This window comes from Adiantum capillus-veneris, chromosome 3 (genome assembly GCF_014529385.1).
Source record: "Adiantum capillus-veneris isolate H3 chromosome 3, ASM1452938v2, whole genome shotgun sequence".
NCBI classification, from domain to species: Eukaryota; Viridiplantae; Streptophyta; class Polypodiopsida; order Polypodiales; family Pteridaceae; genus Adiantum; species Adiantum capillus-veneris.
Window position 1 is genome coordinate 134,799,017 of NC_140933.1, and position 72,089 is coordinate 134,871,105.

At 41.4% G+C, this 72,089-nt stretch overlaps 1 protein-coding gene and 1 pseudogene across 6 annotated transcripts; one reads left to right on the top strand and one right to left on the bottom strand.

Annotated features, from left to right (window-relative positions):
• Positions 1 to 6,220: 6,220 nt before the first annotated feature.
• Positions 6,221 to 38,058, top strand: LOC147461756 (phosphatidate cytidylyltransferase family protein). Of its 6 annotated transcripts, none has more exons than XR_015187635.1 (16): positions 6,221 to 6,637; positions 31,177 to 31,286; positions 31,356 to 31,514; positions 31,603 to 31,707; positions 31,800 to 31,870; positions 31,998 to 32,054; positions 32,162 to 32,379; positions 32,467 to 32,650; positions 32,722 to 32,787; positions 32,865 to 32,953; positions 33,039 to 33,156; positions 33,232 to 33,283; positions 33,372 to 33,472; positions 33,544 to 33,715; positions 36,967 to 37,014; positions 37,090 to 38,058. XR_015187635.1 is itself a non-coding variant. In XM_086509210.1 (15 exons), the coding sequence occupies exons 1-14, from the start codon at positions 6,462 to 6,464 to the stop codon at positions 33,652 to 33,654; spliced, it is 1,617 nt and encodes a 538-aa protein (XP_086365336.1). In that variant the 5' UTR covers positions 6,221 to 6,461; the 3' UTR covers positions 33,655 to 33,665; positions 36,967 to 38,058. The 6 variants fall into 6 exon arrangements, 3 of the variants coding, with proteins under 3 accessions (XP_086365336.1, XP_086365338.1, XP_086365337.1); XR_015187636.1 differs by having other exon boundaries at positions 33,544 to 33,665; XR_015187634.1 differs by having other exon boundaries at positions 36,967 to 38,058.
• Positions 38,059 to 48,309: 10,251 nt separating this feature from the next.
• LOC147461757 (uncharacterized) lies at positions 48,310 to 48,941 on the bottom strand (annotated as a pseudogene).
• Positions 48,942 to 72,089: the final 23,148 nt, after the last annotated feature.

The window sequence follows — 72,089 nt, forward strand, 5'->3', positions numbered from 1 at the left end:
GCCCAAATGCACTCGAAATCAAGCCGTAAACACACATTCAAAACATCGCAAGATATCAAATTTTTTATGGAATTAAGCAAAAATTAGCAAAAATTTACCAAAAATTATCCAAAAAATATCTTTTTTTTAAAAAAAAAATCTCCACACATAGGGGATTAGTGCAGCCAAATAAAATAAAAAATAACATCAATTCAATTGCCAAACAATTTTATCAATAAAATCCAAACTAGGCAATTAAATCGGTAAATTAGTGACAAAATTTGACGCATTCGAGTGGGTAAATCCCTTTTTTCAGCTCAAAAACACAACAATTAACCATTATACACATGAAATATGCAATCAAAACATTGACTTAATCATGCACATTAAGCACTTTTTAGGCGCGCGCGCACACACACACACACTAATAATTGGTTGTTTTTACCAATGTTTAGGTGCGCACACAAAATGGTTAATCTTGTCGAAATTGCAATGTGATTTCACAAATCTCTATTTGGGCATGAGTACAACACAAATCAATCATCACAATTGAAAAATCATTAAGCACACATTGATTTTGAGGTGCACAATCTAGGGCATAATAGTGTACACACACCTTAAAATTAGGCATACACACACTCAATTAGAATGCACACACACTTTATTTTAATGCACACACACTTGCAATTGACCATTCAAACATGCAATTAGATCAATTAGGCACACAATTAGCAATGTACAATCACCAATTAGCGATTGAACTTGTCAAATTCATACCCCACCATATCTGGAAAATTTCGGCATTACGACGGCATGAAAATGAACAATCCAAAGATTTCATAGCATCATAGCATCAACATTGCATTGCATAACATAGCATCAACATTACATTGCATCATGGTGGAGTCTCTACACAATTCTACACATCTTTAAATTCTAGGGAGGTTGAGAATACCACCTTGATTACCTTTCTAATGAAGATCGATTGAACGGTTGAAAGCTTCAATCTTTCGTAGCAAATTAGTGTGTAAGTTAGCAAAATTAGTCAAATTAGCAAGGGGTTAGTGTGAAGTTAGAGTGTGTAAACACACAATTGACAAGACACGGTGACAAATTAGGGGAAAATGGACCATGCACACACATCCAAAATCCACAAAAACATAAACACACAAGTGAAATTAGTGAGGAAACACATCCGATATGCCACAATTACAGTAGCGTAAGCCATCCTCCCCGGCAACGATGCCAAATGTTGGGGGTTCCATCGTTGCATAGCTCCAATGACCAACAAAATTATCAATCTGGAGGGATGAGCTACCCGACTAGGGCATGGGAAACACTCACACGATTAGTGAACTAATCATGGCAACACTAATGGTGACTCTACGAGGTGAGCTTCTCGATGTATGGAGGAGCTAAGCCACAATGATGGGCAGTCTCTACATCCACTTCTCTTCACCTCTAATCAACCCAATCACACACACTAACGATTGCAAGACGCACACAACACTAATCGTATCATGCAACACACTAATCGCAAGCACACACACATAGATCTATCGAGCACCACGCTCCAATCAAATCTACATGCACACACAAGCAAAAGAGGGCAATCACACAAGATTAGAGCAGGATTAACCACTAATTAGTTAAGATCTAGCTAATCAAAGCATCATAGACAATCACAAAAAGTATGAGAGAGGCATAGTGAAAGAGAATTAAGCATTGATTAGTGCTAACCAAGTCACATGAGCAAGGAGAAGCTCAAGGACTCCATAGCCACACACCTCAAGAGCTCTCACCAAAGAGTGCTCTCAACTAGTGAGTTTGAGAACCCTAATTTCTTTTACACACTGCCTTATATACCTAGGGTAAAAATATGCAATGTTCGTGCGCCCAAGGCCTTTTAAGGCTCCAGTACTTACGAATCTACAACCTAGGCACACTAACTGATCTGTTCTTTACATCTTGGAACTCCCATTGAGCCCGTAACACATTAAAATATTACAATGGCTTGAAATAAATCAGGAATTTACAATACATAACCATTTTGGAAAAATATGGAAAATGTGTAACTGCAATCTTCATCGCTTCTTTGTATTCATCCTCGATGTGCATCCGTACGTCTTCGGTCTTTAGCAGCTTCTGTTGAATGATGTTGACTCGGTTAACAATCAACAAAAAGGTGGTAGAAAAGGGTCATTGTACACACTTCATGAAGAATAAAATCTACATCTATCTCATTTTTCTTTAATCATGAATGCCTCATTGGCATTTCCACCTAATCCTACAAAGACCCTCAACAATATAGACCATGCACGTTGGATAGAGGAGGCATAAGGAGAGGATTAATTGGGCATTGCAAAAAAAATTCGATTAGTAATTTCCATGAATAGGCTCAGGCCACTAAGAAGCACACCCTTGCCTAGCTTCTTCCCTATGTGCAGTCTAAACGGTGCCTTCAGATGTTTCCACATTTCCTAAACACAAAAGCTGGGTGCCCAAAACACCGCCAAGATAGGGCATTGTAGCCATGGATGTATTAGTTGCTCTTTAGCAAGACCACCAAATCAAAATTCCCCTTCTATGTGGAAACTCCTTAAAAGAGTAACAAACTTTTAGGAGGGAAGCATGCAACCATTGACATTATTTTTTAAGGAAATAATGGGACATAAAATTAACATGGGGACACATTAATCCATACAACTTATTAAAAATAGAAGAGCTAGATCCATGTGGCTACAAATGCTCGTAGCAGCCACAGTGAATGATGCTCTTGTGCTCCTCTCGCCACCCTCTCTTTAGGGCTTTCTTCCAATGTGGAGGTCCACATGGCCTAACTTCTATAGCCAATCCAACAATCTCTCTCTCTCTCTCTCTCTCCCCCTTGACCTGCTAGAAAACCCGTCGCCACCTTCTCAAGCTACGAGAAACCTCGTGAACACCTTCTTGAATTGTGGGGTGCTACATGACCTCTTCTCTAAACCTTGAGAGCATAGCTAGATTACGAGGCACTACCCTCCTCTCTTGCCACCCACTGCCTGTGTCAAACCATTGGAGTTTTGATCCATTAAAGATATCAATTGAAGGTCTGCCGCGGCCTTCTCTCCTTTGAGCCATTGTGACCCGCAGCAGGTTTGGTCATACATTATGTCCACGAGAGAGAGAGAGAGAGAGAGAGAGAGAGAGAGAGAGAGAGAGAGAGAGAGAGAGAGAGAGAGAGAGAGAGAGAGAGAGAGAGAGAGAGAGAGAGAGAGAGAGAGAGAGAGGTTATTGTGATGCACAATTCCAACATTGGTAGGTGATTATCAAGGGAGCATTGAGCATTGGAACTCCATTTGGCAAGCCAAGGCCACTTAGGGACATAGCATGAGTGCACAAGATTATCAAAAAAAGGGAAGAAATTGTTGAGGGACCACTATACTTGATGTTGGGCTTACCAAAAGGGGGCAACACTACACTCTTTATATTCCTCAAGGCTCCTTATTGGCAAAGAGTAGTGCTTGTGTATTGAATGTTTGGGTGTGAAACTAACAGAGGGAGAGTGAAAGAGAGAGAGGTTGCATGTTTGTAGGTCTAGCATGTGAAGACCTCGGTAATGCACCTACCAAAGCCTCAAGGTTAGTGACAAAGGTTGTGTCTTAGGCGGTTGACCTGGTGTCTGAGACACTCATCCTGAGAAGGTTGCGATGTAGGCCTTGAGCTGATCCTCAGAAGTTGCAGCAATGGGCCTTGCATGCATCACCATCAACTTTCTCTCTCTCTCTCTCTCTCTCTCTCACACACACACACACACACACACACACACACACACACACACACACACACACACACACACACACACACACAACCATGGAGCAGTTGGGAATGGAGTTGGTAGTAATGAAGGAAGCATGCATAAAAGGGTAGCTTCCCAATAATGAATCTTACAACAATGCAACAACACAAGAAGAACTACAGAATAACTATGTGCTCCATAATAATGTGGGGCATGATCTACACATTGATCACATGCAGAATCATGTGGTGGATCCCAACAATTAACATATTGTACATTGTGTATGGGAAGCTATCTACCATTCCACACCATACAAACACTAGTTATGGAGAGGAGGATAATGTCAATGATATCGATGAGACTGCGGGGTAGTGTGGAGAGGACAATACGATGCCTAGAGCGAAGAAAGAGGAAAATGCCAGTAGGTCAGTCCCACCTCCCTTATGGACATTGTAAAGCTATTCATAATTCCATGCAAAGTCTCTTTTAATGGTCCGTGGCTACCGACTTGAGTGGGCAGACAACATTCCTGGACTGTACAAGATTAGAAGGAGATAATCTTCAAGGGTAAAAAAGATTGATAAGTGATCCAAGTAGATTATGCCCCGAATTTTTGGGGTAAATATTTGATCACGGGTAAAAAAACCATTAGTTTGATTGCTCTTCACTACCTACGAATGGTGTACATTTTTTATGTGTGTGTGTGTGTGTGTGTGTGTGAGAGAGAGAGAGAGAGAGAGAGAGAGAGAGAGAGAGAGAGAGAGAGAGAGAGAGAGAGAGAGAGAGAGAGAGAGAGAGAGAGAGAGAGAGAGAGAGAGAGAGAGAGAGAGAGAGAGAGAGAGAGAGAGAGAGAGAGAGAGAGATTGAATTATCATCCACACTGGTCATATATGACCCATGGGACCAAAACAAATCATTACATCAGATCCTTCTAAGTGGAGGTGATCGGTACACAACAATTAAGGACCGAGGGTCCATCCAGAGAGTACAAGAAAGGAAAGAACAAAACCTAAGGGGTGGTCAGCTGAGGGGAAAGCCGGTTTGGGGGTTTGTAACACTAATTGGGTAATGACTTTGCCACCTTGGTAGACTGCCCATTTACCTTTCTTGCCTGCTTCATGAGAGAGAGAGAGAGAGAGAGAGAGAGAGAGAGAGAGAGAGAGAGAGAGAGAGAGAGAGAGAGAGAGAGAGAGAGAGAGAGAGAGGTGAAAAAACCCCATGCTCTTTGCTACCTCTACACGTGGATTGGTAGGCCAAATAGGGGTTGTTGTAGCTACAACAGGTGCACCATCAGTGTGGATAGGTGAAGGTTTTAGCAGGCTACCAGGTGGTGGCATATGTGGCTTTTAATATCATCCTCTTGCTCGAGGCCAACATGTATACCATATGTTATGTACTTTCCAAAGCATGAAAATTTGTTAAGCTAGCTTTCTATCTAGACTGCATCTCCTACATTGTATGCTTTGCGAAGCACGCTCAATAGGGAAATGGCCAAAGCTAGGCTTTTAAGCAATGAAGGGGGACAACATTTTTGTGGATGCAAGTGTCTTCATTGTCATTGAGAAATATCCAAGTGCATGTTTGCAAAGGTGGTAAGATGCTCAAGCAACACACGTACTTGGACAACACGCTAGGGAATATGAATGCCAAGTGCGTTGCACTTGCAAGAGCACGCCAATTATGATGGTGCCCTACTTGAGGAACACACATACTTGGACAACATGCTGGTGAATATGCCATGCCAAGTGCATAGCACTTCCCAGAGCACAACAAGTTGTTGAATTAAGAGATTGTTAGAGATTTTCTCTCTTGCAAACAACTTATTGTTGGGTATGTCCTCAACATGCATAAGGCATCAAATGCGAAGTCAGGAACTCTCTTCAAATACAATCACCTATTCTTGCATCTTGAAGCTATATAGTGGCTCATGTAAACAAATGCCTTATGAGCAGGAAGAGAGGGCATTGGGCCATGTTCATTCAATGTAGAGTGACGGTATCTCTGCAAAACAATCAAGCTAGAATAATGTAAGATGATATTTATGAGTGGGTCACTTGAAAAAAGACACAAAATATTCAAGGCCTTCTATGCAGATGTAATTGTACACATATGGTTCGAAATGACAAAGACATTTTGATCAGTCTCCTAGAGATGTGGAATAGGAAAAGTGTGAGGAATCTTTTAACTGTTTTTCTCAAATACAAAGGGAGAGCTTTTCCCTGGGGGCGACCATTTACAAGTCTTTTCCTTGTTTTTGTAGGAGGCGACGAGAGTCCCACTCATTCCACTAAAATGTAGGGGGACTAGGCTCTATGATATAGGGGCAGTAATGCAATGTGTACAGTGTAACCAGCCTTAGAGAACATATAGTTTGATTTTGGACTTTGACTTTTCAAAGTGAAGACATTGCCTTTTCCACGACCTAGGTATGAAATTGACACAAGAAGCAGCGCCCAACAAAAAAAAGAACACGGAAGACGCCTGCGCAAAAGCTCCCGCCCTCTCTCTCTCTCTCTCTCTCATATTCTCTCATGCTAAGCTAAGCGTGATAGGAAAAATCAAATGAAGGTCGCACTGGTGGAAAAGTGAACTTCGGAAATCTTGACCGCTAGCAGCTTTACAAGCTCGATATCTCTGCAGCACGACACGGACCTGCCTCAATTTGGCCACTAGTGCTAATCCTGAGCGAGACTTGGCTCTAGGTATGGACAGCTCGGGTGAAAGTATTGTCACATGCATTGCGCTGACCCCAATCTTCCTGTCGCTCATTTTACATCGCCTTATCTATGAGTTCGTGGGCCTCTCCTTCCTGAGCGTGGCGGCTCTCCTGGTCGAATTCACTGTCTCTAATGGCGACAATCTTAAGATTTTCAATCCCAGGTAAGCTTCAACATACCTGACACTATATAAGCTTTGTAAAGCGTTTAGTCAGTGGATGCAATCTCCCCTTTCTTGTCTATGTACGTAAGTAATTTCCAGATATTTGCTGGATGCAATGACTCGACTTTTGTAAGAGTTTGAAGGTGCAAGTATGTAACATTTATACTTACCCTTTTGAATGCATATGATATCATGTATGTGGATTTAGTCATTGCATGAAGTGTAAGTCAGTGCTAGTCCTCTTGTAAGATTAGGGGTTGATAGCTAGGTAGTTCAATTTTGGAAAGGGGAATAGTACAACTTCAATCTAGAAAGTTTTAGCATGGGGTTGATGCAATTTGAGATCATTTGTCACAATCGGGAGCGCATACGAATAATCAACAAGCTGAAAAATAAATATTCTTTCAACTCAAAAGAGATGCAAGATAAAATTGACACAATATTTGGGACCAGAAGATGGACTGGTCCGTTCCCTTCGCACCCCCCCTTCCTTAAAGAGAATCTTTATTAGGGAGAAAATTTTTACAAGCCCAAGTCCGTTCTATTTTCAGACTTGATTGTTGTTTCTTCCCGTGAGAGAAATCCGAGAGACGAGCTCTCAATCCTTTTTCTGTCTGTACTCGGAGTCGAGGCTCCGCAGACAATTTCCGAATCCCGTTCTTGGAATTCCCAAGCGTAGACCGAGGCCTTCCGCAGGTCCTTCGCGATGAAGTACCTGCAAACACACAAACACAGGACAACAATTTGTATGGCGAATCCACAATTGATACCTGTCGCTCCTTGCACAGAAAAGCGACCTCCGTGCTCCATAGTTTTGTGATCACTTGCGTCTCCTTCCCGGCAGAGTCTCTTCCCAAGCTAGTGTTGGCAAAAATCCCTCGTAGAGAGGGGGGCAAGTGTTGCTTTTATAGGTTTTGAGGACTGACAGGAATAGCTAGGTCCGAACCCGGCCAGAGATGAGAGAGAGAGAGAGAGAGAGAGAGAGAGAGAGAGAGAGAGAGAGAGAGAGAGAGAGAGAGAGAGAGAGAGAGAGAGAGAGTTGGTGTTAGATTTTAGAGAGGAGAGAGTGAGGTTGGCGTTGGCAGCTAGAGAGAGGAGAGAGAAACAACACTGGCTGTTTTTGCTGTGTAGAGGGATCGTTGATGCTTTTTAAAAAAATAAGCCCTTGCTTTATTTTTTTAATGGGCTTGCCCACTTATTAAGTGGGCGGTCGGTCACTTTTAAAAAAAATGTGAACTTGGACAAAACTCCATAAACCTCAGTGAGCTGAAATTTAATGCTACGTAATCACATTCCAGGCGTCCCTGGGTGTAGTTCTCACATACAGATGCAATGCAAACACAGATACCTCGTGGGAAAGGGTCTGCTTTTCCCGGAAAACACGTTAAAATATTTCGCTTTTTAGGAAAAGCTTCTCAAAACCCATCTTTATTCTTGTGCTTGCGTCTTTACGTGTATTCCTCTTTCCAGTTCGAGTTTCCTGCCAGATCAACGAAATATTCCCTTTCCGACGTTCCCGTCACTCCATCACGTGGCGCATCAGAATATTCATTTCCCGTTTCTCCTACCGAACTAACAGTACAACCCCTTCCCGATGTTTAATGTCACCCATCATATGACACATCAGAGTTGTCTATTCCTGATGGCTTTTAATAATTCGAGTAGACCTTACGGTTCAAGTGCACACATTTAAAAATTCTAATTTCAATAAAAAGAAATTACTCAAAAAAATAAGAAATATTCCATTTAGCAACATCCCTTTGGCTTCTAAAATGTTGTCCTCAATTGTAGTGCTTGTACATATCCTTTAGAATCTCGGGATAGGATGCTATTCCTGCTCGGTCATCCACTGAGCGTCTAGAGTAGAATAATTCTTAAACTTTACCAAATACTTCCTTGTAATCTTCTTGAACTTGAGTGGCTGCTCCTGATGATGAATGATCTGCTCCGGTTGGAGTATTTCTTCCATTTCCTCAACCTCAGGAGGTTCCTCGGGCTGACTTGGAGGCAGTCCCACATATGGCCGGAGTAAACTAACATGGAAAGCATTGTGGATCTTATAATTAGATGGTAAGTCTAATCGGAACGTCACATCATTCACTTGGTCAATTATCTTAAACGGCCCATAATAACGATTGGAAAGTTTTACCACTTTCCCTTTATGAGTCGCTTGTTTCTTTAGTCTTGCCTTCTCAAACTTGAGTAAGAGTAATTGACCTATTATTAAATCCAGATTACAAGCACAAGAACCGGAGAAAACTCCTCCGTTCTATTCTCAGACTCGATGGTTGGTCCTTCCCGTGAGGGAAAATCGAGAGACGAGCTCTCAATCCTTTTTCCATCTGTACTCGGAGTCGAGGCTCCACGGACAATTTCCGAATCCTGTTCTTGGAATTCCCAAGCGTAGGCCGAGGCCTTCTCGCTTCTCCTTTTTGATGAAGTTCCTGTAAACACACAAACACGGGACTACAATTGGTATGGCGAATCCACAATTGATACCTGCCGCTCCGTGCACGGACAAGCGACCTTCGTAGTTTCGCGATCACTTGCGTCTCCTTCCCGGCAGTCTCTGTTCCCAAGCTAGCGCTGGCAAAAATCTGTCCCAGAGGGGGAGGCAAGTGTTGCTTTTATAGGTTCCGAGGACCGGCAGGGATAGCCGATCCGAACCCGACCAAAGATAACAGAGAGAGAGAGAAAGAGTGAGGGCTGGCGGCAGATTTTAGAGAGAGGAGAGAGTGAGGTTGGCGTTGGCAGCTAGAGAGAGGAGAGAGAGGAGAGAGAAACAATGCTGGCTGCTTTTGTTGCGTACAGGGATCGCTGATGCTTTTTTTTAATAAGCCCTTACTTTATTTTTTTAATGGGCCGTCCACTTAATAATGCCCACTAATTAAGTGGGCAGCCGGTCACTTTTTTTTTAAAAAGTGAACCTGGACAAAACTCCATAAAACTCAGTGCGCTGAAAAGTAATGCTACACAATCACATTCCAAGCGTCTCTGGGTGCAGTTCTCAGGCACAGATCCAATGCAAACACAGATTCCTTGCGCGAAAGCCTCTGCTTGTCGCGGAAAACACGTTAAAATATTCCGCTTTTTAGGAAAAGCTTCTCAGAACCCATCTTTATTCTTTTGCTTGCGTCTTTACGTGTATTCCTCTTTCTAATTCGGTTTCTTGCCAGACCAACGAAATATTCCCTTTTCGATGTTCCCGTCACCCCATCACGTGACGCATCAGGAATATTTGTTTCCTGGTCTCTCCTACCGAACTAACGGTACAACCCCTTCCCGATGTTTATTGTCACCCATCGTATGACACATCAAAGTTGTTCGTTGCTGATGGCTTTGAATAATCCAGTAGATCTACATTTTTTAACTTTACGGTTCAAGTGGTCGTTGGGTTTATAGGCAGGGGGCTGGGGGCACTCCTCTATAGAACGCAGATATGTTGTGTCTTGTTTTGGTCATGATGGCGATGGGGGCTGTTCAGCCCCCTTTTCTTCCATAGCGTTTGCTCTCTCTCTCTCTCTCTCTCTCTCTCTCTAATGTAGCAGAATTGGGAGAATAGGTAGAATCGAGAATTCACACTTCAGCAATCCCTTGTCTTTCTTTCTGTGGTAGTTTTGCAAAGGGCTCTGGACAATGTTGCTAGGCATATGAAACTTACGTACAAAATGAGGTTTCATAGGCATGAAATTGGTTTCAAATGCCTTTGGAACGTAAGAAATGTGGTATATGAAAAGCTAAAAAATATGACCATATTTAATTAATCCAGTGGAATTTCCTATAACCAAGGTTCAAAACATTGAACCTCATAGATACAATTAAGCAGAAAAAGACGCCACGTGATGCATTTCGTTGGATACTATTACCAATCTAGTAAAATTTCAAGGTTCACAGCTACAGCATGCCACCAATTGCAATTTCCACCATTTTGAAATAATAGTATGATACAACATAGAAAAAAAAAATCTAAGATATCAGCCAATGAGCATTCAAATGCTCAAAATAAGAACAGTACATATGGGGGATTGTGCACAAGCTGTGTACCCTCTACATGATGTGACTCTCCACAACTTATGAAACGATTGGTCACAGATTTCCACGATAGAAACCCTTTTCAAGTAAAGTAGGGTTAAGGTATAAAAAACGCGTTTCATACGAAAGAAACGTTTCATAGGTTTCATATGTGTATGAAACGCGTTTCTATGCGTGTTTAGACTGCCTTGTATGTATAAGCAGCCTAAGAGCCAACCAGTATCCTCTAGCCTACTAGACACTTAACATCCTGGACGAGTCGACTATACTAGACGATTGTTGGCTAGGATTGACCTGCTCGACTCTGTTGACTTTGCTCGACCTGCTAGACTGTTGATTTGGCTCGACCCACTTGACCAAGGTCGACTCTACTAGACTTGCTGACTTGGCTCAACCTCCTAAACCAAGGTTGACTCTGCTAGACCTACTAGACTGTTGACTTGGCTCGACTTGCTAGACCAAGGTCGACCTACCTGACCAGCCTAGCCTAAACTACTCGACTCGGGACTAGCGAGCTAGCCTGCCCAAATCTTCAGCTTGGCTAGCTATTCCATTGGCTTGAATAGGCAATAGAGAGTGAGACTTCAGTTAAGGTCGCACTGGTCGTGCCAAAAATGAGAGCACTTGTATTCGGAAAACCTCGTCGTGCTCTCTACTATGGGAGCTCCTCAATGCAATATGCAAGAAATCTCACTCCATGGCACAAGTTTGCAACAGAAAGATATCTTGACATACGGAATGAAACACAACGAGAAAATGTATTCAAAGTAGACATAGCAAGATAGACTCGAAGCCCAACGTAAGTTTAACTACTCTCAATGTATCAGCTACAAGGCACACAGCTTCATACCAAGTGCTCACAAGGTACAATGGGAGTATCGAGGCTCAAACTGTAGGGTGTAAAGACTCATACCCGGCTCGTATAAAGCCAACCATATATTCATCATAACTGCTAACAAATATTTCTGAAAGCCAGCTGCACATATCAAGACTGTGGTGGTAGGTGGTAGGCTGGCCACGGTCTTGACTATCACTCCTTTGCGGCCGCCAAGCATCCCCGGTCCACTAGACCACCGTCGGCTCTAGTCCATCAGTCGAGTGTCCTCCCAAATATGAACCCAATTGCCTATCTAGTGTAAGTGACAAAGTAACCCTACCACAATCAAACATATCTCCGAGCTTTGACCACATTTCACTATACTACACCACAGGAGAGATCTTTGTGAGTGCCAAAACAATGACAGACATGGCCATCGCATTACTCGCATCCCAATCAACACATGATTGAAGAAACTAGTCATCGTGAAGTCGAGTCCATCTATTGTTTTGGGATTGCACAGGTCTTGTCTCTAAGCCGTCGATAATGCCTCACAGACTTTGCGAAGGAACCATAATTGTATGTGTCAAAGGTGGCAACAAAAGATGCAATGAAGACAATAACTGGCTCGTGATGTGGTGGACACCTCGACTCTGATCTAGAACACCTGCAATGCCATGTACATGAACAAGGCACACCTGTGGAGAAGAGAGATCATTGAGGTAGAAAGAGATAACCTTAGCCATCACGGCCTTTCCTCAACAGATTTGGACATTCATTTTTGCTGATTTTCAAATAGGTAGGCAATGGAGTACTCAATGAATTCCCTTTCTATATTTGAAATGCTCAAGCACTTTTTGCACATACTCTTTCTGAGACACGTATAACAATTTGTTACAATCTTGAGTAATGCACATCCAAACTATGATTGGTATCACCCAAATATTTCATGTCAAACTCATTATGTAGCTTTTGCTTTAGGTCAACAATGTCCTTTCTAGAATAACTAGCAATGAACATGTCATTTGTATAAAGAATAAACACAGTAAATCACCCATTTTGCGGTCTTTTCGCATAAAGACATGGGTCCTCGTTACTAGTATCAAACTTATGATACCATTGCTTGGATGCTTGCTTTAGATCATAAAGACTCTTCTTTAGTAATCACCCATTTTGCGGTCTTTTCGCATAAAGACATGGGTACTCGTTACTAGTATCAAACATATGATACCATTGCTTGGATGCTTGCTTTAGATCATAAAGACTCTTCTTTAGTGTGCACACCAAATGTTCCTTGCCTTTCTGCACAAAATCTTCAAGCTGCTACATATAAATCTCCTCATCGAGATCATCGTGTAAGAAAGCTATTATTACATCCATTTGAACTAGCTCTAGGTCCTTTGTAGCAACTAATCCAAGCAACAATCTCAATGTCGCCATCTTGACCACTAAAGAAAAGATTCTCTCAAAATCTATGGCATACTCTTGCTTGAATCCCTCAGCTATTAATGGAGCTTTGTATTTCCCAACATTGGATGCAAACTTCCGTTTGTAGACCCATTTACAAGGCAATGCTTTCTTACTAGTCCATCGCGCATCGGACGGGCTCCCGTCTTTATCGCTATGTCTTTGAACGAAGATCGACATCGGATCCTCGAAAATCCAGATCTTGAATAGCAAGATTTTCTTGCCTTGTATGCGGATATGGAAGGAGTTGGAGAAAGGATCCCTAACCCTCTTCTGCATTTGCATTCACATGTAGCGTGCATCCACTTCCGTCGACAAACAACCCTTGGAAATACCTCCGAGTACCCTTATCTTTCATCTTCATCCGCAATGTTTTCATGACAGGACTATTCAAGTGGTCTTATTTGCTCGCAAGGCAGAGTCAGCATCAAGGTTGGTATTCTGTGAAAGTAGTAAGGCTATGTCACGTGACACATCTAACCCTATGTGTCCGTGGACAAGCTACAACATGACCAGGGTTCAGTTCTGTCAAGTCAGTCTAGAATAGGATGTGATTTGGCACTTTTGTGAGTCTGTTCGCAGACCGCGCATGTCCAGACACTTAGATTAGATGCATATCCTCTGGTTGCACACAGCATGACCATCAGATTCCAGTCAGATCCCATCAGTAGCATTTTTACAGTGCGTAGACCTATTTTTTCTATTTTTGACATTTTTCACTTATTATTTTTAAGTGACTTTTGTTGGAAAGTAGGTAGGGCAATTTTGCTAAGTTTGTATATAAGCAAACCTAGCGCTAGTACTTTCTGGCAGAAGAGGCAGCAGGAGCACCTTGCTCAACTGGCAACTTCTCAGTAGAACCCCATTAGAAGGCATAGCGTTTTGCAAATTGCAAGACCTAGCGTTTTTGGATGTAGCAGAACAACAGCACAAAGCCTTGGCGTTTTTGCATTGCAGAGCAGCTTCGGCATTAGCAGACACAGCAGAACCCCTTCACGACAGCAGATTTTCAGCCCTAGCGTTTTTGCATCAGCATCACACTTCAATGTTTTGCAGATTCACTGCGACGGAACATCAAGAAGCATCAGCGTTTTCAGTTTTCAGCACTTAGACAACATCGAAGAACAACCCCCGAACCTCGCAGATCTCACCTTCCCGCAGCAGACCCTCGCCGCACGGTCAGATCCCGTGATGTTTGCAGATTCAGCCCAGCATCTGTGTTTTCAGCGTGTCGTCGTCACATCGTCGCCATCGACATCGTCACCGACATAGAGTCAGAATTCAGCAGATAGAAGATTTGCAGATTTCAGCCCTTAGCGTTTTCAGTTTTCAGCCGTCTCGTCGTTGTCCTCATCGTCGTCGACATCATCGGCAAGTCCAAGCATTGTAGAGATTTTTGCAATCATAAGTAGACCGCTCTCGCCATAGAGAGTGAGGCCTTCGGAGCTGGGTTTGACAACATTCTGGTGTCGTATTCTTCTCTCTCTATCTCTCAGTCTCAGTAACTTCATTCACAGTGTTCATCCACTTTGTTTGTGTCCATTGCACTCTCTCATTAAGAACAGAAGGCTCTCCCTTCCATAAGTAAAAGGAACCTTGAGCACAGTTTGGAACACTCATCTTGAGCAAAGTTCAAACATTCATTCCGCTGCACCTTACATTGGTATCAGAGCTTTGGCAGTGTTTTGTATCACTCAAGGAAAGAACCACAAGAACCACATAATTTTTTTTGCTTGTTGAGGTCGCACGAACCCAAGTTCCCTTGGGCGTGTCGATTCCTAATTGTGTTTTTAAAGAGTGATAGGAATCCCAAGAAAGAAGGGCTTGTCTAGCCTCCGTTTGTGCCTCTTTTCACTCATTGAGAGCGGACCGTGCACTTAGCGGCCGGCCAATCGACGTGAGGTGGGAAAAAGCAACCTTGGTGTGAGCGCAAGGCTACCAAGGGGTGCGTCCGTGGAAAAGAGCAGAACTCGGGTGAAGAGAAGATCCTTCTCTAACACAGATTGCAAGTGAAAGAAGAACCGCAAGAACCTCAAGAACCGCAAGAACTCAAGACCCTCAAGAACTCCAGAACCCCAAGAACCCAAGTTCCTCGTGAACTTAAGAACCCAAGACCACAAGAACCCACGACTTCAGTGGATGGTCATCACTCGAAGCGGAATGGATACTTCGCTTGGAGGTGATGAGCATGAGAGAAGCGAAGAAGAATTTTCCCCACCAGGAGGTTTTTCCGACCCTTCCCCATCTACGCCAAAGATTGCACCAGATCCTATGGAGCTTTTCGACAAGATGGTGATGGACATGAGTTAGAACGTGAAGCACGAAAAGCAGAACACAAAGAAAGAATGGCAGCCATAGAGTGTGAGCACGAGCAAGCGCGCTTGGAAGCCGAAGAAAGAAAAGCAGAATTTGATCGAGAGACCAAAGCATGAAAAGCAATGAACGACTGACACATAAAAGAGATGTTGCGGCTTTTTTCTATTATGCAGGCGCAGTTTGCATAGAATCAAGAAAAGGAGACTCTCTCGATCTCTTCGTCTCCAAAGCATGACACACAGGATTTGCATGATGATTTGAATGACTATGACAAGCATGATGATTTGCATGCTAACCTGTCACGTGACACATCTAACCCTATGTGTCCGTGGACAAGCTACAACATGATCAGGGTTCAGTCAGTCCAGTCAAGTCTAGATTAGAAGTGATCCGGCACTTTTGTGAGTCTATTTGTAGACCGTGCATGCCCAGTCACTTAGCAATAGATGCATATCCTCCGGTTGCACACAGCATGATCATCAGTATTCCCTTCAGAATCCATCAGATTCAGTCAGGGGAATTTTCCAGTGATTTTAGCCTATTTTCTCTATTTTTGACATTTTTCACTTATTAATTTAAGTGACTTCCCAACAAAAGTAGGTAGGGCAATTTTGCTAAGTTAATATATAAGCAAACCCAAGTTAGCACTTTTTGGGAGAAGAGGCAGCAGGAGCTTCCTGCTCAACAGGCAACTTCTCAGCAGTACACCCCCCTCAGCACCCCCAACGTTTTTGGACCTCCATCATCGCGGCAAGTTCCCATCCTTGGCGTTTCCATAGCAGGCCATCGCCATCACCTCTCAGCCTCCTAGCGACAACAAGTTCTCATGATCGCCATCAGAGGTCCGGCTTTGCTAGTGTTTTTCCCCAGATCAGCATTGGCATTTTTGCAAGCCTCATCAAGCAGTAGCGTTTTTGCTTCTATCCCAGAACAGCCCTAGCGTTTTTGGCTAGCAGCAAAAGCACATCAGCGTTTTTGTTCTCAGCCCAAATCCGCAGCAGATACTCGCAGTTTTCAGCCTATGACACCGCAGTAGATCTCCCCCAAGTTGGTTGCAGATGATCCCCCATTTTCAGCCATAAAAACGCAGCCAAAACAGTCATTTTCAGCCACCAAAACAGTCCCAGAATTCAGCGATTAGAAGATCACAGATTTCAGCCATCAAGTCGTCGTTGTCACCACCGTCGTCGTCATCGGCATAGTCCAAGTTGCATCAGTCCATTGCATTCGCATTGTACACATTTGTGCAATCAAAGTAGACCGCTCTCGCCGACGAGAGTGGGGCCTTCGGAGGAGGGTTTTACAAACTCTCGGGTGTCGTATCTCTTCTATCTCCTTCTCTCAGCCTCATTCACTTGCACGCACATATCCACTCACTTTGTTCGTGATCATAGCACTTTACCAGACGGAAGGCTCTCTCCTTACCCAAGAACTAAAAGGAACCTTGAGCAATAAAGATCACTAATCGTGAGAAAATAAAACATTCATTCCGCTGCACCTAACATTGGTATCAGAGCTTTGGAAGTGTTCTGCATTACTCAAGGAAAGAACCACAAGAACCACAAGAATTTTTTTGCTTGTTGCGATCGCACGAACCCAAGTTTACTTGGGCGTGGCGATTCCTAATCGTGTTTTGTTAAGAGTGACAGGAATCCCAAGAAAGAAGGGCTTGTCCAGCCTCCCCTTGTGTCTCTTTTCACTCATTGAGAGCGGACCGTGCACTTAGCGGCCGGCCAATCGACATGAGGTGGGAAAAAGCAACCTTGGTGTGAGCGCAAGGCCGCCAGGGGTGCGCCCGCAGAAAAGAGTAGAACTCGGGTGAAGAGAAGATTCTTCTCCAACGCGATTTACAAGCAAAAGAACACCTCAAGATCCTCAAGAACCCCCAAGATTCTCACGAATCAAGGACCTCAAGAACTCAAGACCCGCAAGCAGCCAAGTTCCTCGTGAACTTAAGAACCCAGACCACAAGAACCCACAAGAACCCACAATTGCAGAATGGTCATCACTCGAAGCGGAATGGATACTTCGCTTGGAGGTGATGGGCATGAGAGAGGCGAAGAAGAATTTTTCCCACCAAGAGGTTTTTCTGATCCTTCTCCATATACGACAAAGATTGCACTAACTCCTATGGAGAAGTTGGACCAAGAAAGAGAAGCAGAAAGAAAAGCCTACGAAGAAGACATGGCAGCCATCGAGCGTAAGTACCAAGAAAGAATGACAGCCATAGCGCGTGAGAGCGAGCAAGCACGCTTGGAAGCCAAAGCAAGACAAACAGAATATGACCGTGAGACCAAAGCAAGAATGCAAGAGATGTTGCGACTCTTTTCTCAAATGCAGGCATAGATTCTACAGGATCGGGAAAAAGAGACTCCCTCAGTCTCTTCTTCTCCAAAACATGATACACAGGATTTGCATGATTGTGTGAAGCATGATAATGATTTGATTGACAATGACTTGCATGATGATTTGGATGCCAATGATTTGCATAATGATTTGGATGACAATGACAAGCATGATGATTTGCATGATCAAGATGTGATTTCCCACAAGCATGATATTTTGCATTATCAAGATGTGATTTCTCACAAGCATGATGAGTTGCATGAAGAAGATGTGATTGTTCACAAGGATGATGTGTTAGTGGATGCTTCGTTGTAGATTCGAGCAATCACGAAGATCTGATCTTGGCTTTTGAGTCGAGGTCCAAAGAACCCCCACAAGACGATTCGATCATTCAAGAAGAAGTGATCTTGGCTCTCGAGCCTTGGTCCAAAGAACCCTCAAAGGAAGTATTATGTGTTCGCATGATTGATACGCACGCATTGTTCGAATGTTTCATTCATGATCGTTTCCTGTATTTTAGTCAACATCGTTATGTGATCCCTTTTCCTAGGCATGACATATTGTATGTTGAGCACGTTTCTCTCATGAATGAGCACGAATGTATGCGGATGTTTCATGAAAAGCTGAAAAGTTTGTATGTAAGGAAGTCACATTCCATGTCTTTCCCCAGATCAGCATTGGCGTTTTTGCAAGCCTCATCAAGCAGTAACGTTTTTGCTTCTGTCCCAGAACAGCCCTAGCGTTTTTCGCTAGCAGCAAAAGCACATCAGCGTTTTTGTTCTCAGCCCAAATCCGCAGCAGATACTCGCAGTTTTCAGCCTATGACACCGCAGTAGATCTCCCCCAAGTTGGTTGCAGATGATCCCCCATTTCCAGCCATAAAAATGCAGCCAAAGCAGTCATTTTCAGCCACCAAAACAGTCCCAGAATTCAGCGATTAGAAGATCACAGATTTCAGCCATCAAGTCGTCGTCGTCACCACCGTCATCGTCACCGGCATAGTCCAAGTTGCATCAGTCCATTGCATTCGCATTGTACACATTTGTGCAATCAAAGTAGACCACTCTCGCCGATGAGAGTGGGGCCTTCGGAGGAGGGTTTTACAAACTCTCGGGTGTCGTATCTCTTCTATCTCCTTCTCTCAGTCTCATTCACTTGCACGCACAATATCCACTCACTTTGTTCGTGATCATAGCACTCTACCAGACGGAAGGCTCTCTCCTTCCCCCAGAACTAAAAGGAACCTTGAGCAATAAAGATCACTAATCTTGAGAAAATAAAACATTCATTCTGCTGCACCTAACATGACCAAGATGTGATTTCTCACAAGCATGATGATTTGCATGATCAAGATGTGATTTCTCACGAGCATGATGATTTGTATGACCACGATGTGATTGTTCACAAGGATGATGGGTTAGTTGATGCTTTTTCTAGTAAAGCTAACCTCGTTGCAGATTCGATCAATCACGAAGAATCGATCTTGGCTTTCGAGTCGAGGTCCACAGCACACCCCCCCCCCCCCCCCCTAAGGCAAATTCGATCAAACACGACGAACCGATCTTGGCTCTCGAGCCTAGGTCCAAAGAACCCTTAGAGGAAGTACTTTGTGTTCGAATGATTTGTCAACACCCATTGTTCGAGTGTTTCCTTCGTGATCGTTTCCTGTATCTTAGTCAATGTCTTTATGTGATCCCTTTTCCTAGGCTTGACATATTGTACGTTGAGCACGTTCCACTCATGAATGATCACGGATGTATGCAGATTCTTCACGAAAAGCTGAAAAGTATGCATTCAAGGAAGTCACATTTCATGTCTCTTCCTTGGCACGACACAATTGTAGAACGAGCACAAGAAAGTATGAGCACCAAGCATGGGCATTTCCATTGTGAATTGCCACAGTTGATTGATTTAGATCAGCAAGACAAGAGTCGATCTCATTGTTTGTGTGTGTGTGGTGAACGGTTTGGCACTCCGTCTATTTGTTCATCTACATTGCATGCACAGTCATTTAGGAAGACAAGATTTTTTTCAGTCACCTTACATGGAATAGGTATGTTGATGTTTTTGTGTTGGAAGTGGTTTCATGAATTTTCAGCCTCGGAGATTCTTGAAGAAGGTAGACGCATGACTATAGACGAAGTGGAAGCATTGAAGATGACTTTGTGTCGTTTTCGGCGCGGCCCAAAGAAGCAAGTGTTGCAGACCTTTATGAAGTTCAAATATCGCACGACCCACACATCAGAGTGGGCTGGCGAAGAGTCCTATCCAGGATTCTGGATGTGACACATCCAACCCTGTGTCCGTGGACAAGCTACAACATGACCAGGGTTTAGTTCCGTCAAGTTAGTCTAGAATAGGAAGTGATCTGGCACTTTTGTGAGTCTGTTCGCAAACCGTGCATGTCCAGACACTCGGATTAGATGCATATCCTCTAGTTGCACAGAGCATGACCATCAGATTCCAGTCAGATCCCATCAGTAGCATTTTAATTTTTTACAGTGCATAGACCTATTTTTCCTATTTTTGACATTTTTCACTTATTATTTTTAAGTGACTTTTGTTGAAAAGTAGGTAGGGCAATTTTGCTAAGTTTGTATATAAGCAAACCTAGCGCTAGCACTTTCTGGCAGAAGAGGTAGCAGGAGCACCTTGCTCAACCGGCAACTTCTCAGCAGAACCCCATCAGAAGGCCTAGCGTTTTGCAGATTGCAAGACCTAGCGTTTTTGGATGTAGCAGAACAGCAGCACAAAGCCTTGGCGTTTTTGCATTGCAGAGCAGCTTCGGCATTAGCGGACACAGCAGAACCCCTTCACGACAGCAGATTTTTAGCCCTGGCGTTTTTGCATCAGCATCACACTTCAACGTTTTGCAAATTACCACGGCGGAACATCAAGAAGCATCAGCGTTTTCAGTTTTCAGCACTTAGACAACATCGAAGAACAACCCCCGAACCTCTCAAATCTCACCTTCCCTCAACAGATCCTCGCCGCACGGTCAGATCCCGCGATGTTTGCAGATTTAGCCCGGCATCTGTCTTTTCAGCGTGTCGTCGTCGCATCGTCGCCATCGACATCGTCACCGACATAGAGTCAGAATTCAGCAAATAGAAGATTTGCAGATTTCAGCCCTTAGCGTTTTCAGTTTTCAGCCGTCTCGTCGTCGTCGACATCATCGGCAAGTCCAAGCATTGTAGAGATTTGTGCAATCATAAGTAGACCGTTCGTGCCATAGAGAGTGGGGCCTTCGGAGGAGGATTTGACAACATTCTGGTGTTGTATTCTTCTCTCTCTCTCAGTCTCAGCACCTTCATTCACAGTGTTCATCCACTTTGTTTGTGTCCATTACACACTCTCATTAAGAACGGAAGGCTCTCCCTTCCATAAGTAAAAGAAACCTTGAGCACAGTTCGGAACACTCATCTTGAGCAAAGTTCAAACATTCATTCCGCTGCACCTTACAGGCTATCTAGTAACTCGGTTGGTCGATGTTTTACATCGCAGCAGTATCTATATCCGCAATATCCACAAGTTTGGAGGAGTTTTCATTGGCTTATGCATCCACATGCATCAGAACCATTCAGCATTAGAAGTATTCAACATCAGAAGTACAGAAAGTATCCACAGGTAGAAGTTCAGTAGTTGTGCTTTTGCTGCGGTCTAGCGTCAGTCGTAGTTTTGTTTAGGACCTAGCTGGGCACTTTGTGAGGCTCTAGCAAGACGTGCATGCCCACGCAGGTCATAGTTGCATACTCTCTCTTGCACAATACAGTCAGTCAGTATATAGGCATGTGAACTATCTCTTAAGTCGCACGTGAACCGCTCCTTATGTCATTTTATTCATAAGTGACTTTTGGCATTTTATTGCAAATTGTGGAGGCTCTGTCACAAACTGTTGACGTGTCAAGCCACTGAAGAACGGAGCCAACCTGCATATCTTGGCCGAGGAGCCCAAACCCTAAGTGAAGAAGCAAAAGCAGCAGAAGAAGTTTTACCAACTTACAAAGGCTTACCGAGTGGCCTATTTTTAAAGAAGAGTTCCCACCAACTTATGGGACCCCGTTTGATGGGGCCCAAGGGACCTAAAGCCCTTAAAATAAAGCAGGACTACACACACACACACACACACACTTAATCTCTTGCGAAAAAAGGTAATGACGTGACAGCTGTACGGATGCCCGCAATTTACGCTGATGATGTGGCAAATTGTACGGACTTCCGCGTTTTACGCTGGAGTGCTGACGTGACAGTTGTACAAAATTCCTGTTTTGCGCTGGCAGCTTTTTGGCGCTAGAGCTTTTGAAAATCAGATGCTTTTGAATTTGATGCTTTTCATGTAATTGCTTTTTATAGGCCAAGGGCCTTTAAATATGTGAAGAGGGCTCAGTCTGTGGCACTCTTCCACATAAAGGTGCAGAGCGCCAGTACCATCATTGTACTAAGTTCAAGCAATATAAAGAAATACCGAAAGGTGCGCCAAGGTTTGGGGCCAGTGCTCTCTCCGAGTGGAACTCCGCCACTCCCCGTCTCGTGTGTTGTCTATCTCTTTTTGCTCATTTGTTATTTGAAGTGCTTAAAGTTATTCAGCTGTTCTTTTTCCGTTGGCACGTGGGGCCCGTCCCTTGTTTCAGTGGTATCAGAGCTTCAGGCGTGTGCTTTTTTGAAAGTATACCGGTCCTATCAAAGAGCAGACAAAGCAAGGTGGCGTTTCCAAAGTTCACTGGAAAGTTTATTAAAGAATCTGTGTGTCCCGACCCCGGACTTATTAGCCACTCCTACCCTTACTCCATCGCCCATCGAGTGCGCTCCCGTCTTCATTGCTTTGTCTCACAGGGTATAAGCCATAAAGATCACTTGCAATAGAAGGATCAAAGAATTTTCAAGCTACTATTTTTCTCAGAGGCAGTGCCATGCAGTGGTGGATGTCTATAGCTACCGAGCCCTTCTGACAGAGTGGAGTATCTTGAAATGCTTGCCATGGAAACCCTAGCAGATTACAACTTGAAATTTTTGTACATCTCGCAGTAGGTGTCTCTTGTCGAGCTGATAACCTTGGAAGTGTGAGTGCGCATGTACGGATGCGTGAGAGGAGAGAGAGAGACAGTAGAACACAAACACTAGAGTGGGGAAGAGGGGGCGATCAACCCCCTTGACTACCAGAGCATGAGATCGTCAATACAATGTGTGAAGAACACGCTTACTATGTGTGTTTATTCATACTTAAACTTAGATGAAAACTGAACTCTAAACAGAACTTGATGACGAGACTCAGAGACTGGTTGTGTTTGATTGATTGAAATGTGTTACAAGGGCGTTCTTATATAGAAACTGAAGAGACACGATGAAAGGCATGACCATAGGTCAAAAGATGTGACTCTAGGCCAATAGTCGTGTCCCTCTGCTATAAAGTCGCAACCCTTCGGCGTAAAGGTGCATCCATTCGCTAAAGAGGCATGGCTATTCACCGAACAGGTGCGACTCTTGGGCGAAGAGACGCATCCTTTGGGGAATTGGGGTCTTGGATCTGGTGCATCTTCGTATTTGCAAAAGAATAAGTGAAGAAGGTAATACCAAGACAAAGAATACGTCACAATCGTGACATTCCCTCCCATTTAAAATAAAGTTTTGTGAGTTAAATGATTGTCATGCGTTTATCAAAAAATTCTTGTAGGAGGTTAGGGTATTGTTGCATTTCTTCGTTCGTTTGCCAAGTAGAGTCTGATTCGTCAAGATCCATCCACTTGACTATGAATTTTGTAATAATCTTCCGTCTTGTTTCCTTTTGACGAACATCAAGTATAACTTCTGGGACTAAAATCAAGTGTTCTTCTTCAATTTCTGGAACATAGGATGAAACATCTGGAATAAGTGAATCTCCTGGAATATATTTCTTTAGCCAAGAAATATGAAATGTTGGATGTATTTTTCCCCATGCTGGTGGAAGTTCAAGTCTGTAAACTGACTGTAGAATACTTCTTCAAAATCTTGAAAGGACCATAATATATGGGCTTAACTTAGGAAAGATAGACTTCACTGTTTTATATCGATACGAAGCAACATATAATAACACCAAGTCTTCTTCTTGAAACTCTGTATGGCGACGATGTTTATTTGCTTGCTTTTGATAAGTGTGTCGAACATGTGTCAACTTGTCCTTGATTTGGATAAGAATATCTTGCATTTCATTTACCAACGGATCGGCCAAAGCAACCTTATGCTGTATCACAAAGTTTGTAGGAATCAATGGTGTATGTCCGGGAGTCATGCCAATTGCTGAGTGAAAGGAATTATTGTAAGCAAACTCCACCAATGGCAAATATTCTTCCCAAGAATTAAGGCGAGTCTGTATGTAATGTCGCAACATTTCCTCCAATATTTGATTCACTCGTTCAGTTTGCCCATCAGTCTGTGGATGATAAGCTGAATTTGATAAAAGATTTGTTCCCAATGATTTGAATAAGAAGGTCAAACAATGTCCTGTAAACTTTAGATATTGATCTAAAATAATTGATTTTGGCAATCCATGGATTCGAAATATATGTTGCACGAATAACGAGGCAATATCTGGTGCTGAAGCAGTAGTTCTGCAAGGTATAAAGTGCCATTTTGGAAAATCTATCCACTATCACGAATCTATGACTATTGCCTTTGGAAGATTTGGGCAAGGTTGTAATGAAATCCACGCTAATGCTTTCCCGGCGTTCAATTGGAATTGGTAAAGGCTGTAACAATCCTTGTGGTAACTGTCTTGATGCCTTTATAGTTTGACAAGAGTGACAAGCTTTAACAAAGGTCACAATATCTTGCTTCATTTGTGGCCAATAATGTACAGCTAGCAACAATTTACACGTTTTGTTGATGCCAGGATGAGCAACATAAGGCACGCCATGATGTTCTTGAATAATTATCTTTCTCAAGCGCAAATTGTGTGGTACGCAAAATCTGTCTTCATAATACAACAGATCATTGTCTATTGTATATGCTGCTACCAAATTCATTTCTGCTTGTGTGGGAGTAGCTGTTCGAATTATTCGGAAAACATCGGCAAAATCTCGATCAATCAAATATTCATCTTTGAAACAATGAGGAATATAAAATATAATATAACTATAGATATCGCCATATTTGTGGCTTGGGGCATTAGATTGAGTGCATTTGCCACCGAATTTTGAAGTCTTAGAACATATTCAATGCTCATATGGAAAATTCCACCCAACGTCCTTGACGAGGATTCATAACTGGTTGTGTAAAATTATATTGCAATGATTGATGGTTCGTCTTGACAATAGAGTCAGCTCCCAAAAGGTAATGTTTCCATGTACGATATGCATGGACAATTGCTAGAAACATTTTGTCATAGATTGGATAACGGATATGTATAGGAGTAAACTTCTTGCTATTAGCACAAGAACCGGAGTGACCCCTCCGTTCTAGTTCATCAGTTTTGATGGTCAATTCCTTCCCTTGCGGGAAATTCTTGAGAGACGAGCTCTCAATACGGTTTTCGTCTATTCCCATAGCGTAAAGGTCTACAGACCGTCCCGATTCCGTTCTCGGAATCTCTGAGCATAACCTGCTCCTTTGACGTGATGGAGTACGTGCAAAAGCACAAGCACGAAACAACAACAAGTATCACGAATTCACAATTGATACCTGTTGCCTTGAGTGCGTGAAAGCGAACTCCGAGTATTGGCTTCTCCTGATCACTTGCAGAGTCTTGCCGGTAGTTCTTGTTGCTAGTGTTGGGGCTTCTGGGAAACTGAGAGAGAGAGAGAGAGAGAGAGAGAGAGAGAGAGAGAGAGAGAGAGAGAGAGAGAGAGAGAGAGAGAGAGAGAGAGAGAGAGAGAGAGTTGCGGCAGGAATAGCCGGTGCGGAGCTAGCCAGAATAGGGGAGCAGGTAGCGCTAGAGGGAGGAGGAGACTGCGGGCTATTTTTGGCAGCGTTGAGAGAGAGAGAAATCGTACAATGGTTCTTTTTTTCAGCCAGCGTTGGATTTTTTTATAGAGGGAACTGCCCACTTATTAAGTAGGCGGCCGGTCGCTTTTTAAAAAAATATGAACTTGGACAAAACTCAATAAAATTGAGCGAGCTGAAAATTGAAGCTATATAATCACATTCTAGGAGTCCTCGGATGGAGTTCTCAGGCACAGATGCAATGCAAATACAGATTCCTTGCGGAAAAGCATTCGCTCTTCTTGGACAATACTTAAAAATATTCGGCTTTTTAGAAGGAGCTTCTCAGAACTTTTCTTTATTCTCGTGCTTGCGTCTTTACGCACTTTCCTTTTTCCAATTTGGATTTCCTGCCAGACTGTGGAATATTTCCTTTTCAATGCTCCCGTCACCCATCACGTGATGCATTAGTAATATCCGTTTCCCGGTCCAAACTAATGGTACAACCCCTTTGCGATGCTTAATGTCACCCATCATATGACACATCAGAGTTGTCCGTTTTTGACGGCTTTTAATAATTCCAGTAGATCTACAGTTTCTAACCTTACAGTTCAAGTGCACATATTTAAATATCCTAATTTCAATAAAAAGAAAGCACTCAAAAAAATAAAAAAATAGTCCATTTAGCAACATCGCTCTGGCTTCAAAGCAATTGTCCTCAACTCCTAGAATCTCGGGATAAGATGCTAATTCCTGCTCGGTTATCCACTGAACGTCCAAGGTAGAATAATTCTTAAACTTTACCAAATACTTCCGTGTAATCTTCCGGGACTGTGTCTCTAGCAATGCATGATGGAATGCAGCCTGCCCAAGTTTGGATAGTCTACAAGGTGTATTGAAGAACAAAATCCATCAGAGAATCTATGTCTCCGTGCAGCAAAAGGTAGGGAGAAGGAGAGTACGGGACGCTACTGACTACTTAGGAGAGAGTGTGGCTTTTGTGCACGCCGTAAAATGCATAGCCGAACCAATAACGGACCAGTGTTATCACCGATGTATTCAGCTCTAGAAAACTAGAAGGGCCTGTAGAAGATGGCAGAGGTGGGAAGTCGGCCTCCATAGCCAACTGTGAGGTAGCCCTGAGTGGATGCCACGAAGTAGAGGGTATGTCCGAAAGTGGCTAAACCGGTTGGGTAGCTGAAACCTGGGAAACTGTCGGGGAGGTAGGTTGTCGAGGTGGTGGGTGGGGTGCTGCAGGAGGTTGTGCCTGCTGAAAGGTATGGCGACGAGGGTCCTTCTGCCAACCCTTCATTGTACCTTGAGGTGGGGGATGTTGTGGCTCAGGGCGTCGAAGAGGGTGGGAAGAGCACTCTCTCACTATGTGCCCAAACTGATGGCCTATGAGACATTGATCGAGCGACCAATAACCACCACCCTCTGTAGGCAGACCTACTTTGTGGTAGGATCCCGGAGTTGTATTGTATTTAGGAAATGGGTGTCTCCAGGTGCGTAGATGTGTATCCGTGGTGTGCCGATCTTCGTAGAGAGTGAACCTGGTATACCCGGTTTACGGTATACCTGGTAGGATCCCGGTGTTGTATTGTATTCAGGAAATGGGTGTCTCCAGGTGCGTAGACGTGTATCCATGGTGTGCCAATCTTTGTAGCGAGTGAACTTGGTATACCAGGCCTCACCGAGCGGCTACACCAATAACACAACCGAAAAGATGAACCGGTAGTGATGGAAAGGATTGAGTAACCGGAAAACGAGGGATCCTCTGCTGGGGGTCAAAATCCTCAACGTCGAAGTCTGGTGTCTAGTGCTCTAAAACCAACAGTCAGGCCCTTGCAACAATAGGAGAGCGGTTTTAGAGAGACTCAATGTAGTGGTCATCTGAAAGCTGCACCTAAAAGATGCCACAGACCAGCATGATGAGCTCCAAGATGTTGCCTTCGGAGCCACCGAGGGTAGACTGGAGCCACTCCCGAATTGTGCCGTGTGAAGGGGAGAGGCCCACCAAGCAAGTCTGGTGGCCACCTCGATACTGGCTAGCTCCTCCGTAGTCAGGTTGTCCGTCCAAGTGAAGGGTGCGTGGGCAGTCGTCGTGACGCCCGGTGCAGGTGTGGTGGCCACCATGGAGCAAGAACTGACTAGAGTTGAAGTCCAATACGTGGAAGTGCACTCTCTCTCTCTCTGCTCTCCCAAAAGCAGGGCGCCATATCTCATGAGCATTGTACTGTAACTATTTACATAAATAAGAGAAATACTAAAAGGGGCACCTATTCAAATTTCATGGGCCAGGGAAGGAGTTCCATCTCTCTGTCTCTACCGATCCCATCTCTACCTCTCATTCTCTCTATCTTCTAATTACTTTGTCTAATATCTACATTGTCTCTGTGCTGAAATTCTGGTTTTCAAAGCTGAAAATTACTGTTTTTCTGTCCCGCCGCCTGGGCAGTAGTTCCAGCCACACTTTAAGTATTTCTTTCTTGTTGATCGTCAACATAGAGTACAATTGCCGGGAGCGGCTCTCTCAGATGTGCAACTGCAAGATTGAGAAGAGCTTCCCGTGGGCTCTTATACAAAGGCCACCGGCCGAAAAGCATCAGATAACAAAAGCTGGCATGGGATTTGAAAGCAACTGCTAACTTTGGTCACGGAAAAGCATTTTTTGTTCTTGCGGAACAACTGCCACATCAGCACCCTAAAAACATGCCGCAAGTTGTGGGCTTGCCGTGTAGGGCTGCCATGTCATTACTTTGTGCAGGTGCCACGTCCTCACTTGAGTCTCTTCATCTTTAGGGCCGGCAGGTATAGTGTCACATCATCATTGTTGTGATAATATGCTGCAGACAAATGCCATGCAATCCATAATTATATTCTATGCAACATCACTAAACAAAGAAGTATGTACTTTGATGATCTGTATGTACCGTAAAGTCTGCACCAAGAAAATAATGCTTCCATGAACTAAAAGTATGTATCGCCGCTAAGAGATCCTCCTCATAAAGATATGCAACCCTCTCCAACTCTAAGGGAAGATGCCTCTCACAGGTTAGCACTACATGGCCATCTTCCATCAACATGTTACATTACTCCCAAATTGCTACTACATTCATCGCAATGCACCTCAAAAAGGCTTCTGTAGATCGGGAAGAATCAAAATAGGTCATGTGGTCAACTTCTTCTTTAGTCGCTCAATGTAGTGACCTGAGTAGGTCCCCAAGGGAATGGAACCCCTTTCTTCGTAAGAGTTAAGAGCTCCTCACTTCATGCACGCTTTTCAAAGTTGTCAATCGCAAAGAGCGGCTACCTGTTGGATTCATACAAACACCCTTAGAGGACACAATATATCCAAACACCTTGTGGAGACACGATATGTCCCAAAAAGTGTATCTGCCACATAAAGAACTCGTTGTTCTTTCCATTTATGAAGAGATTGTGCTCTCACAATGCTCTAAACACCCATGATAGATAGATGCTCTCAATGCTCAGCCTTGGACTTGGAGAGAACGATGATGTCATCAAAGAATTAACCCACAAACTGCCAATTCTCTCAAAATATCCGGTGTCACAAATTGCTGACGTGTCAAGCCTCTGAAGAATGGAGCCAATCTGCAGATCTCGGCCGAGAAGCCTAAACCCTAAGTCAAGAAGCAGAAGCACCAGAAGAAGTTTACCGACTTACAGAGTCTTGCCGAGTGGCCTATTTTTAAAGAAGAGTTCCCACCAACTTATGGGACCTCGTCTAATGGGGCCCAAGTGACATAAAGGCATTAAAAATAAAGCAAGCCCACACCCACACACGCAGAGAGCTGATGACATGGCAGACCTGTACGGATTTCTGGATCCTGTGTTGACATGTTGACGTGGCAGACCAGTACATCGTATGGATTTCCGCAATTTATACTGGTTGTGCCGACATGGCACCTGTACAGATTTCCACAAAACGTGCTGACAGCTTTTGGGCGCTAATGCTTTTGGGGCCAGATGATTTTGAGTTTGAAGCTTTTCATGTAAACGACTTTTCATAGACCAAGGGTCTTCAAATATGTGTAGAGGGCTCAATATTTGGCACTCTTCCGGGTGAAGGTGGAGAGCACGAGTATCGGCATCATATTGAGTTCAAGTCATATAAAGATATATCGAAAGGGGGGCCAAGGTTTGGGGTCAGTACTCTCTGGGGTGGAATTCCGCCACACTCCGTGTCGCATGTGCTCTCTCTCTCTCTCTCTCTCTCTCTCTTTCAATTCAGTTCTTGTTGAAGTGTGCTAAAAGTCTGTTCAGTTTGTTCTTTTCTGTTGGTACGTGGTGTCCGTCTCATAACAGTGGTATCATAGCTTCAGGCATGTGCTTTTCTGAAAGCATACTGGTCCCACCAAAGAGCAGTTAGAGCAAACCGGCGCTTCCAAAGTCTATTGGAATTTTATTCGAAGAATCTTCGTGAGCTGACCCCGGACTTATTAGCCACTCCCACCCTTACTTGATCACGCATCGGGCGTGCTCCCGTATTCATCGCTCTGTCTTACAGGGCATAAGCCATAAAGATCACTTGCAGAGAAGGATCAAATGTTTTTTTTTTCAGTTGTCCTTTTTCTCAGAGGTAGTGCCATGAAGTGGTGGATGTCTACAACTACCAAGCCGCACACTCCAAGGACTTGGCAATCTTTCAAGAAAATTTTTGCCCAAAGTTATATGGTTTTTGACAACATCTGGCAGAGTGGGGCGTCCTGAAATGCTTGCCATGGAAGCCCTTGCAGATTACGACTTGAAATTTCTCGACATCTCCCAACGGGTGTCTCTTCTCGAGATGATAACCTTGGAGGTCCGATATGATTGGTATATCTTGGGGTTACTATCACCGCCACAGTAACACTGTCTATTGAGGCTTGTTTCGACTATTCAAGAGTTTATGGACCATGCTGCGGTCGATTACAACCTTATGGAAGAAATCTAACCCTAATCTTGGTGCAGGTGTCAGGATGGAAAGCGAGTCGTCTTTTCGAGCTTGACTGATATCGAGATTGCTTTTTCTTTTTTTTAAAGTTTGAGTGCAGTTTGAGAACTTGTTTGGTGATCCTGTTTGGAATTTGTGTGAAATGGATGGTATTTGTTTTAAGCCTATCTTGGTGCCGATTCGAACTGTTTGACTCCTGTTTTAATACTGGTTTCAATGCTAAAGTTGCCCTGGAGAAACCGGTATCAAATTGTTGGATAAAAGCAAGCACTTTCTTCTCATCCAAGACCCTGAAATTGTGTCAAACATGACGTTTTGGCCCCTTTCTTGTAATTCTTTCAAGTCTGCGTCAAAGTCGACTGATCATACACTCTAGGATGTAGAAGTGTGTCATTGTGTCGCTCTGTGTGCCAAAAGTTGTGCCGGAGGTAGGAGGGATCCCTCCTCTGTACATGCCATTGATCCCACCTTGGTGGAATCCATAAGGCTATCCCTGCATGCCAGGCCGTGACCCTCAGTTGGATGGTCCGATCAAAGAGCCTTTGTAGTTTATAAAAGCACTTCCAATGCATGTCTAAAGTAGCCTTTTAGCCATATTTTTTTTGACAATAAAAGTGTGGTTTTTCATTTCTTCTTCCAAGTGATGTATTTGAGGGAGACCCTTTTGGACACAAGGAAGCTAACAGATAATGGTTTTTTCTTACTAAATAGAGCGGACACCTCAGCAGGCATTCTGATGGGGGCGGTGTGTGTTCCTAGTGTGTTGGTTGGTCATGTTGTTCGGCAGAAGCGGATGACCTATGCATGGATGGATTCGAATGGTAATTGCTTGATTAGCATGAAATTTGTTTGCACTCAGCTCTTCACCACCTTGACTTTTCTGCTTGCAGATTTGGAAGATTTTAGATCAGAATTTTGGTCTGCCCTTGTCTCCAGTGTCAGCTTGCTCGTGTATATAGTGGTGACTATGAGTTATCGCAAGCTATTCATTCCTAATAAGGGAGATAACAAAATCTGGACAGTGCTCTTTGTACTCATACCATCTCTTGGTAATCATTTCAGAGCACTGAGTGATCACCATTACAAGGTCGACAACTTACATGGTCACACTAATCTATCTTTGTTTTGTTCCTGCAGCTATCCTGCTAATTATGAAACTACCAAAAGTTGCCTTTCTTGTTTTTGTGAGTACTTGGCTCCTCAATTACATCGTGAAGGTCTTCCCTTGCTGCACCTCACTAGGTTTGTGAAGTAATTGGATATCGAGCTTAAGTTAAAGCTGGCTCCTGTAAAAAAAGGTGACAAGTTTTATGGGTATGCCATGATACTTGCAGGAGAAGCAGTGCTTGTGTCAAATGGACTTGCACTTTATTCAAGTTATGCTGTTGCCCGTATGTTTGATAAGGTGTGGCTCTTGAAGTTTGATAGTAGTTGGTTACAGATTTTGGCTTATATGGCTCGTAGATATGGGTTGGACTGCTAGGCACATTTCTACTGAAATTTTGGCTTAAGTGCTTGAAATGGGTTTGCAGATTGCTGCAGCTGGACCTCCTATTTCACAGGAGACCACTGTTTCCGGTATTCTGCAGGTCATAATCATCAACTAATCGCTTTTTATTTGTCCATTGAACTTTCTTGTTGCCATGAAAATTGGACTGACAAATATGATAAGCTCTCTTATGATGATCTTGGGCAGGGAATATTGATAGGTTTATTGTGCATTCCATGGATGTACAAACTTTTTGGTGTAGGCTTCACCTGGTTACTCGGTTTTTATGGTTTCCATCAAACAAAAGTGGCTGCAAAGCTCTGCAATGCAGTCTCGTTCTACTTGGCCATGTGTCTGGCATTTGTCATCATAACAGCTGGATGGCTGCACTTTGTTCAAGGCTTGGACAAGTTCTTGTTAACATGGTAATGTCGAAAAGTACTCGTGCAATGTCATACATCATTGTTAGTTGGATTTGGTATTGTGTAATTAAATTTCACTTAATTTGGCAGGGTCGTGGAATTTGTGTTGCAAGATATGCAAAGGCTGTACCTTTGTGGCTATTGGGTCTGTGTGATCTCAATGTCTGTGCTCCCTTTTTACATGGTGAAAAGCACAAAATTTGAACAGATTATGGTCCGCAAGGTTTTTCATCTCATGGTGGTAGTCATGTTTGTACCAGCTCTACTCGCTCAAGTGAGTAGTATAGATGCTTGACGCCTACCTCTATTGCCTTTTTTGGCTGACTCTTTTGGATTTATGCACAGCAAGCTTTCCTCCACCTGGCATTCTCAGCTGCTTTGGCTGTATTTGTGGTCGTCGAGATGATTAGAGTAAGAGATTTTCTTCAAGTATAAATCATTGTGCTTGGCCTCTTGGGTCAATTTATCTTGTTACTTTTGTTTATCAGATCTTGCGAATACCGCCTGCTGGAGAGGCTGTCCATAAGTTCATGACAGCTTTCACTGACACCCGAGATTCTGATCTTTTGATCATAAGGTCCATATTTTGTTCAATTCAACTTTTGTACGCACTCCATGCAGCAGCGGTATAAATTGTAATTTTGTCATGTTGACATTTGCAGCCATTTTTCTTTACTATTAGGTTGTGCTTTACCATTGTGGCTTAGTGGAAGTAGCACACATGATAGACCCTTGGCTCCTTTTGCTGGAGTCCTCAGCCTTGGCATAGGAGATACCATGGTAAGGAGTTTCTTAAGTTAATCTGTGCACTGATGATTTCTTGAATGCGTCATAAAGGGCAAGGCAATGTTTTAGGCATCTGTGGCAGGCTACAATTTCGGTTCCATTCGATTAACCCCCAGCAGCAGTAAGCTGTTCATACAAGAATAAAAGAGCATCTTTTTAAACAAACTCAGGTTTCTTTTAGTTATCCCCATATGTTGTTTGTTTTGCAGAGAAGACAGTTGAGGGTACTATAGCAGGGATCGTGTCCCTGCTACTTGCATGCATTATTATTAATTGCATGCTCTTGCAATTTAGCCTTACCATGACTGAGGTAAGAACTGTAGTCAGTAAATTTTTGTAGTGAAGGCCATTACTTATTGTCCGTCTCTTGTTTTTCTGCAGTGGACATCGTTATTTCTAGCAGTTATATGCACGAGTCTAGTGGAAGCTTACACCACACAATTGGATAATTTCATTCTACCATTGATATTCTATGCCCTTCTTTTAGTCTGATCGCCTAAAGCGTGAGCCTCAAAACTTTTATCATTTATCACAATGTCTCACCACTGCTCAGGTTTGTTATTTTTTGCTCAAATTTTTGTGATATTTATACTTCCAACACATGCATACACTCTCTCTGGCTTCACACTCATGCACTCAGATTCTCCACCTGCTGCTTAGTGTAGCCGTTTGACCCACCCCGTAGATTCCACCCTTCGACTCTCTCTTTCGTTGAACGAGAAAGCGAGCTTAGCTGCAGAGGCCGACAGTCTCCAGGCGGAATATACAAGCATAAGACAGCGGAATATACAAGCAAGAGAAGTGCTTTGGTGTGGAGAGACACACATATCTTAGCAAAGTGTTCTAAGGAGGAGAATAATGAAGACAAACCGGAAAGATCGAAAGTGGCTGAGGAGCAACCAAAGGGAAAACCAAGGCTGGACTTGTTCCAGATTTCATGGGGATCCCCAAGGGTCACAATGATCCCAACATTAAGCTTTGCAGGACGTGGGGCAAAGCCATAGTTACAAGAAATGACCATTTTCAGGTCCCCATTCCCATCCCAATTTCCCATTCCACATTCCCGTTCCATGTTTCAGACGTGAGTATCCGAAATAGGGAATGGCATTTCATGCATGTTGCCTTTCCCCGTTCCCCGTTCCGATTTCCCGTTCCGGGTAACTATGGGTAAAGCACATGACCAAGAAGCGCTCATTTTCTTTGGTAGTGGAGCCAAGGCCAACTTTATCTCACCAGAGATGGCGGCTCATTTAGGAATCAAGCCTGGAGACATGGGGCCACATATGGATGCAGTATTAGCGGCACGAGTGCATGAAGGTGCCGTAATGCCTGTCATTGGCAAGCTAAGGCTGCATTGTCAGGGTTACATGGGGCATGAAAAATTCAACATTGGGCCTCAGGAAGGGTGTGATGTTCTGTTGGGGAGGATGCCTTGGCGTGCCCAAAACATCATACTCGTGGACTATGGGGCTATGAAGATACAGTTGAAGAATAGCAAGGGTCGTGAAGTGATGATAGATGTAAAACTGAAAGGCGAATCAGTACCCCTTGTTTGGGCTTTTAGCATCTCTAAATCAATGAAATCAGGTCTCATGAGCTGTCGAGGCATGGCTGACTGTTCATCACCAGCCTTTTTCGGGGCGAGCTTCATTTGTGTTATTGATAAAAAGGTCGGAGGGCTAGTCTTATTGCGCAAAAAAGGGCCCTTTGTTTTAAACACCTCAACAGTCTCTCTAGTTTTTTCTTTCGCAGCTCTAATCAGCCTCAGAAAATTTTCCTGAATTTTTTTGTGGCGCTGAAGGAAGATACCGGAGGATTCAACATTTCCTTTGTTGGAAAAAGGCCTTGCTATAATAACCCTGGTCCACTTTTCTCGTGCAGCTCTAGCCTCAGATTTTACTTTCAACCGCCTGTTCTCATCGATCATTCCTACTTTTGTCCACAAGTTGACTTAGTTACCTTTAGGCTGATAACGAATATGCTAATGGCTAACAAAGACCTTGCTCACCAAGGCAGTGCTGTGTCTACAGGTGCACACTGAACGGTCTCCGTCGAAGTACCGTAGTGTTTGCATACTGCACAAGTCCCTAAATTCAAAGTTGGATTTGTTGGATTTACTCTCTGCTGTGCAAGATAGTCATGTCACATCTAGCAGTTTCTTGCTTTGCATTAGTATATTCTAGAGTCCATCTGGATCCACAACTTCCTGATGAGTTAATTTTGTAAGAATTAAAACTTGACATTGCTTTCCATTTTAGCCTGTAAGCTAGGTTGGTGCAATATCCTCTGTAAGTGCGAACGGATAGTTCAGCTATCTTTCAGCATTTTAACAGATTTCCTGCTTTGATCCCAGCTCAAATGCTTTAGCTATTTGCTTTGGTCTTCCCTTCCCTTCTGGTTACTAAGTGATTTCAGCTCATCACATGTGTAATGTTCAAGTCTGTCTATTCCATGTCTATCTGTATCATCAACTTCCAGAAAAAGAATAGTCACCAGCTCTCACGGAAGCTAGTGGTCTTGGTAAACACTACTGAACCTTTCATTCCTGACAACAAGCAATGGTGTCTCTCAAAAGGACTACGAAATCCCACTTACCAAATAACATGTTCATCAATAACATGCACTGCACCTATAAAAACACAAGCATCCAGGTAGTGGTCCTTGAGTACTTGGATATAAGCCGATATTATCCATCAAGGGTGGTATAGTGCTGAAGAATATCAACGTTCAGATTCATGACAACAACTTTGCGAAAGTTACATGATAGTCTCGTTAAGAGATTGTGGATAGTGGGGAACGTTCCTTTTGTATCTTCTTTTGAGTCTCTCAGGAGGGGCCAAAGTGTGTTGAAGGATGTATTGTACTTGGGAGTATGTGTCCCTTCCCAAAAGATGGGAGCATTCTTGTTTACCTCGTGTTCTTCCCTCTATTTTCCACGATTGGGAATTTCATTGCACCCCCTCGTGCAGAGCTCAAACCTGTGCTCAACATCATACACACGTTTGTATGGTTCGCATGTTGTGCTGTGCTCTTTCAATTCACTCTTCGATCATGTTGTATCTTCAATCACGTCTATCAATGTGCAGAACAACAATCTCGAGTATTTGCCTTTTTTGCTGCATCAGATTTTATGGGAAAAATGCACGGATCGCACCTTGCAGACAGCACCAGGAGCCTGTGCCAGAAAAAGAACCTCCCTTTCAGAGACCAAATAGAGTGTTTGTCCACAATGTTATGTTACTGGTGGACAGCTGCCAAAATATTCTCTTGACATCATTTTATGAAGCAGGAAGCTACCTGAATAGTTCAGGTTGTTTACATGAGGCTATAGCATATAGTTTGGTTTGAAATTGGAAGACAATATTAAAACTGATGACCATGGGGTGGGCATCTGCTCTCCGTATATAGGAAGGCTGCCAGGGCCAGGCTGCCCGACCTCCCCAAAAACCCCACAACCCCCAAAAACAACTGGTAAAAAATTTTATTAAACTGGCCCGTAGGTGAAAATTAGTGGTACTCGGGAAATGCCCGAGATCTGGGGCCACCAAAGGCACACTATATGACACTGCCAGCAGTACCGGGTGGGCAAAAAGATGGAGGAAACAGGCTGAAAATGAGAAAACTACCTCACAGACAGAGACATGAAACATTCTAGTGTGTGTGTGTGTGTGTGTGTGTGTGTGTGTGTGTGTGTTGGGGGGGGAAGGGAGGAATATCTGACATCCATTGTAGGTTGGTGGATGGACAATACTCTCTTGGACAAGAACTGGACAATCTCATGGATGCAAATCGTTTCTCCTGCAGGTGCGAGTCAGGAGTGGCTTCATTGTATGCGATGACTGAGCATAGCAAGTACGGTCGGTGCTTGCTGCTGTTTTTGTCTTATAATAGAGGCTTTTCTCTGTACGAGGTATGTATGCCTTGCAGGAAAAGGGGTACTCTACAACACAGTTCATGCTGTTACTGTGATTGTTGGAGACGAAGACGAAGACGAAGACAAAGTAGAAGAAAAGGGTCGCTTTCAGAGCAGTTGAGTGTCGTGCCCCATTCCCATTCCCTGCGGAGATCAAAGGAATGCTGGGTTACTGATCTGCTCTGCCCCCAAATTTTATATGGATTGGAAGGTGTCCTTGAATTCAGCTTTTGTAGAGCATGGAGAGCCTTGACTTTTGGATGAAACAAGGTAAAGCAAATTAACCACAGGCTAAAGCACTTTGAGATGTAACATCATCAGCAGGGCATTTTTATTCTCAACCATGGAAATCTCTGTGAGTGCAAAGCAAGAAGAGGCTATGCAAACTTTGTATGCCCTGTTTGTGCATGTTTGAGCGCAGATTTGCAGGGCTCATTCATCGATTACACACGGCAAAGGTGGCAGCAGATGATAGCATTCAAGGAGGATTGCAAAGAGGGCGGATTCAACACACAAGGAAAAAAGCAGGATGCAAGTTGTAGGGGATAAGTGTATCCGATTTTCATGCAGGGTGGTCTCCTTAGTGACTTGCTCAAAGTAATTGGCTTGGGCAGAACCTTATTTGCACATGCAAGAGGGGATGTAATATGTACTAAACATTTGAGAATTGTACCCATCATCCTTACGTGTTCCTTCAATTTCTCCGCAAGTTTGGTGGTAGTAGTCCAAATGAGCTCAAAGTTTGGTAGTTGATGTGGAGGGTTGGCTATCATCAAACTCAATGTAAATTTTGTAGACTTTAGTTGTCGTCTCGCAATGAAGTCGTTGATGACTTCAACCTTCCCATTGGCATGGAGTTGCTTCTTGAGTGAAGCTCAAAGTATGGTAGTTGATGTGGAGGGTTGGCTATCATCAAAATCAATGTAAATTTTGTAGATTTTAGTTGTCGTCTCGCAATGAAGTTGGTGATGACTTCAACCTTATCATTGGCATGGAGTTCCTTTTCTAGACTTTAGTTGCAATGAAGTTGATGATGATGTCAACCTTCCCATTGGCACGGAGTTGCCTCATCGTACTTGCATGCATGAAGTCAAAGTACAACTACTTTGCACATCAACTAAACTGCATTCAAAGCTCTGTTTGGTGCAAAAGGCATGGGAAAAATGTGCTCAAGCAAACAAAAGTTTAATCTAGTGTTCAAGCCCCTTCATTGCTTGCTTTTATATTAGACTGTTAGTAGTGATCTCACGTAAAACTTATGGTCTATGAAGGGCCGCCTTTAGAGGGCCTACGGAGGAGCCCTCTTAAGAGAATTGGAGCAATAGGTAGAGGAAGATCATTCCTCACATGAATCACTTCAAAAAAATGTCATTGATGGTCTTCTAAAATATAATTGAAACTGGTCACTATTTAAAGGTGTGCCCAACGGTGGAATTGTGAGTGCACGATCTTTTGTCCAAGCAATGTGAGTACAAGCGAGGATTCAACCTGGCTACCTTATGAAGATTAGAATGTTGTCAACCTTGCCCCTCAGCTGGGTTATCAGACATTAGTCATCGATACTCTATGGACACTTTCTAAGAGAATTTTTCATGAAGGTTATCAAACATTAGTCATCGATACTCTATGGACACTTTCTAAGAGAATTTTTCATGAAGGTTACAATGTTCCCAGCCTCAAGCGCGTGGGCATATAGATCTAGCAAGTGTAATGCTTGCTTATGGGCTGCCATACCATGATCACCTATTAAAATGCTACTTGAATACACATTTCATGAAAGCCCAAAATTTTGTCCACTTGCAAAATTTTCTCACAAACAAAGGTAATGCTCATTGTCTCCACTTCTACTGTTTGTATTTAGATCTCTTCAGTGATCTTCAAATCTTACCATGTTATTCTGTGCAGTGTTCCCACATTGTTGAGCCTTGGGCTTCTTCACTATTATTCACTTTGCTTTGCACATTTGTCCTTCTCTAACTAAGCTTCCATGCTTTCAGGTGACATTGGTAATATAAGCTAATAATGAATGTGAAAAAAATATAAGCTCTAATTGGTGTGAAGACTGCTATTGTTGGGAGCAATTGCTGTGAAGCTCATGATAAGAGGTGAGTGCATAGTTAGTGAAGATATTAGAGTGCCAAATATATGTGTAGTGATGCAAGCACTCTGCTTATGTTGAAAAGCAACAAAATGAAAGTGTTAAGGGAAATCTAAGCCTTAAGGCATACAAATTTATAAAGAGTATCTATTATTTTGATGGCCCTAAGACCAAGGAAGTTGGATTCTTTGAAATTGAGAGAGAGTTATATGAAAGGCATATCTGACACGTGCCTACAAAGCATATTCACCCTTCTAAGTCCAAGGATGTTGGATCACTGTATAAATTTGAATTTTTTAATAAAATTATCAGTGGTAACATTGCCAAAATTTTAAGTTACCAATTTGTAACATTGTAATTGGAATGGTAACTCTTGTAATTGAGTGTTTATATATATGTATGAATATGTGTACATATGCATATATATATATATATATATATATATATATATATATATATATATATATATATACATATGTATGTATGTATATGCATATATGCATATATATACATAAATATTATGGATATAAATATATAATGTAAATTAAACATGAACCCTGTTTGGTAACTATTTGAGAAAATTGTGTTACCATATGGTAGCGTGTAAGAAAAACCAAGTTGCCAAATGGTAACTCCGACTCAAATGAAGTTACAATTGGTAGCTTGTTTTGGCTTGGGTTCCCTGGGCGTTACCAAATTTATCTTGCGATGTTGGATCCTTTCAAAACTTGAAACGGAGCATATGTCACCACATTGATATCTCCTATTAGGAGGACAAGAAGTCAAAGTACGGAACCTCAATCATTAGAATTTTGTCACCAAATAAGACGAGTCAAGGGAGCCACTTCAACCTTTGGGTTGTAAAAAGCGAGGCAAATGAAAGATGGCCACATTTTTTGACTTTAGAAGACAGTTTTTGTAGTTTTGTCACCAAAATTAATGTTTGGTAATACCTAAATTACTTTATTGTATTTTTCATCATTTGTTTGTTTCGAGATGATCATAATAAAATTTCAATGCTTGATGAGCAATTTGCTCTCACTAGGCTAGACAGAAAATGTATGTATCTACCTTAAAATGGGCCATAAAAGCAACGGGCATGGTAATGCACAAGCCATAGATGTCTAACGATCTCTAAAATATCAAAAAGCTGCTTGGATAGGGATTTTGATGGATTTCTTAAGGAACATAAAGCTCTATAAAGGACCTCATAACAATATTTTTACTTCTCAAGAAGCCCTTATAGCAAGAAAGTATGGGTGAGCTAGTGCTAAAAGTAACAAGAATCTCCATTTTATGATGGAAAATGTTTTTAGAATCCCAACATACTTTATTATGGTTGAATTCTCACTAATGACGTACTCATCTATCGCTCTTTTTCTGCCCCTTTTCTATGGGCTACCGTCCGGTTCACGTAAGCCAAATACCTTTAAGAAGGAGTCTATAATTACAACAATTTGCAACAAATCATTTGAATTGTGAAGTAGTTAAGCATTCACACCCATATGTGATCAATCAAGGCTTTACCATTAATTGTTTGATTGTGCATGGGACTGTTGATCACCTTAATCCCTTTTGAGGAGGGACCAACCTTAGAATATGCACCCGTTCCTTAGAAAAGAACCTGATTTGCACATTAATATTGTAGCTTTCATCGATGAATTAAGTGTGTATCATTTTGCTTCATTAGTTTCAAAGAATGAGCATTCTTTTAATTCTAAAGTGAGAGGTAATCGTGAAGTAGATCATGAAGGGAAGTCTACTTATAAAACTAAGGTACCAGAGGACAAGTGATGTATTGTCCTATCAAGTCAAAAACACTGCTTAACACCTTGTGAGTTGTCGTCTTAATAGTAAACTCTTTTGAGAGTTACCTTTGGTTTAATCACTATTGAGTGAATAGGAAGCCTAGAGGGATTGTTTGAGCCAAAAAAAACGAGACAATGGTATGACCCTCTTCTGTACTCTTTTTTAGAGTAAAGAACATCCTTGCGAGTATGGATGCTTCTTGACTGTACTAATCTCAAAGAAATGCATGATAGGCATGGGGACACTTTAGAGAGTTCACCCATCCGAGTACTATGCTTGCACATTTGCGCTTAACAGCATGACTTACACAAATTGATCTAGCCATCCACACCCGAAGACCTTAAGATGTTAGTGACCTCAAGTCTAACCAACCTGTGCAAGTTTTACAAGTAGGCACCACTTGTAGTTCCTTGGGGTGTTTGAGAGGAGGGGGGGGGGGGGGGGGGGGGGGGGGGGGGGGGGGGCTCACTAAAATAAAAAAACTCATATCATGTGGATTCAACAATAGGGATTATTTTATTTTATATTTTCTCACATTTTCACATATAGAAAGGTGATGACTAGGGAGTGAGAGGCATTAATGTCAGGACAAAGGATTGTTTTGCCTTCGTCTTTTCTGGGTGGGAAAAAATGATTCTGCAAAAAAATTTACAAATTGAATAGGAAACGGGTCCCTTTCATTGGTGAAAATTTCATAGCTAGGAGTTTTTATAAACATTCCTTGAATGCACGCGGTATATAGGTTTTATATGTAGTGAACACCTCCCCGTGACTGAGTGTAAGAGATTGTAGTGGTCTGCAGCCTCAAAAGTTTAACTTGGTTCTTTTCTTTGCTTATTTTAACTTGTCCATGAAGACTGAACTTCTCCATGTTTTAATTGACACAATGCTTCAACGTGGCCCTTCTTTGTGACTCAAAGTTTGGACTTTGAACTATTAGTCTTGATCCCAACTGATAGGGCATTGTGGCACAATCTCTCTGAGAGGTAACCCATTCTACTATTATATTTTGCACATGCAAGCTTAAGTGGTTGATTTCCACAAACTGGTCTAGTCATACTAACTCCAAAACCTTAAGGTGTTAGATATCTCCAATGTAGCCAATTTCTACAAGTCATACAGTTAGGCCTCACCAATAGTTCACAAATTTGGCTTTACCCCAATATTAACACCTTGTCTGATACCCAAGGAAACAAAGAAGTAACCACAACATAATTCATTCAATGATGATGATGCATGTGTGCACACACACATATCTAGCTACCATATTATGGTAACGATGTGTGTGAATATGAAGGTGACATGGTGTAGGGTTACGATATAAGACCACGCTTTATTGATATAGGTTCTCTAGGTTGTAATGATGTGTGCAAAATGTAAAGGTGACATGGTTAGGGTTACGATATAAGACCGCGTTTTGTGGATATAGGTTCTCTAGATAATGGTTTAGGTTCTAGCAGTTTTATCGCTTGTGTTATTTTTTCTCTCGAATGAGTACTCTTGTGAGGATGCTAAAAATACACCTGCTCTTGCATTGGTTGTGTTTTCTACTCTTGCATCCATTGTACTCTTTATTAAGCAATTTTTTTTTCTCCACACATATGCTCGCAAGAAAGTAGAAAAACAAGCATGGTTAAACTAGTTGCCTTTATGTAAGGGAAAAGCTTCTTACTTGCATAAGGAGTTAGAATCAAAGGTTATGTATAAGGAGGAGGATATGAAGAACATGCTATGTATCAAGGATAAGGGGGCCAGTTGGGTGGGATGGCTGTCCTGATAGCCGATGTAATTATGGTCCCTGGATGACGTCATGGCTCAACACGAGCATGACAAGACCTTGTAATTATTTGGGTTGATAAATATAATTCACTCACAATTGTGAGTTTTGCTAAAAAAGAAAAAAAAAAGGAGGGGGATATGAATGTATTCTTTGCAAAAGTTGAAGGGCTTAAGGAGCAATTAATTGCTATTAGTGAGGTCGCTCTTGACAATTCCCTTGTGTAGACAATCCTTGATGCAAGATTCTTATCAAACTTTTGCCTCCACTTCCAAGCATCTTGAAGCACTTTTGATTCTATGGCATCATCCAACATGGCCCATACAACTGCTATAAAGTAAAAACACGATGTTGCAGAGGTTTTCCATTGAAGCTTTATGTTTTCATGTCAATTTTAAAAAATATCTTGTTTAATTTGAACCCTTGGCCTTAAAGCAAAGGCAAATTCACATCGGATCCAACACATTGACCCTTGTCGATATCTTCATTGGCATATCGAGTTCATCATCGACAAGATGACTTCAGTTCATTTCCTTCTTGAAAATTTTACAAGGTATTCAATTTTTTATTTTTATTTTGGAAATCCAAAGGAGTTTATTCTTTAAAATTTTGCAAGTGAATTATTACCAGCTTCATCGACAAAGTTTATACGGAGTATCAACCTTGGAGCATATGTTTGGCTACAACATTGGCGTACTTTTATAATGATTTTATTTTGGAACTTGACTTCCATAAGAGGAATATTTTCTACTCAATTTTTTTTTGGATTGCCTTCACCTTCAATTTTAAATCAATTGGAGATTTAAGATGCATACTTACCTAAATTATAACTAATCCTATGGCATCTTCCACTCAAAGTATTTAACTAAAGTTGGACAAGTTTGACGAAACAAATTTTCACCCTTGGCGGTAAAATGGAAAATTCATTGTATGTGCAACAATCTGTGGAGTATTGTTAGCAAAACAGAGCAGACTGGCAACTCAAGGTGTTGAGTTTTAGTGGATTCAAAAGGGAAGGAAAGGCATTTGTGACCACTACACTTGCACTTAGCGACTACTTCATCTATCGTATTGTCGGGATGACCATGTCAGTGCTAGCGTGGCACGAGTTCAACAAGCTATTTGGTGCCCATATGAAGAACACAAAAATTATGATAAAGGTTCATTTTTTTTCTCTCATCATGAAAAAAGGTATAACTCTTACGACTCATATTAATAGAATGTGCATCTCATGTTGCAACTAGCTAGAATCGATGCCAAATTGATGAAGATGATGCTATCATTGTGCTTCTCGAGAGTATTGAGGATTTTCTCAAATGAAGGAACATAGTCACTACCTTGCAGAATCTTAATGACCTTACATTTGGCTGGTGTGATTGCTTCATTACAGGAATAAGAATGTGTGAATTCCAACAATTCTGAGTCTTTTGAACAATAGTCTAATAGTCTAGATTTTGTTATGCAACATCAAAAACCTAATGTTACCAATACATTCAATCATAATATAGTATGATAGTATGTGTGTGTGTGTGTAAAGAGAGAGAGAGAGAGAGAGAGAGAGAGAGAGAGACCTACTGCATATGGATCCCCTTGGAGTGTTACTGCATCTATAGCCACCTCTAGAAATGTGAAGGTTGTGTCTTGCTCCACTTGGAGTGCTACTATCTTTATAGCACCTTTGGAAATATGGATATGTATACAAGTTGGGGGAAAAAAATCCTAAAACGACAAAAAAAAATGTTCTGATGGCCCTAAGCGTGGTTACACATGACAACCACAATGTGGCACCAATTTATCTTAGAATACAACCTTGACATACATATTTCAATGGTGCCTCAATAGGGAGCAATTAAGTAACCAAATTAGGTTTTAACAAGTAGCTAGCAAAATACGAAGACCAACATAAGCATGCGAAAGTTTTGCATCACAAGAATCAAAACTATGCATGACCTTCCGTACATTTCTTGTACAAACTGAACTGATAGATCATATAAAACAAAGTGCTTGATGCCACAATTGTGTCACCAAAATTGATATCATGCACATGCATCTTTCATGCATAAGCTTTTTTTTTTAGTATAGAAATAGAAAAAAGTATTTTTCTTTATCCTAGGTACATATCAAAGATTGGTAAGGGTGAAAGAACTACCACTTGCAAGTAATACGTATGATCTTAACAACCCTCTTACAGGCTTGTTGCTTGAAGAAGTATTAGAGGTGGCAGCATTAGTGTTGTCCTTTTGAGTAGCCACTATAATTCTATTCAACAACATGTTGTTGAATAGCCTTGTTTGATGGCCCTATATAGGGAGCACGTGGGAGGCCACTTTCAATGTGTGTGGTGTACTGTGTAGTTCAGCCCAGGGTAGGGGGCCCTCATGGGCAACCCATTCAACCAACATTTTTAGCAGCCAGACGAGAGGGGAGGGGAGTGTTTTCTGCTCCCTCTTTCCCTCGTGTGTTGCATGCAGCAAGGCAGCATCCCAAGCGTTTTTGCCAACAAGCAGCAATCCAGTGTTTTTGGCATGAGACAGGGGCATCAAGTCCTTTCCTTGCGTTTTTTATCCCGAGGCAGATGTATGGAGGCGCTATGATCTGGTAGATGTAGAGCACCTCCATCATGGTGCAGGCATACGAGAGGAGAAGATCCATGTTCGTCATGGGGTAGCCACACCATAGGGCATCCCCAATCTGGTTCCTTCTCCCTTTAGATCAGCCTTCCTGCCAAGGGTAGATCCCGCCAGAGCCTTGGTTCCACAGGAGGCTAGGATAGCCCATAACAGACCGTGACAGTGGTCTCTGCTGTGATAGGAGGCGTGGAAGACCCTGAAAAATACCAAAGACAACGTACTGCAACCAATAAAAACAGACTAATCTGCATACTTGACAAATACCATGGCCACAAATTAGAAGTCATACGCCAACAGAGAGATATAGAGCGCGTGAGAGAGCTGAAGAGCACGTCTAGATGTGCCTCCTAGAGCGGAGTGCCACATCGGCACGGCAAGAGAGAAGAGAGGAGGGGAGAGAAGAAACACACAAGCACTGGGTACAATCTCCCCCCGTGCAAGAGTGAGCATTTCCCTCTTGCACATATTCTATTTATGGATTCTTCAATGCTTAGAATTGAATACGCATTGGCCGGTCGACATAAATGACCATAGCTCCTAATGAGCACTTGAGTAATAAATGTGCAGATCCCATATCCATAACATACTCTGGGGTTGAAAAAGCAACTACCCTCAGTTGTGAGATACAAAAGTGGTGAGGTCCAATGCGAGGTACAAGATGCTTGGTACATGCCTGCATATCACAATGAGTAGCTAAAAACCAAAAGAGCAACAATGATTAGTCGAAAGCAATTTAAAAGTGAAAAAAATCTGTAACATGTGTATGATGTGATGGCAGTGCATAAAATGAAGTAAATGTGCATAGGTGCGGATTGCAACATTGGTCAAAAATTTTGTTCCAAATAGACCACCTTTTGTCACCCTTCCACCTTGCCATACCAATTCATCATATCTAGTCATATCAATCCATACCAAATGTGGTGGGCAAGTTCCACATATAATGTAACTACGGAGATTCTTGCCTTACTAACCGTAGGCACTCTAGTACACATGTATCAACAATCATGCCATAACATTTTGCAAAGCGGAGAGTCCTGCCCTCTTCAGGCGTAGGATCTCTAACATGTAAGAAATTTTGCCATTCCCAGTCAGTATAACCGATAAGATCCTTGTCTAACAATGTACAATGTCTTGACTAGTGTGCTGCGAGCGATAAATGTTAAATCACTAGAATGAAAATAGTGTTGCTCATCTATGAAGCTTGTTAATACAAAGGGCAGAGGATAATGAGAGTTGTTAAGGTTAGTCATCTCACCAGTTAGCCATCTAATATTACATAGAAAGAGCTTACTAACCAGGGGTAATTGAATTGCATACCTTAAGATCCTGTGATATGATAGCATTGTACTAAGCTTTACCTGCAAAAGGATTTCTTAAAGACAAAGCACTAAAACAATTTCTTGTTAAATTTAAGAATAGTTTAATTGCACATCAAATAAATCAACATTTTAAAATCCATGAAGAACAAAATTGATGCAAAGTTTGTTTGCCAAGAAAAGATAATGAAAGGTGACAACGTGAAGTAAAGAGGAGCGGATAATAGGGGTGTTATCAAAATTGACATGGTGGTTTGCAATAGCGGGATAACCAATGGATATCGGTCTTCTGAGGAAGTGAGGTCACTTGCAATGTATAAATGTTAGGATAGGTCAAAAGAAGGCGTCCTAAAGTTGTCGGCTTCAAATTCTAGCGTAGAGGTAAATATCCTCCAACAAACATAGTCCTCTGCGAAGGAGTATTGGAAACATTGGCAGGAATGTGATACAAAAGCAAATAAATGGAACAATATTGAGGAATATGCAACAACAATTTGATTGACATATGATGTAACTTTTAAAACAATTTGTAGAGCAAGCAAAGCAAAAATCGAATTACATACATCAATACTAATGGGGATAAACTTACATCATGGAAATAATGGCTCTTGCAAATAATGATGAGAGAGGGATTTTTGTGTTTACGAGTGATAATTGTTTAATAATCCAGGTAACATTCAATATGGGTATTGGTAGCTAAAAGTGTATCGAGTCAAAGTGCGCCTATGGTCATCATTGCTAGAATTTTATGGCCTAATGTATCTTGAGAGTGAAAATGTAACGTTAGCACGTTGTGATTATTCACGGTGTTTACAATCCAGGGTATGAAAGTATCAAATAAACTAAGAGCCAACAGGACATATGAGAAGTAAATTATTGTACAGAATGCCACAATAACAGTTTATAACATCAACTTGGGAAGGAATCATTTTTTTTAATTTTATATTTTATAAAATAACTCTTCCTCAAGGCTTTTACACATTTAATTGATTGTTAATATTGTAGTAGATACAAAAGCCTAAAAAGTAACAACATAATAATAATGTGCGCTTGACTTCAATCTATATAGATCTGTTGAACGACCAAAAAAGGAAAGAGATAGAGTGAGAGCCCAAGAATTGGTGTACATATCCAGCAAAGCCCCGCAAGCACGATAGCCCATGGTTATCTCGCTCGTTGTGTATGTGTGTGTATGGTTACATCAACAATGGATACCCTGCTCTAACTCGACATGATCACCACCTTCATCCTCTTTACCAGTCAAAGTTGCACCTAATCCCTTCAAATGTGATAGACACTACATATTTGGGTAACTAAAGCTATTTATAGAGTATTTATATAAGACGTGTCATAATTTTACGTGTAAAATTAAAGACAATGGAAAAATGACATAAAATTGACCGGCCTATTGCCAATGTACAAGGAAGGTGTGCCTCATCGATGTAGCCTAAGGTTTGTTAAAAGAAAATGTAGTGTTGGTGATTGTATCAGGCCAGGGCAGGATTGGTCATGGTAAGCTTGGGAAGGATTGGTCATGGTAAGCTTGGGATCTTGGATGAAGTTGGAGATTGTAGGACAAGGATTATAATGATATTTGGGTAGGCTTAAACAAGGATTGTAAAAGAATACAATTGTTTATGCTTGGCTTCTGGCAAGATCCTAGTTCCTATCGAAGGGTATGCTTGTTGCAAAATTTCCTTAACACGGCACATGAATAGAAACCAATATGCATATTCTGATGGTTTACCATCAACATTTAGACACTCAAGCCTGCACATAGTAGCACCATCAAGGGACTTAATAGAGTGCAGGAGGACAACCCACCAACCACACAATGGCACTCCCACGAAGTATAGCAGTGTGAAGAAGTGGTGAAGAGATGCACACAGTATGGTCTCCACTTTCTTCCTCGGTGGCGTCAAAGACCCCTTGGGAAATGAAGGCGCGCACAAATGACTGTCTTCCTTTCACATTGAAGTTCCTCTACTTCTAGCAGGTTCATCATTAAAGGATACAATTCATTCTTATTTGCATCCAGTTTGACAAATTGCATAATTCGGCTGTATGTGGCCATGCCAAATACGTAAAGCCCCAAACGTTAAGACTCGGCCTGATGAAGCAATGCCTTCAGCGTCCACAATGCCTCTTGCACAAGGAATGCCAAACATGTGCCAGTTAAGCCCTTGGGGCGCCATGTCCGCTGTAGGATTGAAATCCCTATCGAATCCACCTCCATGTGGACACCTGGTCGAGCAGCCTAGCAACTGCCTCTTGTAGGAAAGACAATATAGCATCCATGCGGAATGTTGTTGAAGTGAGCACATGATCGTGAGGGAAAGGAGAAAGCCTGCGTGGAGTAGACGCTGCATTATGGCTACGACGTGTCCGGCTTGGCTTGGAAATTGCAGGAGCCATATTGGATTCCTGTAGGGGGCCTGCTACATTTGCTACAACACGCTACATATTATTCGAGCTAGAGAGAGAGAGAGAGAGAGAGAGAGAGAGAGAGAGAGAGAGAGAGAGAGAGAGAGAGAGAGAGAGAGAGAGAGAGAGAGAAGACCATATTAGGTATTTTGGTAAAAATCTCACATTATGGGAATCTCCAAATCGACCGAATTCATGTAATTTGGGAATTTTCCACTTAAAGTGGGAAAAATTGAGGTGTGTGGCTAGTAAATAAAGTGAAAATCTCATAGGATTGTGGTGTTGATAAACACCAAAAGTCAAGAGGATGTACAACACATGGATTTGAATAATAACTATAAATTACATAAAACAAAGGAAGATACAAAAAAGATTTTGTTTACAAATTGACTAGTATAGTCACAATAGAAGCTCCACATAATTCTACTCCACATTTGATACCATATCTGAACTTTGATCCAAGTGTGGCTGATGTGCACGAGTGAGGCCTTCTTTGGCTTTTAGAGCATGTCTTTCTGGAATCTTTATTCTAGAAAATGGTCCTTCTTTGTTGGGTCTCCAGGACCAAACAATTGCATCTATAGTTTCCCACACTTGTGGGTCCTTATAGTTGACAGCCCAATAACCCTTCCAACAATTACTGTAAGCTTGAGTATCTGTCATCCCACTTTTTCTCGCGCAAGGTGCCCAATATTGAATCAAGAGTTTTCTGTAGTTTGGTGATGTAGGCTCATTATCAATGTCAGATAAAGCCATTGCAAGCCACACTGGATAGATTTCTGTGTCACTCGGAACAAGCATAAGAAAGTCACCTTGGTGCACATCAGACATAGGGTCAAACTCTTCCCTTGGCCTATCTCGTTGAGGCCCACAAAAATGATCGTTCAACTCTTCAAGGCCTAGGAATCTTTCTGCTCCTTGTTGCAAATTCATTGTAGTGCTTTGTAGATGAGAATATTCTTGAGTTTTTGGCCAAAATATTTCATACAAGACTCCCTCTGATATGATTGCTTTTCCAATCTCTTCAATTACCTTACTCCAATAATCTATCACGGGTCTATAATATCGCGGAATACTTGAACCATTCCCTAAATTTTTCCAAAATTTTATATAGTTCTTTAGCCCCAAAATGACTTCTTCGTGGGCCTTGACATACTCCGCCATTTGTACTAGAGGTGGATCTCCATGTGGTAACATTGGCTTGCCTTCTGTGTCTGTTTTCCAAAGGCGAATACTTCCACTCCAACTTGATACACCTACATGTGCCTTATATTGCATCATTGGTGTCTCATCCTGCATAAAGAACCTGAACTGAAGCGGTTTGGAATGTCCAACAAGTATGTCTTGTCCATCACAAAGATAGCCATCACAATATTGCTTGAAATCAGGGATCTTTGTGAGAAAAAATGGAGCTGGAGATGAAGATGAGCTGTTTCGTAATGTATCCATCAAATGTGGCAAAGTATAGGTTTGTGTAACTCTCAACTTCTCTGAAAACCTACTAAACATGGCGTCTATGTCCTCATGTGTATGCCCAACCATTAAAAATCCCAGCTGGATGGTTTTGAAAACACCCCTTGCAACAAGCATTGACAAATAGGCAAATAAGTATCGATTTTTGTTTTCCCCTGCACAATTATCCAATTGTAGCAACAAGTTCTCTGGCAATCTGCGAAATGTTGACCCCAATTCCTCTTCTGCAATTTCTGACGACTGCACAATGGGCTCTTTTCCATCACTCAAGTTATGGTAGTCCAAAGCATCCCTTGAGTTCAAAGCATGTAGTAGTGAAATATTGCTCCTTGGAAGTCCATTTGTTACTAGATCACCAAGAGGATGCTTATCTATCCTCTCGAGGTTATGTAAACAATTAGCAATTGAGCCAATTGTAAGATTTGGATCAGCTGGCCACAAACCATTCAAGACAAAGTGTCCGTAATGACCTTCTCCATGTCCATGAGTGATCATGCCAATCAATGCCACCTGCAGATTATATCCTGAATCCACACCCTTGGGAACAATGCGTAATCTAGGAATGGCAGTCTTCTTTTGATCCATCTTATCATGGATTATGCATACATATTTTTGTGGTTGAGTTTCTGAATACGTGCGCCATGCATAATATAGGCTTCTGCAACTCTTTTGTTGTGCCATGTGAACTTCTCTCTCCCTCAAGAGAAGAGCTCTCTCTTCAAGAGAAGGTTTAGCTTCTAACCTTGCCTTGATTGAACTACAAATATTGCACTTAGAGAACTCACTCGTCTTTGTTAAAGTGACATGTGGGTACTCTTTGTTCCAAATTCTACCAAAAGAAGATTGGGATAGCTTCTTCTCATAGCCCATTTGGTCAAGTGTCGTGTTGATTTCACATAAAATATCCACTTGTTTGTATGTTGATGGAATCACCAATTGAGTCTCTCTTGAGCCATCTAGCAGTGTTCTACTTCTATGTGGCATTTTCTCAGAGTTATTTTCCACAAACTCGTTTAGTAGTGCTCTTGCTAAACTAGTATGTTGAAGTCCCCTTCTCAATGTACATGTGTTCCCATGTACATATTGGCGCACACCATTTTCAAAGTTCTCCTTGTATCGATAAAATGATGTCTTTGGTATTCCATGTAGCTCATACCATGCTCCCATTTAATACAAAAGATTGCAAAAGAAGCTTTGACCATCGAACAACACTCCATAATGAGCCTTGGAGAGATGAAGTATCCATTGTAGGAAAAGGTAGGACCACATCCTTCAAGCATTCCTCCACTAGTATGGAGACATTTCCCAGCCCTATCTTTGTACCACCACAAGTGGAATATGGATCTGTTCTACACACACAACCAATACCAACGATTTCATTGTCAAGTATCATATGTACTTTCTCCCCAGATTCGAAGTCCATCCTGTAAGTAAAAAGATTACATTGTTAAATCCATAGTTATAGAAAAATACTCTTCAAACCAAAAATCATGCTACAACATGAAAAAGGTTTGCATAGGTTGGACAAGTGGTGAACCTTGAGACCAAATCCTCCTTGCTATATTAATGGAAGCAAGGTTGGACAAGTGGTGGACCTTGAAACCAAAGCCTCTTTGCTATATGAGAGCATAGGTTGGACAAGTGGTGGACCTAGTTGTAATACCCACTGCCACCTATCAACTACTATAGGACTATGCTTTCCAATGTCCAAGTATCCCTTGAGTCTTTCAAGGTTGAACACGTGGTGGACCTTGAAACAAAAACCCCCTTTCTATATCAGAGCATAGCTTGGACAAGTGGTGGACCTAGTTATAATGCCCAATATCCAAGGTGAAATACCTTAGGACTTTGCTACCTTGCTTGCCAATGTTTACGTAGCCCCTCATTTCTTTAATGGAAGTAAGGTTGGACAAGTGGTGGACCTTGAAACCAAAGCCTCTTTGCTATATAAGAGCATAGGTTGGACCTAGTTTTAATACCCACTGCCACCTATCAACTACTATAAGACTATGCTTTCCAATGTCCAAGTATCCCTTGAGTCTTTCAAGGTTGAACACGTGGTGGACCTTGAAACAAAAATCCCCTTTCTATATTAGAAAGGTTGAACACATGGTGGACCTTGAAACGAAAATCCCCTTTCTTTATCAGAGCATAGCTTGGACAAGTGGTGGACCTAGTTATAATGCCCAATATCCAAGGTGAAATACCTTAGGACTTTGCTACCTTGCTTGCCAATGTTTACGTAGCCCCTCATTTCTTTAATGGAAGTAAGGTTGGACAAGTGGTGGACCTTGAAAGCAAAGCCTCTTTGCGATATAAGAGCATAGGTTGGACCTAGTTTTAATACCCACTGCCACCTATCAACTACTATAAGACTATGCTTTCCAATGTCCAAGTATCCCTTGAGTCTTTCAAGGTTGAACACGTGGTGGACCTTGAAACAAAAATCCCCTTTCTATATTAGAAAGGTTGAACACATGGTGGACCTTGAAACGAAAATCCCCTTTCTTTATCAGAGCATAGCTTGGACAAGTGGTGGACCTAGTTATAATGCCCAATATCCAAGGTGAAATACCTTAGGACTTTGCTACCTTGCTTGCCAATGTTTACGTAGCCCCTCATTTCTTTAATGGAAGTAAGGTTGGACAAGTGGTGGACCTTGAAACCAAAGCCTCTTTGCTATATAAGAGCATAGGTTGGACCTAGTTTTAATACCCACTGCCACCTATCAACTACTATAAGACTATGCTTTCCAATGTCCAAGTATCCCTTGAGTCTTTCAAGGTTGAACACGTGGTGGACCTTGAAACAAAAATCCCCTTTCTATATTAGAAAGGTTGAACACATGGTGGACCTTGAAACGAAAATCCCCTTTCTTTATCAGAGCATAGCTTGGACAAGTGGTGGACCTAGTTATAATGCCCAATATCCAAGGTGAAACACCTTAGAACCTTGCTACCTTGCTTGCCAATGTTTACGTAGCCCCTCATTTCTTTAATGGAAGCAAGGTTGGACAAGTGGTGGACCTTGAAAGCAAAGCCTCTTTGCGATATGAGAGCATAGGTTGGACCTAGTTGTAATACCCACTGCCACCTATCAACTACTATAGGACTATGCTTTCCAATGTCCAAGTATCCCTTGAGTCTTGCAAGGTTGAACACGTGGTGGACCTTGAAACCAAAATCCCCTTTCCATATCAGAGCATAGCTTGGACAAGTGGTGGACCTAGTTATAAAGCCCCTCCTTTCTTTAATGGAAGAAAGGTTGGAAAAGTGGTGAATCTTGAAACCCAAACCCTTTGGCTATATATAGAGGATATCTTGGACAAGTGGTGGGCTTAGTTGTAGTATCCAATGTCCAAGGTCCAAGGTGAACTATGTAAAGACCTTACTTCCAAAAACAGAGTCGTACAAGTGGTTCTCCTTGAAACCAAAACCTCCTTAGTGTATTAGAACATAGCTTGGAGAAGTGGTGGACTTAGTTGTAATGGTGAATGTCCAAAGCAAACTATTATAGGACCTTGCTTCCCAAATCAAGTTTGGACAAGTGGTGGATCTTGAAACCAAAACCCCCTTACTCTATTAGAGCATAGCTTAGATAAGTGGTGGACCTAGCTGCCATGGAAAATGTTCAATCTGAACTGCTGCAAGACCTTGCTATTAAATGTCTAAGTAGAGCTAGCTTCTTTAATGGAATCAAGGTTGGGAAAGTGGTGCATCTTGAAACCAAAAGCCCTTTATTGTATTAGAGCATAGCTTGGACAAGTGAGGGACCTAGTTTTAATGTGTGATGTCCAAAGAAAAGTATTACAAGACCTTGCTTTCCAATATTTGAATTGGTCAAGTGGTTAAAACTAAGTATAAAACTTTGACCATTTTCTTCTCGAATTGCCAAAAAGCTAGTTTTAGACACCCCTAAATGAAAATGGTTTAGGGTGGCCTTAAACAATGTTTTTTCAAAGACTTGAACAAAAGGGTTGTCGAAGAGTAATGACAATTTATTGTGGCTTGAAGTGCCTGAGTATGTGAAAACAAGCCTAGGTTTTCCACGAGGCAAAAGGTGACATAATAAGAACATTGGAAAGTTAGGATTGACCATGTGGCCTAAACTTTGGCAAGTGAAGTGGTGGCCAAGTTTTGTGGCACAGTGTGCACTTGGTCCTATATGTGTTGACCACTTGGCTAAATCTAGGACCATAAGGCCAAACCTTTGGCACCTTAAATATAGTATGGGACATAATCTAGAACTGCTATAGTAAATTAGTAGTATAGCTAATATGTTAATATTTGTATTATATTTAAGTATGTGCTAATATAATTTATGTTCAAAATTTCACTAATGAAGAATGTTCCCATTTAGCACTCCAGATGCGGGGTCTTAGGGCAATGCCACAATGGGGTGACAAGGCAGCGCTTCCACGTGAGGTTTGGGGATAACGCTCTTGATGGGGATGTGGAATATAGCGCTCTCGATGGCGGGGCATGTTTTTCATATTTTCAACCATGATTTCTTTAATTTTGGCCGTGTGAATTGGTTAATTTTTTATATTGCTTTTGTTTTTTTTAATCCTATGATAAAACATGGACTTGTAGCATACGTGGCATTCTAATAAACCCTATCAAGATTAGGCACACAGAGAGCGCACGAGAAACGCACACAGAGAAAGCAGGCGAGCAGCAAAAACACAGAAAGCGCACACGGATCGCACACAGTTGGAGTATACGCGCGCGTAGAGGAGCAAGCTCGGCATTGTACACAACACACAGGTGGAGTGCACAGGATTGAAAGTTCGCGCACAAGACAAAGAAACAGCAGCGTACACAACGCTTTCCAGAAGGGCAGGATCGGGCAGTCTTCTCAGGAGACATTGCACACCTCACGAATAGAGAAAAAACAGGTATTTCTCTCTCTCTCACTCTCTGTCTTTCTCCATATAGAGAAGATGGTTCTCTGTAACTCTTCTTGCACACACACTCTCTCGTCAAAAGACAGAGATACATAGTTTAAACGTATCCCCGCACACATACACATATTCCCACACATCGTCTTCCTCTCTTCCACATACATAACCACAGTGAAATCTGTTATCTTGCTGTCTCTCTCTTGAAAATACATGCACATATTCCCACACATCGTCTTCCTCACTTCCACATACATAACCACAATGAAATCTGTTATCTTGTTGTCTCTCTCTTGAAAATACGTGCACATATTCCCATACATCGTCTTCCTCTCTTCCACATACATAAACACAGTGAAATCTGTTATCTTTCTCTCTCCTCTCTCTAAAAAACAATTATTTATCTCTCTCTCTCTCTCTATCTATCTATCTCTGTATTTGCTATCTCTCTCTTGAAAATACATGCTCATGTATGTGTGCGTCTGTGTTATCTATGTGTATGTATGTATATTTGTGTTATTTCATTGTAATACTCATACATAATGCAGATACACAATTACACTTAATTACGATATGCACACATAGTATATATACATACATAAATATCAAAAATAACTAACACATTGTAATACTAGTAAAATTGAATGGAAGACTTACTTGCGTGATCTGTTAAAGTCGATTCTTGTAGCGAGTTCTGGATGTATGCTGAGCTGATTTTCCTCTAATCCATTTGTAGATATGATTGTAACTTCTGTTTCTCAAAAATAGTAGTGTTGTTTAGTGATACACCTAATGGACATAAATGGTTTAAACTAGGACATGTAGACCAAAAATACGTGTATTTCTTTGGATGAATATATACACTTTTTGGTGACCCTTACCACAAGTGGTGGACCTTAAGACCAATGGACTATAAGGACCTCCAAACAATACCTTGTACACTCAATCCTTCTTGGTATCTAGGTTGGACAAGTGGTGGACCTTGTTCAAATTCTCTAACCACTCTCTCTAACATGGTGACATAATTTAGGTGTGATAAATTCATATCTATGCAAACTAATATCAGTTTAGGCTTGTTAATTTGAATTTGTTTGAATTTATGTACAATATAATGATTTGAGGTTTGCATATTTGAATTTAGGTGGTATAATGATATCTTTTTGTGGTAAACTTGAATTTAAAATCAATTTTGCGTGGAATATTTTAAATTTAAGTAGTAAAATTTAAATTTTTATAAAAAAGTTTGAATTTTAAAATTTGGGCGGGATAGTTTAAAATTTAGGCGGGATATTTAAGATTTGGGAGGGATATTTTAAATTTAGGCGGGAAGGTTTTGAATTTATAGCGAGATCTCCCTTACATAAGAGAGTATAGGTTGGACAAGTGGTGGACCTTCAAGCTAGAGCATCCATGCTACTGGACATGATAGGTAGGGAATCTAGTTGAATATTGTATGTATAATATATATGTAATAGATCTAGCTTGGACAAGTGGTGGACCTTGGAATAAAACCCCATGTAAAACATATCATGCACATTCCAAGTGGTCAAAAAAAATATCATTTAGAATATAGCCTTATAGGTTGGACAAGTGGTGGACCTTAACACCCAGATATTCTTCATATAATGACATAGCGTGGAAAACTGGTGAATCTTGAGACCAAACCATGCTACTAGCGATAATAGCTTGGACAAGTGGTGGACCTTGAAAGTAAACCCCCCATCTACGAAATATCGTGGGTTTAAGGTATTTCGATGGAGCCTAGCATCTTGGAGACATCGTGCATCTTGCTTCTCTTCATGTTTCAATGGAGCCTATCTTGGACAAATGGTGGAGCATCCTTCTCTCCATGTTTCAATGGACCCTAGCTTGGACAAGTGGTGGACCTTTACTTCTCTCTATTATTCAATAGAGTTAGCTTGGACAAGTGGTGGACCTTGGAACCAAACCCCCATTTAAAACCTATCATGGTCACTCCAAGTGGTGAGAAAGAATAACCTTTAAGATATAGCCTTATAGGTTGGACAAGTGGTGGACCTTAACACCCTAATATTCTTAATATAATGACATAGAGTGAAAAAGTGGTGAATCTTGAGACAAAACCACTCGTGCTACTAGCACTAATAGCTTGGACAAGTGGTGGACCTTGAATGTAAACCCCCCATGTTTCAATAGAGTTAGCTTCGACAAATGGTGGAGCATCCTTCTCTCCATGTTTCAATGGACCCTAGCTTGGACAAGTGGTGGACCTTTGTTTCTCTCTATGTTTCAATAGAGTTAGCTTGGACAAGTGGTGGACCTTGGAACCAAACCCCCATGTAAAACCTATCATGGTCACTCCAAGTGGTAATAGAGAATAACCTTTAAGATGTAGCCTTATAGGTTGGACAAGTGGTGGACCTTAACACGCGCATATTCTTAATATAATGACATAGAGTGGAAAAGTGGTGAATCTTGAGACCAAACCACTCAGGCTACTAGCAATAATAGCTTGGACAAGTGTGGACCTTGAATGTAAACCCCTCATCTACGACATATCGTGGGTTTAATGTTTTTCGATGGAGCCTAGCATCTTGGAGACATGGTGCACCTTGCTTCTCCTCATGTTTGAATGGAGCCTACCTTGGACAAATGGTGGAGCATCCTTCTCTCCATGTTTCAATGGACCCTAGCTTGGACAAGTGGTGGACCTTTGTTTCTCTCTATGTTTCAATAGAGTTAGCTTGGACAAGTGGTGGACCTTGGAACCAAACCCCCATGTAAAACCTATCATGGTCACTCCAAGTGGTAATAGAGAATAACCTTTAAGATGTAGCCTTATAGGTTGGACAAGTGGTGGACCTTAACACGCGCATATTCTTAATATAATGACATAGAGTGGAAGAGTGGTGAATCTTGAGACCAAACCACTCAGGCTACTAGCAATAATAGCTTGGACAAGTGTGGACCTTGAATGTAAACCCCTCATCTACGACATATCGTGGGTTTAATGTTTTTCGATGGAGCCTAGCATCTTGGAGACATGGTGCACCTTGCTTCTCCTCATGTTTGAATGGAGCCTACCTTGGACAAATGGTGGAGCATCCTTCTCTCCATGTTTCAATGGACCCTAGCTTAGACAAGGGGTGGACCTTTGCTTCTCTCTATGTTTCAATAGAGTTAGCTTGGACAAGTGGTGGACCTTGGAACCAAACCCCCATGTAAAACCTATCATGGTCACTCCAAGTAGTAAGAAAGAATAACCTTTAAGATGTAGCCTTATAGGTTGGACAAGTGGTGGACCTTAACACCCACATATTCTTAATAAAAGTGGTGAATCTTGAGACCAAACCACTCACGCTACTAGCAATAATAGCTTGGACAAGTGGTGGACCTTGAATGTAAACCCCTCATCTACGAAATATCGTGGGTTTAATGTATTTCGATGGAGCCTAGCATCTTGGAGACATGGTGCAGCTTGCTTCTCGTCATGTTTCAATGGAGCCTATCTTGGACAAATGGTGGAGCATCCTTCTCTCCATGTTTCAATGGACCCTAGCTTGGACAAGTGGTGGACCTTTGTTTCTCTCTATGTTTCAATAGAGTTAGCTTGGACAAGTGGTGGACCTTGGAACCAAACCCCCATGTAAAACCTATCATGGTCACTCCAAGTGGTAATAAAGAATAACCTTTAAGATGTAGCCTTATAGGTTGGACAAGTGGTGGACCTTAACACGCGCATATTCTTAATATAATGACATAGAGTGGAAAAGTGGTGAATCTTGAGACCAAACCACTCAGGCTACTACCAATAATAGCTTGGACAAGTGTTGGACCTTGAATGTAAACCCCTCATCTACGACATATCATGGGTTTAATGTTTTTCGATGGAGCCTAGCATCTTGGAGTCATGGTGCACCTTGATTCTCCTCATGTTTCAATGGAGCCTACCTTGGACAAATGGTGGAGCATCCTTCTCTCCATGTTTCAATGGACCCTAGCTTAGACAAGGGGTGGACCTTTGCTTCTCTCTATGTTTCAATAGAGTTAGCTTGGACAAGTGGTGGACCTTGGAACCAAACCCCCATGTAAAACCTATCATGGTCACTCCAAGTAGTAAGAAAGAATAACCTTTAAGATGTAGCCTTATAGGTTGGACAAGTGGTGGACCTTAACACCCACATATTCTTAATAAAAGTGGTGAATCTTGAGACCAAACCACTCACGCTACTAGCAATAATAGCTAGGGATAACCATTAAGATATAGTCTTTCAAGAGGTGAGAAAGAATAACCATTAAGATATAGTCTTATAGGTTGGACAAGTGGTGGACCTTAACACCCAAATATTCTTAATATAATGATAGAGAGTGGAAAAGTGGTGAATCTTGAGACCAAACCACTCATGCTACTAGCGATAATAGGTTGGACAAATTGTTGATCTTGAATGTAAACTCCCCATGTACAAAATAACGTGGGTTTAAGGTATTTCGATGGAGTCTAGAATCTTGGAGATATGGTGCAGCTTGCTTCTCTTCATGTTTCAATGGAGTCTATCTTGGACAAATGGTGGAGCATCCTTCTCTCCATGTTTCAATAGACCCTAGCTTAGACAAGTGGTGGACCTTTGCTTCTCTCTATGTTTGAATAGAGTTAGCTTGGACAAGTGGTGGACCTTGGAACCAACCCCCCATGTAAAACCTTTCATGGTCACTCCAAGTGGTCAGAAAGAATAACCATTAAGATATAGTCTTATAGGTTGGACAAGTGGTGGACCTTAATACCCAAATATTCTTAATATAATAACACAGAGTGAAAAAGTGGTGAATCTTGAGACCAAACCCCTCATGCTACTAGCGTTAATAGGTTGGACAACTGGTGGACCTTGAATGTAAACCTTCCATGTTTCAATAGAGTTAGCTTCGACAAATGGTGGAGCATCCTTCTCTCCATGTTTCAATGGAGCCTAGCTTGGACAAGTGGTGGACCTTTTGCTTCTCTCTATGAGAAGAATAAAGTTAGCTTGGATAAGTGGTGGACCTTGGAACTAAACCCCTATGTAAAACATATCATGGACATTTCAAGTGGTGAGAAAGAATACCCTTTAAGATATACGCTTATAGGTTGGACAAGTGGTCGACCTTAACACCTAGATCTTCTTTATATAATGACATAGAGTGGAAAAGTGGTGAATCTTGAGACCAAACCACTCATGCTACTAGGGATAATAGCTTGGAAAAGTGACTGACCTTGACGTTAAACCCCACATGTAAACAATATCGTGGGTTTAAGGTATTTCAATGGATCCTAGAATCTTGGAGACATGGTGCAACTTGCTTCTTTTCATGTTTCAATGAAGCCTATCTTCCACCAATGGGGGATCATCCTTCTCTAAATGTCTCAGTGGAGCCTAGCTTGGACAAGTGGTGGACCTTTGCTTCTCTCTATGTTTCCATAGAGTTAGCTTGGACAAGTGGTGGACCTTGAAACCAAACCCCCATGTAAAACATATCATGGTCATTCCAAGTGGTGAGAAATAATACCCTTTAAGATCTAGCCTTATAGGTTGGACAAGTGGTCGACCTTAGAACCTAGATCTTCATAATATAACGACATAGAGTGGAAAAGTGGTAAATCTTGAGACCCAACCACTAGTGCTACTAGGGATAATAGCTTGGAAAAGTGACTGACCTTGACGTTAAACCCCACATGTAAACAATATCGTGGGTTTAAGGTATTTCAATGGATCCTAGAATCTTGGAGACATGGTGCAGATTGCTTCCCTTCATGTTTCAATGGAGCCTATCTTGGACAAATGGTGGAGCATCCTTCTCTCCATGTTTCAATGGAGCCTAGCTTGGACAAGTGGTGGACCTTTGCTTCTCTCTATGTTTCAATAGAGTTAGCTTGGACAAGTGGTGGGCCTTGGAACCAAACTCCCATGTAAAACCTATCTTGGTAACTCCAAGTGGTGAGAAAGAATAAAGTTTAAGATATGGCCTTATAGGTTGGACAAGTGGTGGACCTTAGCACCCATATATTCTTAATAGAATGACATAGAGTGGAAAAATGGTGAATCTTGAGACCAAACCACTCATGCTACTAGAGATAATAGGTTGGACAAGTGGTGGACCTTGAATGTAAACCCCCCATGTACAAAATATCATGGGTTTGAGGTATTTCAATGGAGCCTAGCATCTTGGAGACATGGTGTAGCTTGCTTCTCTTCATGTTTCAATGGAGTGTATCTTGGACAAATGGTGGAGCATCCTTCTCTCCATGTTTCAATGGACCCTAGCTTGGACAAGTGGTGGACCTTTGATTCTCTCTATGTTTCAATAGAGTTAGCTTGGACAAGTGGTGGACCTTGAAACAAAACCCCCATGTAAAACCTATGCTGGTCACTCCAAGTGGTGAGAAAGAATAACCCTTAAGATATAGCCTTATAGGTTGGACAAGTGGTGGACCTTAACACCCAAATATTCTTAATATAATGACATAGAGTGAAAAAGTGGTGAATCTTGAGACCAAACCACTCATGCTACTAGCGTTAATAGGTTGGACAAGTGGTGGACCTTGAATGTAAACCCCCCATGTTTCAATAGAGTTAGCTTCGACAAATGGTAGAGGATCCTTCTCTCCATGTTTCAATGGAGCCTAGCTTGGACAAGTGGTGGACCTTTGTTTCTCTCTATGTTTCAATAGAGTTAGCTTGGAGAGGTGGTGGACCTTGGAGCCAAACCCCCATGTAAAACATATCATGGACATTTCAAGTGGTGAGAAAGAATACCCTTTAAGATATACCCTTATAGGTTGGACAAGTGGTCGACCTTAACACCCAGATCTTCTTAACGTAATGACATAGAGTGGAAAAGTGGTGAATCTTCAGACCAAACCACTCATGCTACTAGAGATAATAGGTTGGACAAGTGGTGGACCTTGAATGTAAACTCCCCATGTACAAAATATCATGGGTTTAAGGTATTTCAATGGATCTTAGCATCTTGGAGACATGGTGCAGCTTGCTTCTCTTCATGTTTCAATGGAGCCTATCTTGGACAAATGGTGGAGCATCCTTCTCTCCATGTTTCAATGGACCCTAGCTTAGACAAGTGGTGGACCTTTGCTTCTCTCTATGTTTCAATAGAGTTAGCTTGGACAAGTGGTGGAACTTGGAACCAAACCCCCATGTAAAACCTATCATGGTCATTCCAAGTGGTGAGAAAGAATACCCTTTAAGATATAGCCTTATAGGTTGGACAAGTGGTGGACCTTAACACCCAGATCTTCTTAATATAATGACATAGAGTAGAAAAGTGGTGAATCTTGACATCAAACCACTCATGCTACTAGTGATAATAGGTTGGACAAGTGGTGGACCTTGAATGTAAACCCCCCATGTACGAAATATCATGGGTTTAAGATATTTCAATGGAGCCTAGCATTTTGGAGACATGGTGCAGCTTGCTTCTCTTCATGTTTCAATCAAACCTGGCTTGGACAAATGGTGGAGCATCCTTCTCTCCATGTTTCAATGGAGCCTAGCTTGGACAAGTGGTGGACCTTTGATTCTCTCTATGTTTCAATAGAGTTAGCTTGGACAAGTGGTGGACCTTGGAACCGTACCCCTATGTAAAACCCATCATGTGCATTCCAAGTGGTGGTAAATAATACCATTTAAGATATAGCCTTATAGGTTGGACAAGTGGTGGACCTTAACACCCAGATCTTCTTAATATAATGACATAGAGTGGAAAAGTGGTGAATCTTGAGACCAAACCACTCATGCTACTAGGGATAATAGGTTGGACAAGTGGTGGACCTTGAATTTAAACCCCACATATACAAAATATCATGGGTTTAAGGTATTTCAATGGAGCCTAGCATCTCAAAGACATGGTGCATCTTGTTTCTCTTCATGTTTCAATGGAGCCTATTTTGGACAAATGGTGGAGCATCCTTCTCTCCATGTTTCAATGGACCCTAGATTGGACAAGTGGTGGACCTTTGCTTCTCTCTATGTTTCAATATAGTTAGCCTATATTAGACAATTAGTAGACCTCCAATCTCTCCATGTTGTCTAGAGCTAAGCTTGGACAAGTGGTGGACCTTACTTCTCCCTTCCCTTAGTTTACTAGCTTAAATGATCACTATGTATACTTGCTTAGATCTAGCTTGAACAAGTGGTGGAACTTGTATTCACACAAACTTAATCCATTACAAAAAAGTATATGTTAAAATAACATTTGGTTTTTTTTGTTTCAGGAAAGATGGCTCCAAAAAAACAGGTTGCAAGGGTTGCTGTCTCAGTTGACTATACTTGCAATGATCTTAGGAAATGGTATTTGGACATACATGGTATAGAGGGTGCACAATTTCATAAGGTGCATCTATTTATTGCCAAAAAGGATAATGACAGCTTGTTTGAAGATGTTGGACAAGTTGTGGAAGCATCTGTCTCTGTAGTTGATAGTCATCCAGAGGTGGAATGCATTGACATTCTAGTTCCAATGAATCTAGAATTTCAACTATCTCCAGGAGCATATGCATTGGAGCGCATGTCTAGAAACAAAGAAGAGACAATGTTTTCTCGAGGATGGAAGTTTGCAGAATCAAATCCAAATATCACAGCAGATCAACTTCAAAGCTCCATCATTGCCACACTACAACGAAAAAAGGTGAAAGCTTCACGACCACCATCCACAAAGAAGCAAGCAAAAGTGCAGAAAGTAGAAGCTAAGCGAACTAGCTCCATTTTGGATGTAGACAAGGCATCTTTGGCATCCTCATCAACAGAGGGTTCAATGTCAAAGATGAGAATTGTGGATCCAGATGTTTTAGAAGCTGAGGCCATGAAAGGACAAGAAAAAGATACAGGTGGAATGAATAAGTACATAAATTATTTTCCTTTCCAATATAGGGAATTTGATATCCCTATTCAAAATTGTTGGCTTGCTCCTGATCACTATAATGCACGTATTATGGATAAAAAACACGCTGAAAGTGTGTTATTTGGATTTTCACGGAGTACGACCAAGCCTGCAGCATGTGCATATTTGATGCCTGTTCGAAATGCAAAATCAAAGAAGGGGACTCCTTTGGCAGTAGAAGAGGTAGAGGAGCAAAAAATTAAAGATTATCATTATTGGATTCTTGATGGGCAGCATTCAATCTATGCTGCAAAAGTTTTGCTTCACAATGAACAAAACAACAAAGAGATCTTTGAAAGACTGATTAGCGTGTATAAATTTAGAAAGGCTCGCATTGTTGTGAATGCTCCTCCATTTGTTGCAACTGCTATATCTGCCATTGCAAATGAGGAGGCTCAGGCATTGTATGTCAAGCAACCTTACAGCCAAATATTGAGACATTTACGGAGTCAATGGATCTTCGCAGGACGACCACCAAAGGCAGCAAGTGGAATTGCAGAGGGACATGCATCTCGTGCCGGATGGGATGTAAGTTATTTTCTTTGTCTTTTTGATAGTGTTTAATTAACAAATCTTGCTCAATAGTTTAATTATTTCTCTATTTCTTTTCAGGGTTTTCTTCGATTGGCAAGAATGAGTGCAGCAGCAAGTTGGATTGCTAAACAGGCACACATGGTCACCTACTCTGATTTAGTTTATGATTGCTGGATAGAAATCATTGAAAATCTAGAAGAGGAGAATAAGAAACCCCCAACAACTGTATTTAGATATCTTTGTGGCCTTGAGGAATCAGAGGTAAAGACTATTCAAGAAGAGATTAGAGATGAGAAGATTTTACTGTCAAAGAGTGCAAAGGATGGTGATGCAACTGACATGTATGATCGAATCAAGCAGTTGAAGCAAGACAAATTGATTCAAGATGCACTTCTTGAAGGCTTCAACAATTTGAATGAGTCTTCACCATGTAAAGACTGGGAGGAGGTGGTCAAAATGTATAACATCAATGATGTTGTTTATAAAACAATTTTAATGCTATGCGAGGAATGGATCAGATCTAGTTTGACGCGTGGAACAAAGAAAATGGCTTTTCCAGATGGAGCAATAAAATACATGCAATGGGCAATTCACCTTCAAAAGGAGAAAACTGAGCCTAGAGATTTGCCATGGTCAATCTATGTGGTGAGCCTACAAATGGAAGGCAATCTCTACTTGATGCGCCACTTCAATAATAAAGTGCCTATTGGCTTATGTGTTTTAGATATGACAAAAAACGTTGGAGGCAATTTGAAGTGGAGTGAGGAGACATTTAACAATGCTTTGGATGGGATCTTGGCTATTGCTGGAGGGTCAACAGATCCTGGATTTGTCTTTCTTGCATTTGTGGATTTCACTAACTTCACAAAATTGCAATGTGCCTTTCACGCCATGGGAGATAATTTGAGCTACCATTGTTGTGGTGCATTGCATCACTTTCCATCAGCTCCTTGCAAAGGAGCAATTCAATTCCTAACAGTTATTGCCTTCTTGGGACAAGGCAATGCATTTGAAGACCTGAGAAGAAGATCAGAGGAACATCCCATGCCAATTGATTGTTCTCTTCTTCAAGTAGCAGATAACGATATGTCAGATTTGCAATATTTGGAGGCCAAAAAAAGAGCTTTGGTCAAGCACTACATTCGTACATATTGTTTTGAAGACCGCAAGCTTGTTGATGTTTTTGGTGATGGCTCCTTGGTTGCACAAGAAGGAATACAACAGAAAAAAGAAGTCATCTGCTTAATTGATAGTGTGGAGGAGGCAAAAAGCATGGAGACCATGCTGCTAGACTTTGTTAAGTCTCATGAAGATATAGAAAAATGGGCTGGACTTCAACAATCCACTTCGCAATCAGGCGACATTGTGCCTGTTACAGAGGAGTGCTCTCCACAAAGAGAAGAAGAACAACAACAACACCATCCTCTGTCAATGGAGGACTTTTTGGAAATGGAGACACGTATGTTTTGAGTTTCTTGTGCATGTTAGTGTTTCTTGTTACTGATTTGATACTCTTAATGTTAGATTTTGCTTTATATAGTATTGATTGAGCTTGTATTTTTTATCTCAAGCATTCAAGGTTTGAATGTAAATAGTAAATTACTTGAGTTTTTGAATGGTGGATCTGTAGACTAAAACTAAAACATTTAATACTCACAAAGACTTAATTACTTAAGAGCTTGAACTCAATAAGTTTTGGACCTTTTATCAATACCCCCTTGATATGATACATTAGATCGTAGCATGGTTAAATGGTGATGCTTCATAAATTGAACCTAGCTTAGACAGGTGCTGGAGCCTAAATTTAAACTAACCTTGCTAGAAGGGAGCTTATGTTTGGACTTTGAGAGAAATAGCATAAGTAATCAATTAGAGCATAGATTAGACATGTGGTGGTGGCCGGCCTTAGAGACCAAAATCTTAATGAGCTTGGAAAGGTATTTAAGTACTGCAATTTACTTAGTTTTAGTACTCATTAAATGCATAGCTTGACAAAAGGTGGACCTTACATGGATCCTAATTTCAAGAGGTGTGGTAGACCTTCAAAACAAGCTCATATAGCTTGGACATGTGGTAGACCTTGCATGAAGACTAGTTTAGACAAGTGTGGTACACCTTGTAACCAACACCCATTTGTTATATTAGCTTGGACAAGTGGTGGACCTTGCTTTTATGTTTCAATGGAGCATATTTTGGACAGGTGGTAGACCTTGTTTCTCTCCATGCTTCAATGGAGAGAAACTTTAGCTTGGACAAGTGGTGGACCTTGTTTTTATGTTTTAAAGGAGCATATTTCGGACAAGTGGTAGACATAGTTTCTCTCCATGGTTCAATGGAACCCACCTCAGACAAGTGAAGTACCTTGAAACCAAACCCCCATAATACAACCTACTAAATAGGTTGGAAAATTGGTGGGATATGAAACCATCCATGATAGAGCATAGTATAGGTGAAAACGTAGTGGTCCTTATATCAATTACCCATGCATAGCTTGGACAAGTGGTGGACCTTGATTCTCTCTATGTTTCAATGGATCCTATCTTGGACTAGAGATATATCTTACTTAGTTCCATGCTTCAATGGATTGTAGCTTGGATAAGGAGTGGAACTTCAAACAAAACTCCACAGCATAGCATATATTAACAATTCATGGGTTTTATAGAGATTGTCCTGCCTATTTTGGAGAGTTGGTACACCTTTATTCTCCATTCTTCAATGGATCTGAGGTTGGACAAGCGGAGCTGGAGAAGTGGTCAACCTTAAAATGAAACCTCCCATGCTACAACCCATCATAGATCGTATATGTAGTGGACCTTGAAACTCTTTTATGTCCCTAGCTTAGAGAAGCATTGCACTCTTGATTATCTCCATACATGAAGGCAAGGTTGGACAAGTGGTGGACCTTCAAACCAGAATCTCTATGCAATAATAGGCAAGTGGTGGAGCTTGTTTTCTCCTTGTTCCAATGGAGCCTAGCTTAGACAAACAATGGAGCTTGCTTCTCTCCATGTTTCAATGGATCCTAGCTTAGAAAAGTGGTGGAGCTTTGCTTCTCTCCATGTTCCAATGGACCATAGCTTAGACAAGTGGTAGACCTTGAAAAACACCCCTCGTATACAACATATTATGGGGTTTTCATGTTTCAATGGCTCCTAGCTTGGACAAATGGTAGAGCTTGCTTCTCTTTATGTTTCAATGGATCCAATCTTAGCCAAGGGGTGGACCTTGAAACAAGAATCCCCCCCCCCCCATGTACAACGTATTATGGGTTTTGAAAGCACTGGGAGAAAATAATAGCTTTGATAAGTGGTGGACCTTGCTTCTCTCCATGCTTCAATGGAGCCGAGGTTGGACACATGTTGGAGAGAAGATGGTTGCCCATGAAATAAGACCATGCATGCTATAATCAATCATATGTTGTACACATGGTGGACCTTGCAATTGTTTTATATGCCTAACTTGGACAAGTGGAGGACCCTTGATTACCTCCAGATATCAACAACAAGCCAAGTTTGGACAAGTGTAGTACCACCAAACCAGAATCTATATGCTACAATAGAGTATAGGTAGGACACGCGATGAACCTTGATATCAAACCATCCATGCTACTAGAGATGATAGGTTTCACATGTGGTGGAACCTTGTATCAATGTTCTATGTGTAGTTTTTGACTAGTGATAGACCTTGAAACTAATCCCTCTAGGCTACAAGAAAAAAGAGATGGATGAGGAGGCTAGACTACTTTTGTTGCATCAATGCATCCCATGTTACCACATATACTATAGGGTTCTTGGATAAGTGTTGGATCTTGTGTCAATGCTCCATGTCTAGCTTGGACAAGTGGTGGACCTTGGTTCTCTCTATGCTTCAAATGGGCAATAGATTGGAGACACAGTGGCCTTTTTTTTCCAATGATTTTATTTTTTGGAAACCTTGGAGGCACCATGTAAGAGGCACTCTAAGTCTTCCATACAATGGACCTATTGGACTATAAAATAATGATATCTTTCTTTGATATTGTCATTATTTTATGCATAATATTTTCTTCTTTTTGCAGACACAAAGGAGTTAAGTGATATAAAATCTAGATGTATTTCACACTATGATTGGCATGAAGATCCTTTTGGGACACCAACTTTTCCTATTCCCAAAGATGTAATTTTCCATATTAACGGTGTGGATTTTGAAGTGCGACTTTCATGTATTGAAGGAGCTGGTTATGGGCTATTTGTGCATACTACCCTGGAAAGTGGTTTGACTATTCTAAACTATGGAGGGCATAAGTATAGATTTCAAGACTGGAAAAAGATATGCAAAATATTTCCAAGAGCTTATAAATATTCTCTTCTAGAGGATCCAAACATAGAAGAAGAGGAAGATCAATCATACATTATTGGTTGTGTAGAAGAAGGAAACGTGTCGGGCTATATAAATAGTTCTCACAGTACAAATGTCTGTCCCAACGTACGCTATACATTTGATCCAAATTTGCCACCTTGGCATAAATGCACCTCTTCACACATCAAGTCAGAAGAATATGGCCATGTATGCATTGAGACTATTTGTCAAGTTGAAGCAGGAGAAGAGTTGTTTGCTGACTATAACTTTACTTGACATTGTAAAGTATTGTACATGGATGGAAATCTCAAGTACATGCATCATTTTCATTTTTCATGGATGAAATCTCAAGTGAATATAACATTTGATTATTGTTTAGTTTATGCTCAACGAGAATCTAGAGTGCTCTTATGCTTTGTGTGTTGTCTAACATATTTGACTACCTTGGCCATAGAATCTTGATTCTACTCTAGATTTGTGATAAATCTTACCAAAATTTAATCAATGTCTAGGTTGGACAAGTGGTGGGGCTTCAAACATTACTGTCTTAAACAAGTGGAGTTATCTTACTTGAATAAGTGGTGGCCTTTGAATCCAAATCTAAGCCAAATCTCTAATTATTTTCTTGTAGTCTAGGTTGGACATTTGGTGGACCTTGTATCCATGTTTCCTCAACAAGGGTGGCTTTTAGTTTTCACTTTAAGTACTCATCTTTAATAAAGTGTAGGATGGAAAATGTTGAGTTAGTAGATTGTATTTTAGACAAGTGGTGTTTGGTGTACGAATGCTGAAAATGGTTGCAAGGATTCTAACAACGACTTTACCTTAAATAAATTTCTTACTAGGAGTTCTACATATAAATATGGTGAATAAAATTCTAGTGGTTTTGAGATACCATTTGTGTGTGTGTTTTCTTAGATTCACAAACTGGGATGGATAACGCTCCTATGGTTCAGTCAACAACTATAGAATCCATAGATTCTATGGTTTCTAAAGTGCCCAAGATGGATGATATTTCTATACTAGAGTCTAGTGTTGTGCAACTTGAGCAAGCTTCCAATAATGAGAACCAAGAAATCGATGCTTCAAAAATGCAACATACATCAAAAGAGACTGAAAAGTCCACTCACGAGCTATTGCCAATTGGTACTACGTCATGTAGCGTAGATGTTGAGAAATCCATGCTTACAATTATATTGGATTTAAATGGTCTATTGTTGAAACGTTCCCCTCAACCATCCTCACACCACAACTCAGTGCAAATGGATTCAAAAAGATATATTATACTCAGGCCAGGTTGCATCCAATTCTTGAAGACTATTTTACAAAGGTTTAATGTTGCAATTTGGTCGACAGCTACTAGGAATAATGTGTATCAAATCCTTGCAGCACTAAACAACTTAGCTGAGGATACATTGCCTTTCTTTGCAATTTGGTCGCAAGATGTTTGCTACACCGCTCAAACTCAAAAATTGTTTAGACCCGACAATCCAAACGTTGAGGCAATGTTCAAGCCTCTAGCCAAAATTGCCATGGGGTTTGAATGTGATCCACAAAGAACAGTGCTTATTGATGACTCTCCTTACAAGGGATGTATTTCACCAGCAAACAATTGCATTTTTCCACCACAATTTGATGCTGAGAAGATGGTTGACAATATGCTCTTGGAGGAGCTACTGCCATACTTGATTCAGCTTGATGAGAGAAGGGATGTGCGTGATTTAATTGCTTCTAATCGTTATGGACAACCTATAGTGACAAATGATAGTGAATACAAACAAATCATGGAGTATTGGAAGCAGAAAAATGATGTTTGGTCAGCTAAGGTGTTCTTTACAAGAAGAATACCACCTGCAAAAGGTGACAGAGATGAAACTATCATTGAAGATGCAAGTGACACAAGCCACCGCAATGAAATGAGAAGAGCCCAAATACAAGAGATCTTGGCAAAGGAGCGTACACCCATTGAAAGCATGAAGGCGTCACAATTGACCACTTTAGCTAGGCAATTGGGTTGTAACACAAAAGGAGTTTTGAAGGCAACCACAGCAAAGGCTTATATAAATAAGGTGAAAGCTGAGAACAATCTTCTAAGGCTGGATAGAAAGCAACCCTAAGGTACTAGTGACATGTCATATATTCTTGATACACATGCTTGAACACTCATGTGCATGGTATCTAACAAATCTTTCTTTTTATTCCTTCTTGCAGGATCTTACAAAGGATACTACTAGATGGAGCTCAATCAATAGAGATTTTGATATTTTTGCTCAAAATAATGAAGCAGTCACCTACATTTTTTGTTTATCAATTTCTTGAGAGACTTTATTTTAGTTTGTAATCATCAAATGAAATGAAAAGTATCCTTCTTATTAAGATTGTTGATCTTTTTCTTGTTCAAACCTTTCAATTGTGATTTATAGTTTTGTTAGCATGAGATTGTGCTTTTTTAGTTTGAAAAAAACTGTCAAAGATCCAAGTCTTTTTGGCTTTACTTAAGTTATTAATTGTGAAAGATCCAAGTTTTTTTTCTTTACTTAAGTTATTGATTGCCTATGTAATAGTCCTTAAAACAATATCGGATGGCTTTCTTGCTCCCATGTCTCACATTGGTCTTTAGGTAAGACAAGTGGTGACCTTGAAAGTATGGTCTCATATCTCGATCAAGTGAAGAGACATGAAGCTTAAATATCACTACTATGTATCTAGTGTTAAACTCCATCGAGACAAAGACTAGATAGCCAAATTGCAGTCGAGTTTAAGTGAAAAATCCATTTGAGCTAAGGTAAAACTTATAGTGCCTCATTT

Bases quoted from the DNA above. Each gene is read 5' to 3' on its own strand.
- LOC147461756 (XM_086509210.1), top strand. From the start codon at position 6,462: ATGGACAGCTCGGGTGAAAGTATTGTCACATGCATTGCGCTGACCCCA. The intron at 31,287-31,355 runs GTAATTGCTTGA...TTCTGCTTGCAG, and splicing joins TGCATGGATGGATTCGAATG to ATTTGGAAGATTTTAGATCA. The intron at 32,380-32,466 runs GTAATGTCGAAA...TTAATTTGGCAG, and splicing joins GACAAGTTCTTGTTAACATG to GGTCGTGGAATTTGTGTTGC.